At 49.5% G+C, this 64,009-nt stretch overlaps 1 protein-coding gene across 1 annotated transcript; it reads right to left on the bottom strand.

Annotated features, from left to right (window-relative positions):
- Positions 1 to 4,207: 4,207 nt before the first annotated feature.
- Positions 4,208 to 57,667, bottom strand: SASH3 (SAM and SH3 domain containing 3). Its single transcript, XM_040325055.1, has 8 exons — positions 57,379 to 57,667; positions 38,447 to 38,539; positions 25,089 to 25,232; positions 23,610 to 23,739; positions 21,519 to 21,679; positions 7,113 to 7,319; positions 6,747 to 6,897; positions 4,208 to 4,866 (listed from the first exon to the last, which is right to left on the bottom strand). The coding sequence occupies exons 1-8, from the start codon at positions 57,433 to 57,435 to the stop codon at positions 4,679 to 4,681; spliced, it is 1,131 nt and encodes a 376-aa protein (XP_040180989.1). The 5' UTR covers positions 57,436 to 57,667; the 3' UTR covers positions 4,208 to 4,678.
- Positions 57,668 to 64,009: the final 6,342 nt, after the last annotated feature.

Here is a 64,009-nt window from a genome sequence, read left to right as displayed (position 1 = left end):
ATGCACACAACGGCTTGTATAGAACTGTAAAGCCACAAATATCACTTTTGTAGGACCAAAGCCCCACCAACGGATCAGAATTTGACCTTCCAACATAGAACATTCAAGCAGTGGGACAGATGAAGTGTTGGAAAGCCATGACATTAATTAGGATGGATATCTACAAGCTTGACATTGACCGCCCTCTAACACGTTTCAACCATAGGGCTTAGAGCAGTGATGGCGAACCTTGGTACCCCAGATGTTTTGGAACTACATTTCCCATGATGCTCAACTACACTGCAGAGCACCATGGGAAATGTAGTTCAAAAACATCTGGGGTGCCAAGGTTCCCCATCACTGGCGTAGAGATCAGATGGGTGCACGTTATCCAGCCTTTCTCAACCTTTTCAACACAGAGGAACCCTTGAAATGACTTTCTGGTCAATAAAAATTACTGTAGCTACAGCTCATGATACATTAGTGTGACGGTCAGTAGGAAGCATGCTCCTTAAACTTGTGGTCATTGGGAAGAATTAGCCCCCCGGATCGATAGCTAAAAAAATTCAATTGCGTCAGTGGAAACTTACCTGAGGGGCAGAAATTGTTCAAGGAACCACTAACAGCCCCTGGAAAAACCGTGGGGGTCCATGGGACCCTGGTTGGGAAAACCTGCGTTAAACCCCAATAGTGCTCAGGTCTAGATCTCCAATATATGATCTCCTTCCTTCCAGGTGCCAGTTCTGTACAGGTTCCTCCTCACCGCCCAATATAATTAAAAAATACCTTCGCCATTCTCCATCTTCCCCATAGAGGGCGAAACACGTAAGTGAGAGGACTTCTGGCGGATGATGTAACTTCTTTTTATAGAGTGTTGTGGGGGTCAATTCATGTCTGGATGGCTATGGAAATATTTTTTTTTACCTGATAAAGGACATTTCCTAATCCTTCTGCCAACTTTACGACAGCCCCAGTCTGATGTGTGTTCCCACCTCCTGGTTGCTTGGTAGTTTTAGAGTTCTATGGTGGTCGTTGATCATCAAGATGCCTGAGAGGCAAATATTGCTCAAGGAACCGCTATAAATGAACCAACAACAAAGAGAACAAGAAGATGGTGTATCCAGAAGTTAAAGGCAAAACGTATTTCCTTTTGGATGGAGTATATGAGGGTTCTAACCCACAGGACAAGGGTTGGGTGAGGGTTATAACCCAAAGGGCCGGGACAAGGGTTGGGTCAGAGGAACAAAACATATTTCTTTTTGGATGGAGTATATGAGGGTTAGAACCCACATTGCCAGGACAAGGGGTGGGGGAGAGAGACAAAACTGATTTTCTTTTGGATGGAGTAGATGAAGGTTATAACCTACAGGGCCGAGACAAGGGGCAGGCAAGAGGGAAAAGATTTATTTTCTTTTGGATGAAGTATACAAGGGTTATAACCCCCAGGGCAGGGACAATGGGTGGGCGAGAGGGATAAAACATATCCTTTTGTATGGAGTATATCAGGGTTATAATCCACAGGACTGGGGCAAGAGGGGAAAAATGAATTTTCTTTTGGATGGAGTATATGAGGGTTATAACCCACATTGCCGAAACAAGGGTTGGGTGAGAGGGACAAAACGTATTTCCTTTTGGATGGAGTAGTAGATGAAGGTTATAACTCACGTTGTGGAAATAAGGGGTTGGCGAGGAGGGACAAAACACATCCTTTTGGAAGGAGTACATGAGGGTTATAACCTATAGGGCCGAGACAAGGGACAGGCAAGAGGAGCAACATTTTTTTTTTTTTGGATGAAGTATATGAGGGTTATAACCCACCGGGCTGAGACAAGGGGTGGGCGAGAGAGGGAAAAACGTATTTTCTTTTGGATGGAGTATATGAAGGTTACAACCAACATTGCGGGAACAAGGGGAAAAACGTGTTACTTTTGGATGGAGTAAATGAGGGATATAACCCACAGGCCAGGACAAGGGGTGGGCGAGAGGGAGAAAAAAAAATGATAACCCTCATATACTCCATCAAAAAGGAAATGCGGTTTGTCCCTCTCACACCCACCCCTTGTCCTGGCCCTTTGGGTTATAACACTCATATACTCCATCAAAAAGGAAATAACCCAAAAGGCCGAGACAAGACGTGGGCGAGAGGGACAAGACGCATTTCCTTTTGGATGGAGTAGAAGGGTTATAACCCACAGGGCTGGGACAAGGGGTGGCCGAGAGGGACAAAACATATTTCCTTTTGGATGGAGTATAAGGGTTATAACCCACAGGGCTGGGACAAGGGGTGGCCGAGAGGGACAAAACATATTTCCTTTTGGATGGAGTATAAGGGTTATAACCCACAGGGCTGGGACAAGGGGTGGCCAAGAGGGACAAAACGTATTTTCTTTTAGATGGAATATATAAGGGTTATAACCCACAGGACAGGACAAGGGGCAGGCAAGAGGGGCAACATGTATTTTATTTTAGATGAACTATACAAGGGTTATAACCCAAAGGGTCAAGACAAGAGGAGGGCAAGAGGGTCAGTTGCCCTGGGTGCAGCAGGGCAAGGGGGCAGATTATGAATGCAGGGCGGTATACCCATTCTCGTGAGGGAGGGGGCGCAGTTCCAAATCTTTGCCTGCTGGGTGAACCTGTCCTAATACAGATAACCTCCAGTCTTTTTTCCTTTGTGTCTAATGGGGGGGGGAGATTTCCCATTACTTCCCATCCCATCGCCAAAACAGGAAGTGAGGGGGTCACTGGAACTAATGTTCCACCTTGAAGATATTCCTTCTTTGGTAACGACCCCAAATTTTGGATTCTCTTTCACTTTAAAGGTCACCAGGAGAGATGGAGAGGATAAATCCTTTTAAATCAAAACGTCGTTTATTGAGCATAAGATAAACGAGTTACAAAAAAGGGGTGTAAAACGGTGCAACATGCACCACAAGCAAGGATAAAGTACAATGTCATTATCATCCGTATAGATACAGTAGACACAGTAAAATAAAGGGCTAATCATCCGTCCAATTGCAGAACACAACCGGGGACATAGCAAGCATACAGGTCGGGTTCTAGGGGTATGGAAAGGGAAATAGTACGGAACTTTCTTCATCTGGAGCAACACAGGTGGAGGCTTCGCCCAACCATCTATCCCAGACCTTATGGTATTTGTCGGGACAACCCCTGTGAACATAGAGAAGCTTTTTGTAGGGCAGAGGAGCATTAACAGCTCTGATCCATTGCTGAAGGGTAGGGGGGGGGGGCCCGCATCCACGTTTTGGCTATCTGAAGCCTGGCCAGGAATAGTGTCTCTTGCAGAAAGACATTAAGATACTTCTCGGCCTCGGACAGCGAAAAGAGCCCAAGTAAACATTGGCGGGGGGGCTTAGGGAGAGCGCGGGGAGCCCATACGATCGTGGAGAAATTGGACCACCTGGGTCCAAAACCCCTGCACACAGGGACAGTCCCAGATGAGATGGTAAAAGGAGGCGTTGGGAAAATCACAGCCCGGGCAGTTGGGATTGAGGATAATCCTTTTAGTTATAAGACAGTCTAGAAAAGGTATAATGAAGGGCCCGTGGGCAACATGGGGGTAGATTCAGAGAGCAATTACGCCGGCGTATCCATAGATACGCCGCGTAATTGCCTAGTAGCGCCGGCGTATCTACTTTCTGTATTCAGAAAGCTACATACGCCGACTTTAGCCTAAGGTACGACTGGCATAAGTCTCTTACGCCGTTGTATCTTAGGGTGCATTCTCACGCTGGCCGCTAGGTGGCGCTCCCATAGATGTCAGCGTAGAGTATGCAAATTACATACTTACGCCGATTCACGAACGTACGTGCGCCCGGCGGTAGTTTTTTACGTCGTTTGCGTAAGTCGTTTTCGTCGTAAGGCTGCTCCTGCTATTAGGAGGCGCAGACAATGTTAAGTATGGACGTCGTTCCCGCGTCACGATTTGAAATTTTTACGTCGTTTGCGTCAGTCGTCCGTGAATGGCGCTGGACGCCATTTACGTTCGCGTCGATACCAATGACGTCCTTGCGACGTCAATTACCGCAATGCACGTCGGGAAATTTTTAGGGACGGCGCATTCGCAGTACGTTCGGCGCCGGAACGCGCCTAATTTAAATGATCCACGCCCCCTACGGGATCATTTAAATTATGCGCGCTTACGCCGGCACCTTTCACGCTATGCCGCCGTAACTTTATAGGCAAGTGCTTTGTGAATCAAGCACTTGCCCATAAAACTTGTGGCGGCGTAACGTAAATGTCATACATTACGCCGCCGCAGTTTTGCACGCCCCTACCTGACTCTACCCCCATGGCCATTTGCTGCCCTTGCCCTCTCCATTTGTGAGAAAAGTTGGATATTGCCAGTAAGTGGTCCAATATCTGGAACAAGTAACTTACAGTTCTTTGAATTCTATTTGATATAAATGTAATAACAAGAATCTATAGTAACAACCTCAAAGTAAGAATTGTAGAAAGTCAAAAATATATAAAAAACGGACAAAATGTAAAAACAAAAAGTAGACAATACTTGTTATTTCATGTCAAACGTCCAGCGGTTTCCACAAACAAGCCTTGGAATGAAAGAGTCGAGATTTTTCAGTTTTCTTTGGTTTATCCCGGAATATCCTTCAACGTAAAGTGATGCAGTTTCATTCATGTCATCAATTAAAAAAAAAAGAAAAAAAAAAAGAAGAAGTCACCCTTCCTGATTGGTCGCTTCGCCGTCCTCCAAGGACAGTTTCTGCAAGTTCTCCTCGGGGCCGTCGGACTCGTCGCGGCTGCTTTCAAGGTTCTCCGGTCCCTCGTAGCAGCCCGAATCTCGGGGGAGGTGAGAATTCTGATCCGCTAAAGATGTCCCGGTCCCTTCTTCTGATTCGCTGGTGGCTGCGACACAGAAATCGTAAAATCATCCATTAGTCTGAGCCCTTGATGGATGCAACTTGGCAAAATACTGTATTTTAGTTGGGTATTGAGTCGCTTATTGGCAGTTCAGCTTGTAGGTAGGGGGTAGGTTGTGGTACTTCCTCCAAACCTGAAGGTGGCACCATAAAGTTTCTTCAGGTTGGCAGGAGCCCAACAGCGAGAAAATGACTCCTATTCTTGGCTCCAAGCAACCATCTTGGGAAGGTCAGTGATCCTAGTGCATGGGGGCTCAACCTGTGGCCCTCCAGATGTTGTGGAATTACAAATCCCATGATGCATTGCAAGGCGAAACAGTCACAAGCATGACTCCCAAAGGCAGAGGCATGATGGGAATTGTAGTTCCACAACAGACTAGAGGGCCACAGGTTGAGCACCCGTGTCCTAGCGCAGTTGTCGTCAAACTGTGGCCCTTTGCTTGCTTTTATCTGGCCCTTGGGGCACCAATTCATCCACTGACACAGTCAATGGAGCATAATTCCCCCCCCCCATCTGACACCAACAAAAGGAGAACAATTCCTCCCAATGACCCCAACGGTGGGGCACAATTCCTTCCAATGAGACCAACAATGGGTCCAATGAGACCAAAGATGGAACACAATTACTCCCAGTGACACCAACAATGTGGGGTCCAATGACACCAACCATGGAGCACATCTCCCAATGAGACCAACAACAGGGCCCAATGATGGCACACAATTTCTCCCAATGAGGCCAACAATAGGGCCAATGACACCAATGATGGAGCACAATTCCCCCCCAGTGACACCAACTATGGAGGCCCAATGACACCAAGGATGGAGTACAACTCCTTCCAATGGGACACAATTCCCCCCCAGTGACACCAACAATGGAGGCCCAATGACACCAAGGATGGGGTACAACTCCTTCCAATGGGACACAATTCCCCTCCAGTGACACCAACAAGGGAGGCCCAATGACACCAAGGATGGAGTACAACTCCTTCCAATGGGACACAATTCCCCCCCAGTGACACCAACAAGGGAGGCCCAATGACACCAAGGATGGAGTACAACTCCTTCCAATGGGACACAATTCCCCCCCCCCCCCAGTGACACCAACAATGGGGGCCCCAATGACACCAATGATGGAGCACAACTCCTCCCAATGACACCAACAACAGGGTCCAATGATGGGACACAACTCCTCTCGGTGTCATTGGAGCCCTATTGTTGGTATCACTGAGAGGAGTTGTGTCCCATCATTGGACCCTGTTGTTGGTGTCATTGGGAGGAGTTGTGCTCCATCACTGGCCCCATTGGGAGGAGTTGTACCCCCATCGTTAGCGATACCAACAATAAGGGTCCAATGACACCAACGATGGGGCACAACTCCTCCCAATGGGGCACAATTCACCTGTGACACAAACAACAGGGACCAAATCCTACCAATGATGGGGCAACATTTCTCTCACTGACACCAAAGACGAGGCATTGTTTACTCCCATTGATGTTGGGACACTTTATACCCCCAATGGCCACATTTCAGCCCCTCTATATCCTGAAGGACACTAAACTGGCCCTTTGTTTAGAAGGTTTGGAGACCCCCCGTCCTAGCGGATACTGAAGTTCTGCGAGATCTGGGCAGCCATCTTGATGGGGGAACCCTATAAATATAGGGGCCGACATCATTTGATGCACCCGCAGTAAGGTAGGGATAGAGCCTGACTGGTTAGGAAAAGGGCCGGTCCAGGACTACGGAGAGGTTCCCGGTGAGACTATTTCTGCAGTCTGCACCGACGCTCTGCGGGGGTATTTCAATCCCTCAAACCACACCCCCCCCTTATCTACGCCCCTGGAGTGAGGAGCCAAGCAGGAACTTACTGTCATAATCTAGCAGGACTTCAGCGGCGGTCAGCAGTTTCACAGTGTGCTGAGGGTCTGTGATGTTCAATTCCAGCAGATGGCTCTCGGTCAGGTCCTTGAAGTCCTCTATTGTCTGATAACCGTTCAGCATGAGGGTGGCGATGTGTTCCTGGGAACAAGCGGGTGGTTAGAAGAGTTAAGCGTGGGAGGGGCTCAACTATGAGCACTAGAATTCCAGATTACAATATAAACTTTCATAACTAGATAAAAGGAAACAAAGTATCGACCTTCCATAACCTAAGGAAACAAAGTATCGACCTTCCATAACCTTTTCGTTTTGCTCCTTAATCAGAATATTTGGATAATAAAGGATCGAGGTCTAACCTGCATGTTGATCCGCTCCAGAAGCTCCTTCAGTGTGCTGGGTTGGGATTTTTTGCTCCTTCGATGCGTCCGGACTTTTTTGGGGGTCTCCGTTTCCTGGGGGAGGATTTCCACGTAGATGAACTTGAATGACCCCACCTTGTTATTCAACGTGCCCGTCCAGGTACCGACCGGAGGTTTCTCGATGATGTTGATGATGTCTCCTATCTGAAAGAAAATGGGAAACTCCAGAGGTTACTCGCCACCGGTTGCCCCACCCCCTACCCTGCCCCGCCCCTAATTCTGCTAGGCCCTCATAAATAATCTCGTGAAATTAAATTTACATTTTTTATGCAGAAAAAAGTTACAAAAATAAATATTAACAACAACTTTATCAGTTTCCCTCAGCACAGACTCACCTGTGCCCACCATTGCAGCCTCACAGTGCCCCCCCCATTGCAGATGCAGACCCATTGTGCCCCCATTGCAGCCTCACCGTGCCCAACATTGCACACTCATTGTGCCCAACATTGCAATGGGGGCACAATGAGTCTACAGCGGGGGGACTCATTGTGCCCAACGTTGCAGCCGCACCGTGCCCAACGTTGCAGCCGCACCGTGCCCAACGTTGCAGCCGCACCGTGCCCAACGTTGCAGCCGCACCGTGCCCAACGTTGCAGCCGCACCGTGCCCAACGTTGCAGCCGCACCGTGCCCAACGTTGCAGCCGCACCGTGCCCAACGTTGCAATGGGGCACAATGAGTCTGCAACGGGGGCACAATGAGTCTGCAGACTCATTGTGCCCCCGTTGCAGACTCATTGTGCCCCCGTTGCAGACCCATTGTGCCCAACGTTGCAGACGCACCGTGCCCCACATTGCAATGGGGGCACAATGAGTCTGCAGACTCATTGTGCCCCTATTGCAGCCGCACCGTGCCCAACATTGCAGCCGCCCCGTGCCCAACATTGCAATGGGGGCACAATGAGTCTGCAGACTCATTGTGCCCAACGTTGCAGACCCATTGTGCCCAACATTGCAGACGCACCGTGCCCAACATTGCAGACGCACCGTGCCCAACATTGCAGACGCACCGTGCCCAACATTGCAGACGCACCGTGCCCAACATTGCAGACGCACCGTGCCCAACATTGCAGACGCACCGTGCCCAACATTGCAGACGCACCGTGCCCAACATTGCAGACGCACCGTGCCCAACATTGCAGACGCACCGTGCCCAACATTGCAGACGCACCGTGCCCAACATTGCAGACGCACCGTGCCCAACATTGCAATGGGGGCACAATGAGTCTGCAGACTCGTGCCCCCATTGCAGACGCACCGTGCCCAACATTGCAATGGGGGCACAATGAGTCGGCAGACTCGTGCCCCCATTGCAGACGCACCGTGCCCAACATTGCAAACGCACCGTGCCCAACATTGCAATGGGGGCACAATGAGTCTGCAGACTCATTGTGCCCCCATTGCAGCCGCACCGTGCCCAACATTGCAGACGCACCATGCCCCCAACGGCGGCCGGATCATGACAGGAGGAAGAGGAGACCTGCTGGGTCGCAGAGCAGTTTAGCACGCTGTAACAGCTTAAATTGAAATTGCCTCCGCTCTGCTCACACAGCCCCGCCTCCTCCTGACCCCGCACCTGTGATAGACAGAACACATCCCAGAATTGGACCCGCATTCTGTCTATCACAGGGTCAGGAGGAGGCGGGGCTGTGTGTGACGGCGAGCAGAGGGAATGTCAATGTAAGCGGTTACGGCGTTCTGTACCGCTCTGCGATCCCGCGGCTCTCCTCGCCGTAGGTGCGAGTAGGCGAGTGGAAGATTTCAGGGCTGACTTAAAGACATAGTAGCAATAGGAGGAAGGAGATGGACAGCCGCACTCCAAAATAACTTTTCAAAAAAGTGGTCTTTTATTTTTCAAGCAGGAACATGCATAATCACCACAACCATAGACCAGGCCAGCCGACTAGTTTCGCACTCTTGCTAGTGCTTAATCATGGCTAAAATATGGTTCAAACACAATAAAATTTATACCAAACATCAAATTTAACATGTGATTTTTTTCAGCCTATGGCATCATAGAATTAATTGAAGAAGGGTACACACCCAAAATCAAGGCAATTAAGAGAAACACACATGTGTATAGAAAACCAAAGCACATCTTGGCTGCATTCACACCTGAGCGTCGGTCGTTTTTTTGGGCGTTTTTTTTCTGGCGTGTTGTCGCGCGTATTTGCATACAGCGTCGTGCGACGTTTTTGTACTTCGGCGTTTTTTATTTTAGCCAATAGGAAAAATGATCATCTTTTCATCACTTGTTGCTATGTTGGTAGATTTTTTTAATCTTCTGCATGGGCGACAAGTTCTATTTATTAAGACCCCATTCACATCTAGGCGTTTTTACGCCTGTAGCGCTACGCCTCTGCCGCCAGAGGGCTGGAAATACATGTCCCTCTATGGAGATGGTTCACATCTCCACGCCGAACGCCGGACGCCTGTCGCCTGCGGCGTGAAAAAAGGTCCCGGACCTTTTTTTCAGGCGTCTTCGAGCGTTCGGCTAGGAGATGGCAATCATCTCCATAGAGGGGGTCATCTTGGGGCACATCTAGGCGGACAATACCCGCGTTTTGTCGCCGCAAATCGCGGTACAAAACGCCGCTATTTTTACCGCGATTTGCGGCAACAAAACGCCGCGATTTCGTCCGTCTAGATGTGAATGCAGCCTTAGGCTCCATTCACACCTAGGCGTTTTTACACATGTAGCGCGACGCGCACAAACGCCAGAGGGACGAAAAGTAATGAAAGGCAATGGGGATGGTTCACATCTCAACGCCTAAACGCCTGTAGCCTGTAGCTCAAAAAAGTTCCGGACCCTTTTTTGTCGCTCCTAGCGCGCGATATGCGCGTATTTGAGCGTTTTTTTTTTACATTGAAGTCAATGTAAAACGCCTGATACGCGTGTATTGCGCGTAAACACGCGCTTGTACAAGCGTTTTGACGCCTGTGTTGCTGAAATCCGGAAGAGGTATATTCACCCAGGAAGAGGAATAAAAAATTCCTAGGAGAGCAACAAGTGATGTCAGGGATGATCATTTTTCTTATTGGCTAATATGGAAAAAGACAAAGTACAAAAACGTCATACGCGCGACAAAAACGTCGGTAAAAATCGCCTGTAAAAATGCCTGTACGCCCTACGCCTAGGTGTGAATGGAGCCTAAAGCGACGAAACGCCCGTAGCAAACGCCCGTTGTCGCGCGATACGCTCAATTCGCGCGTTTCCCATTACTTTCTATGGGGAAAAAAAAACGTTCAAATACGCCCAAACCGCACGATACGACAAAAAAAGGTCCGGGACTTGTTTGAGCTTCGCGCGACAGGCGTTCGGGTGTGAACAGTCACCATAGGGAATAATGTTAATTCTCCCCTCTGGCGTTTGTGAGCAGTGCGCTTCAGGCGTAAAAACGCCTAGGTGTGAATGGGGCCACGGTGAAGCACAAAGATATAGGCATAACTTTAAAAAAAAGCACAAAAGGAAAATTAAGTAAAAATATATATTTGTAGTCAGAGTCTTCGAGTATGAACTGTGATCACCCTAACACCCAAGGCCTGAGGTGTGCCTTGGCCTAGCTGGTCGGTATGCCCGAGAAGAGGGCATACCCAGAATGTAAGAATAAGAAAATGTACAAAGAGTAATAGTATGTATGAAGCTGGGGGGAACGGGTGGGTGGGAAGCCTGAAATGGCGCCAACACCGGACCCGAGGTGGGAGGAGGCTTTAAGTACTCAGCAGACTCCTCCCACAAACACAGGCTAGCCTTCGGCCAGCCTTTACACTTGTAGTCAGAGTCTTCGAGTATGAACTGTGATCACCCTAACCACCAAGGCCTGAGGTGTGCCTTGGCCTAGCTGGTCGGTATGCCTGAGAAGAGGGCACAAGACACATATTTAGGTGTAGAAGGGTAAAGAACAATCCGTCCAGTGGAGTAGCGTGCACCAGGAAGGCAACCGTGTACGTATCCGGTACGAATCCGCAATGACAGGAAAACCCACCGACCCATGATTTGTGACAAAAGGAACCCCCCATAGAACCTGCGAAACCGCTCAGAACTCGATGACCCATGAAAGATGGATCGCGCCTGATGCCCGAGCCAACCCCACCATGAGGAGGAATGAACTGCTTGTGACAAGAGGATGCATGGGGGAAATAGAGCAAGGGCCAAATGGATTGAAATTCTTCAACTGGGCACTACCCATGCTGATGAGGGGAAGTGAGAGGGTAAGTTGCAAAAAAAGGACAACAGGCAGGAGGACAAAGTGTCAGCTACCTGGAGAAGGCGGATAAGGCCAATACACTAGGCAATAGAATCATGGCACATGGGAACCAAGCCAGACTCACAGATTTAGGAACATAAACTAGCAAACAAGACAACAGACCACCAGACATGCAACAACCACCACCCCCTCGGCACCTACCTAAGTACGAGAACATGAGCAGACACGTCAAGACCACTGCGCGTGAATGAACCTGAAGACAGGCCCCCCCCCCCCACCCTTGTGTGATTGGTAAATGAGCCCGAGTAACCTGCAGCGCAGACACAGGCAATTAACTGAACACTCAGGGCTAGTGTACCCACGGAGCGTGGTGGGCAGTCGTATAGGTGTAAGAATGAACGTGCATCGTATGACGTATGGTATACAGGCGAGAAGATTGTGGTCAACAATCATTAAAAACGAAACCTCAGCCCATATGGATCTGTAGACGTGACAGATGCTGAGATGTGAGCACTAGCTAACCAACCCAGGTGCAACGTGGACAACGTACAATGAGACATTGTAACCACAAAGAAGACAACGCTATGACGGACAAACACTGACAGACATTATGGGGCAGAAACGCTAAGACAGGATCGCCGAGACAGGATCGCCGAGACAGGATCGCCGAGACAGGATCGCTCAGACAGGATCGCTCAGACAGAAACGCTGAGACAGGAACGCTGAGACAGGATCGCTGAGACAGGATCGCTGAGACAGGATCGCCGAGACAGGATCGCCGAGACAGGATCGCCGAGACAGGATCGCTAAGACAGGATCGCTCAGACAGAAACGCTGAGACAGGAACGCTGAGACAGAAACGCTGAGACAGGATCGCTGAGACAGGATCGCTGAGACAGGATCGCTGAGACAGGATCGCTGAGACAGGACCGCCGAGACAGGATCGCCGAGACAGGAACGCTAAGACAGGATCGCTCAGACAGGATCGCTCAGACAGGAACGCTGAGACAGGATCGCTGAGACAGGATCGCTGAGACAGGAACGCTGAGACAGGATCGCCGAGACAGGATCGCCGAGACAGGATCGCCGAGACAGGATCGCCGAGACAGGATCGCCGAGACAGGATCGCCGAGACAGGATCACCGAGACAGGATCGCTCAGACAGGATCGCTCAGACAGGATCGCTGAGACAGGATCGCTGAGACAGGATCGCTGAGACAGGAACGCTGAGACAGGATCGCCGAGACAGGATCGCCGAGACAGGATCGCCGAGACAGGATCGCCGAGACAGGATCGCCGAGACAGGATCGCCGAGACAGGATCGCCAAGACAGGATCGCTCAGACAGGAACGCTGAGACAGGATCGCTCAGACAGGATCGCTCAGACAGGATCGCTCAGACAGGATCGCTCAGACAGGATCGCTCAGACAGGATCGCTGAGACAGGATCGCCGAGACAGGATCGCCGAGACAGGATCGCCCAGACAGGATCGCTCAGACAGGATCGCTCAGACAGAAACGCTGAGACAGGAACGCTGAGACAGGAACGCTGAGACAGGATCGCTGAGACAGGATCGCTCAGACAGGATCGCTGAGACAGGATCGCCCAGACAGGATCGCCGAGACAGGATCGCCCAGACAGGATCGCTCAGACAGGATCGCTCAGACAGAAACGCTGAGACAGGAACGCTGAGACAGGATCGCTGAGACAGGATCGCTGAGACAGGATCGCCGAGACAGGATCGCCGAGACAGGATCGCCGAGACAGGATCGCTAAGACAGGATCGCTCAGACAGAAACGCTGAGACAGGAACGCTGAGACAGGAACGCTGAGACAGGATCGCTGAGACAGGATCGCTCAGACAGAAACGCTGAGACAGGATCGCTGAGACAGGATCGCTGAGACAGGATCGCTGAGACAGGATCGCTGAGACAGGACCGCCGAGACAGGATCGCTGAGACAGGAACGCTAAGACAGGATCGCTCAGACAGGATCGCTGAGACAGGATCGCTGAGACAGGATCGCTGAGACAGGAACGCTGAGACAGGATCGCCGAGACAGGATCGCCGAGACAGGATCGCCGAGACAGGATCGCCGAGACAGGATCACCGAGACAGGATCGCTCAGACAGGATCGCTCAGACAGGATCGCCGAGACAGGATCGCCAAGACAGGATCGCTCAGACAGGAACGCTGAGACAGGATCGCTGAGACAGGATCGCTCAGACAGGATCGCTCAGACAGGATCGCTCAGACAGGATCGCTCAGACAGGATCGCTGAGACAGGATCGCCGAGACAGGATCGCCGAGACAGGATCGCCCAGACAGGATCGCTCAGACAGGATCGCTCAGACAGGATCGCTCAGACAGAAACGCTGAGACAGGATCGCTGAGACAGGATCGCTCAGACAGGATCGCTCAGACAGGATCGCTGAGACAGGATCGCCGAGACAGGATCGCCGAGACAGGATCGCCCAGACAGGATCGCTCAGACAGGATCGCTGAGACAGAAACGCTGAGACAGGAACGCTGAGACAGGAACGCTGAGACAGGATCGCTGAGACAGGATCGCCGAGACAGGATCGCCGAGACAGGATCGCCGAGACAGGATCGCCAAGACAGGATCGCTCAGACAGAAACGCTGAGACAGGATCGCTGAGACAGGAACGCTGAGACAGGATCGCTGAGACAGGATCGCTCAGACAGAAACGCTGAGACAGGATCGCTGAGACAGGATCGCTGAGACAGGATCGCTGAGACAGGATCGCTGAGACAGGATCGCTGAGACAGGACCGCCGAGACAGGATCGCTGAGACAGGAACGCTAAGACAGGATCGCTCAGACAGGATCGCTCAGACAGGAACGCTGAGACAGGATCGCTGAGACAGGATCGCTGAGACAGGAACGCTGAGACAGGATCGCTGAGACAGGATCGCCGAGACAGGATCGCCGAGACAGGATCGCCGAGACAGGATCGCTGAGACAGGATCGCTCAGACAGGATCGCTCAGACAGAAACGCTGAGACAGGATCGCTGAGACAGGATCGCTGAGACAGGAACGCTGAGACAGGAACGCCGAGACAGGATCGCCGAGACAGGATCGCCGAGACAGGATCGCCGAGACAGGATCGCCGAGACAGGATCGCCGAGACAGGATCGCCGAGACAGGACCGCCGAGACAGGATCGCCGAGACAGGATCGCTGAGACAGGATCGCTGAGACAGGACCGCTGAGACAGGATCGCTGAGACAGGACCGCTGAGACAGGACCGCTGAGACAGGATCGCTGAGACAGGATCGCTCAGACAGGATCGCTCAGACAGGATCGCTCAGACAGGATCGCTCAGACAGGATCGCTCAGACAGGATCGCTGAGACAGGATCGCTGAGACAGGATCGCTGAGACAGGATCGCTGAGACAGGATCGCTAAGACAGGATCGCTGAGACAGGATCGCTGAGACAGGATCGCTCAGACAGGATCGCTAAGACAGGATCGCTGAGACAGGATCGCTCAGACAGGATCGCTCAGACAGGATCGCTCAGACAGGATCGCTCAGACAGGATCGCTCAGACAGGATCGCTGAGACAGGATCGCTGAGACAGGATCGCTGAGACAGGATCGCTAAGACAGGATCGCTCAGACAGGATCGCTCAGACAGGACCGCTGAGACAGGATCGCTGAGACAGGATCGCTGAGACAGGATCGCTAAGACAGGATCGCTCAGACAGGATCGCTCAGACAGGACCGCTGAGACAGGATCGCTCAGACAGGATCGCTCAGACAGGATCGCTCAGACAGAAACGCTGAGACAGGACCACTGAGACAGGAACGCTATAACAGAAACGCAGGGACTAACGCTATGACATAGTTACATAGTTAGTCAGGTTGAAAAAAGACACAAGTCCATCCAGTTCAACCACAAAAAATAAAAAAACAAAAATAAAAAACACAGTACAATCCCATACACCCAACTCCATACCCACAGTTGATCCAGAGGAAGGCAAAAAACCCCAGCGGAGCATGATCCAATTTGCTACAGCAGGGGAAAAAATTCCTTCCTGACCCCCCGAGAGGCAATCGGATTTACCCTGGATCAACTTTACCTACAAATCTTAGTACTCAGTTATTTTATGTACATTTAGGAAAGAATCCAGGCCTTTCTTAAAGCAATCTACTGAGCTGGCCAGAACCACCTCTGGAGGGAGTCTGTTCCACATTTTCACAGCTCTTACTGTGAAAAAACCTTTCCGTATTTGGAGGTGAAATCTCTTTTCCTCTAGACGTAAAGAGTGCCCCCTTGTCCTCAGTGATGACCGTAAAGTGAATAACTCAACACCAAGTTCACTGTATGGACCTCTTATATATTTGTACATGTTGATCATATCCCCCCTTATTCTCCTCTTCTCAAGAGTGAATAAATCTAGTTCCTCTAATCTTTCCTCATAGCTGAGCTCCTCCATGCCTCTTGACAGAAACGCAGGGACAGAAACGCAGGGACAGAAACGCAGGGGTAGAACGCTAAGAAAAATGCATCGGCTGAAAACGTGGCGTGACGGAACTCAGTGAGGACGCCATGACAATTTGCCGCAATGTATGAAAACTGCCAGCGCAACCTGTGGGAGGAAAACCCAACGCCCCCATGCTGCCAGCTTTATCCCTGAAGAAATGGGTGATAGGCTGCTGGCATGACCCCAGGAATGAAGGGTGGACAGCCTCCCCCCCCCCCATACTGCCACCGTGACCCCCCCCCCCCCCATGACAGCGTGTACCTAGAGTGGTAAGAGGGAGGGCCCCCCCCCCCCCTCCCTCAGCGTGAGCTTGTAAACTGACAGGGAGGAGGAGGAGCGGCGGCCCCCGCAAAACACCGGCGTGTGCCCGGAGGAGGGGGGGGGGGGGGGGAGGTGGATGGACGGCCCCCCCTCGTGCGCCCGGAGACATAGGAGTGCACCCCCCGTGTGAGCCTGGAAATAAGATCAGATCTGCAGGAGCTGCCGGCATGTGCACGGAGGAGTGGGAGGGTGGATGGCTGGCCCCCCCCCATGCTGGAAGGAACACGGGGATGGCAGGGAGAAGCGGACCGCGCCCCCCCGACCATGCGGGATTGAGCCCAGCGAAGGGTAGATGGAGGGTGGGTGGAGGATGGACGGCCTTCCCGCAGCCCCCCCCGGCATGAGCGCCGGCAGAAGCGGGCGGCCCCCACAACACTGATGAAACCCCGGCATGAAGGGGGTGGGGAGGAGGTCCCCCATTATGCACAGGAAAGGAACACCTTGCTGCGGCCAAAGTGCCGCTCTGTCTGGAAACCGGAAGTGACGTCCGCCGGCCGATTCAAACGCCTGAAATGGCGCCAACACCGGACCCGACGTGGGAGGAGGCTTTAAAGCGGGAGTTCACCCATTTATAAAAAAAAAAAATTTTCTCCCCTTAGCTTCCTGCTCGTTCGGTCTAGGGGAATCGGCTATTTGTATTCAAATATGATCAGTACTTACCGTTTACGAGACGCATCTTCTCCGTCGCTTCCGGGTATGGGTCTTCGGGAGCGGGCGTTCCTTCTTGATTGACAGTCTTCCGAGAGGCTTCCGACGGTCGCATCCATCGCGTCACTCGTAGCCGAAAGAAGCCGAACGTCGGTGCGGCTCTATACTGCGCCTGCGCACCGACGTTCGGCTTCTTTCGGAAAATCGTGACGCGATGGATGCGACCGTCGGAAGCCTCTCGGAAACCTGTCAATCAAGAAGGAACGCCCAGTCCCGCAGCCCATACCCGGAAGCGACGGAGAGGATGCGTCTCGTAAACGGTAAGTACGGATCATATTTTAAAACAAATAGCCGATTCCCCTAGACAAAACGAGCAGGAAGCTAAGGGGAAAAAGTGCCCTCTAAGGGTGAACCCCCGCTTTAACCACTTCCTTACTGGGCACTTAAACCCCCTTCCTGCCCAGAGGACTTTTTGCGATTCGGCGCCGCGTCGCTTTAACTGACAATTGCGCGGTCGTGCGACACGGCTCCCCAACAAAATTGACGTCCTTTTTTTCCCCACAAATAGAGTTTTCTTTTGGTGGTATTTCATCACCTTTGCGGTTTTTATTTTTTTTTGCGCTATAAACAAAAATAGAGCGACAATTTTGAAAAAAAAACAAAAATTTTTTTTACTTGTTGCTGTAATAAATGGCTCAATTTTTAAAAAAAAAAAAAAAATTTTATCCTCAGTCTAGGCCGATACGTATTCTACGTATTTTTAGTAAAAAAAAAAAAATCGCAATAAGCGACTGGTTTGCACAAAAGTTAGAGCGCCTACAAAATAAGGGACAGAATTATTATTTTTTTATTATTTTTTTTTTTTACTAGTAATGGCGGCGATCTGCGATTTTTATTGCGACTGCGCCATTATGGCGGACACATCGGACACTTTTGACACATTTTTGGCGCCATTCAGATTTATACTGCGATCAGTGCTATAAATATGCACTAATTACTGTTTAAATGTGACTGGCAGGGAAGGGGTTAACACTAGGGGGTGAGGAAGGGGTTAAATGTATTCCCTGCATAGTGTTCTAACTGTGGGGGGTGACTGGGGGGAGGCGACCGATCTGCGTCTCTATGTACAAGAGACACAGATCCGTCTCCTCTCTCCCCTGACAGCACCGCTGTCTGCGAGAGATGATCTCATATGTAAACATATGAGATCATCTCTCATTGGCCGCACAGATCGCCTAGGACACGGCCGCTCCGATTGGCCGTTCACGGCGATCTGTGACTGGCTGTGTCCAAGGGACACGGCCAGCACAGCAGTTCCCCCGCTGCGCGCTCGGGAGCGCGCGCCGGGAACGAGCAAAGGGGCTGCCGTCAATTGACGGCGGCTCAGAGATTTAGAACCACCCCGCGGCCGTCAATAGTCGTACGGCCGTCGGGAAGTGGTTAAGTACTCAGCAGACTCCTCCCACAAACACAGGCTAGCCTTCAGCCAGCCTTTACACATATACTTTTAAAAAAAAGATTATATGATGGTGAAATAATAAAATGAAATAATAAAGTATATATAATATAATATAAATAAAAGTACATATACCCACAATGTCTATTGGAGCGGCATATATATGTACATGAAGTCGAGCAAACCTAAACCTGAATAAATGTGTATTAACCACTTAAGCCCCGGACCATATTGCTGCCTAAAGACCCAAGGTGTTTTTACAGTTCGGGACTGCGTCGCTTTAACAGACAATTGCGCGGTTGTGCGACGTGGCTCCCAAACAAAATTGGCGTCCTTTTTTTCCCCACAAACAGAGCTTTCTTTTGGTGGTATTTGATCACCTCTGCGGTTTTTATTTTTTGCGCTATAAACAAAAATAGAGCGACAATTTTGAAAAAAATGCTATATTTTTTACTTTTTGCTATAATAAATATCCCCCAAAAACATATAAAAAAAAATTTTTTCCTCAGTTTAGGCCGATACGTATTCTTCTACCTATTTTTTGGTAGAAAAAATCGCAATAAGCGTTTATTGGTTGGTTTGCGCAAAATTTATAGCGTTTACAAAATAGGGGATAGTTTTATGGCATTTTTAATAATTTTTTTTTTTACTACTAATGGCGGCGATCAGTGATTTTTTTCGTGACTGCGACATTATGGCGGACACTTCGGACAATTTTGACACATTTTGGGGATTTTTGTCATTTTCACAGCAAAAAATGCATTTAAATTGCATTGTTTCTTGTGAAAATGACAGTTGCAGTTTGGGAGTTAAACACAGGGGGCGCTGTAGGAGTTAGGGTTTACTTTGTGTGCGTTTACTAGTGTAGGGGGGTGTGGCTGTAGGAATGACGTCATCGATCGAGTCTTCCCTATAAAGGGGATGACGCGATCGATGCGCCGACACAGTGAAGCACGGGGAAGGTGTGTTTACATACGGCTCTCCCCGTTCTTCAGCTACGGGGAGCGATCGCAACGGAGCGGCTAAAAACAAATAGCCGCGCCGTCGTCCCGGATCGCTCCCTGAGGGGACCCGACCGCCGCAAGTCCGGGGGGGTGGTCCCTGAGGGGACCCGACCGCCGCAAGTCCGGGGGGGGGGTCCCGATCGGACCCACGTCTAGGCAGGGACGTACAGGTACGCCAATGTGCCTGTCCGTGCCATTCTGCCGACGTATATGTACATGCGGCGGTCGGGAAGGGGTTAAAGGGGCCACGAAAATGTATGTATGTAAATATATAAATAAACTATGCGAATACAGAAAGATTTTCTTAGGGAATAAACATGAGTGACATAATGATGTGTCCCATGTGGATGAGCGATGTGAAGTGTACGGATATGCAAAGATATATAGATTCAAGTGCATCAATTCTAATATGGATACAATGATATACTATGCAATGAGAAACAACACATATACGTGTGTGTACGCCTATAGGATAAAGAGTAAAGTGAAAGGAAAGAAGGATTGCTTTATACTGGGATGTTGTACAATAATATGTCATAAAAGATTTTTCTGAACGTAGTCAATGTGAACATATGTGTATAAAGAAAATCTATTTATTTTGGCTTTGGTTCCTTCTGGAGACGATCGGATAGAGAGATAGAGTTGCAATATGCCCATTGGAATGAACCAGGATTTATTTATTTATCTTTCTTAGATGATTGTTCATTTTTCTTTAATGTTTTCTATAAAATGTTATTTTTTTTTTTGAAAATAAAGAAATTGAAAAAAAAAAAAAAGAAAATCTAATAAATAAAGTGCACACCAGTATTAAAATGCATCATGTGTGACTTAAAGCGGGAGTTCACCCTATAAAAAAAAAAAAAATTCTTCTAGCCTAAAATTCGGCATTGTAGCGCGAGCTACAGTATGCCGGTCTTAATTTTTTTATCGCCGTACTCGCTGTGTAATCGTACATAGTAGATTCCGACTGCCCGCGGGGAATGGCCGTTCCAATCCAGACGGAAGGTGATTGACGGCCGGCTCGGGCGCGCCACGCTTCTCCGGAAATAGGCAAAATAGGCTTGGCTCTTCACGGCGTCTGTGCGCAGGCGCCGTGAAGAGCCGAGACCTACTCCGGCTGTCTTCGGGGAGCGTGACGTGCCAGAGCCGGCCGTCAATCACCCTCCCTCTTGAAAGGAACGCCCATTCCCCGCGGGCAGTCGGAATCTTCTATGTACGATTACACAGTGAGTACGGCGATAAAAAAAATTAAGACCGGCATACTGTAGCTCGCGCTACAATGCCGAATTGTATGCTGAAATGTTGTTCTGCAGGGTGAAACACCGCTTTAAAGAGATAGGTGGAGCCCGGTGAGCCGAGCCAGCCGTGGCTTCCCATATGCTTCGGATACTCCAACCATGAGATCAACCCACCGTAATCTCTCTGCCCAGGTCCCGTTCAACTTTTAGTGTTCTCGCCCCACATTGCCAATATATTATCCAAAAGAGCCCCCCCATAAATAGAGAGATATGATTTATATCTGCCGGTGGAAGAGCCAACTTGCCCCTACAGGCTTCTAGAAACCAATGAACCCCCCCCCCCCCTATAATCCTACAATGCGACGATCCAATAGACGTTTGGTAAATACCACCGGCTAAGGTGTCGTCCTAATAGATGGCCAATGTGGGATCATCACATTAGATCAGGGGTCTCCAAACCTCCTAAACAAAGGGCCAGTTTACCGTCCTTCAGACTTTGAGGGGGCTGGACTGTGGCCAGTGGGAGTAAACGATGCCCCATCATTGGTGTCAGTGGGGGGAATAGTGTCCCATCATTGGTGTCAGTGGGAGGAATAGTGTCCCATCATTGGTGTCAGTGGGAGGAATAGTGTCACATCATTGGTATCAGTGGGAGGAATAGTGTCACATCATTGGTGTCAGTGGGAGGAATAGTGTCCCATCATTGGTGTCAGTGGGAGGAATAGTGTCCCATCATTGGTGTCAGTGGGAGGAATAGTGTCCCATCATTGGTGTCAGTGGGGGGAATAGTGTCCCATCATTGGTGTCAGTGGGAGGAATAGTGTCCCATCATTGGTGTCAGTGGGAGGAATAGTGTCACATCATTGGTGTCAGTGGGAGGAATAGTGTCACATCATTGGTGTCAGTGGGAGGAATAGTGTCCCATCATTGGTGTCAGTGGGAGGAATAATAATAAAATCTTACCCTGAGTTTGAGGGAATCTTTCTCGTATGGACTCGGTGTGAAGTCAGTATGGACCTTCGCTTTCCCACAGAAGGGCCCGGTGTATGGTGGGGGGAGGTTCTCTATGTTGATGCTGTCTCTGTTGCTATGGTGGGCATAAGAAGGGCTGCACAACTCGCTGCCTGCAAATAGAAGACATAATGATTGTCATTGGAACACGGAGAAATGTGTATGGAAAGATTATAGGGGGGTCAGCATTAGGATGACCATACACTTTACTATCTGATTGTATGTGTTGGCCTTCCATACAGTCTCTGCCTGACCTTGTAATAGGATAAGCTGCCCTACCGACACCGCCCACTGCCCTGCCGACACCGCCCACTGCCCCGCCGACAACGCCCACTGCCCCGCCGACAACGCCCACTGCCCCGCCGACAACGCCCACTGCCCCGCCGACACCGCCCACTGCCCCGCCGACACCGCCCACTGCCCCGCCGACACCGCCCACTGCCCCACCGACACCGCCCACTGCCCCGCCGACACCGCCCACTGCCCCACCGACACCGCCCACTGCCCCACCGACACCGCCCACTGCCCCGCCGACACCGCCCACTGCCCCACCGACACCGCCCACTGCCCCACCGACACCGCCCACTGCCCCACCGACACCGCCCACTGCCCCACCGACACCGCCCACTGCCTTACTGAAAATTCAACTTCCCTACTGACAATGCCCACTGCCCTACCGACACCGCCCACCACCCCGACACTGCCCGCCGACACCGCCCACTGCCCTACTGAAAATTCCACTGCCCTACCGACAACGCCCACTGCCCTACCGACACCGCTCACCACCGCGACACTGCCCGCCGACACCGCCCACCGCCCCCTGCCCTACCGACACTGCCCCCTGCCCTACCGACACCGCCCACTGCCCTACTGAAAATTCCACCGTCCTACCGACACCGCCCACTGCCCCGCCGACACCGCCCACTGCCCTGCCACCGCCCACTGCCCTACTGAAAATTCCACCGTCCTACCGACACCACCCCGACGACACTGCCCGCCGCCCTACTGAAAATTCCACCGTCCTACCGACACCGCCCACCACCCCGACGACACTGCCCGCCGACACCGCCCACTGCCCTACTGAAAATTCCACTGTCCTACCAACACCGTCCACTGCCCCGTCGACACCGCCCACCACCCCGCCGACACTGCCCGCCGACACCTTCCACTACCCCGCCGACACTGCCCACCGCCCCGCCGACACCGCCCACTGCCCCACCGACACCGCCCACTGCCTTACTGAAAATTCAACTGCCCTACTGACAATGCCCACTGCCCTACCAACACCGCCCACCACCTCGACACTGCCCGCCGACACCGCCCACTGCCCTACTGAAAATTCCACTGCCCTACCGACAACGCCCACTGCCCTACCGACACCGCTCACCACTGCGACACTGCCCGCCGACACCGCCCACCGCCCCCTGCCCTACCGACACTGCCCCCTGCCCCCTGCCCTACCGACACCGTCCACTGCCCCGTCGACACCGCCCACCACCCCACCGACACTGCCCGCCGACACCTTCCACTACCCCGCCGACACTGCCCACCGCCCCGCCGACACCGCCCACTGCCCCGCCAACACCGCCCTACTGAAAATTCCACTGCCCTGCCGACACCGCCCACTACCCTACTGACAATTCCACTGCCCTACTGAACATTTCACTACCCTGCCGACACCGCCCACTGCCCCACCGACACCGCCCACTGCCCCACCGACACCGCCCACTGCCCCACCGACACCGCCCTACTAAAAATTTCACTGCCCTGCCGACACCGCCCACTGCCCCACCGACACCGCCCACTGCCCTACCGACACCGCCCTACCGACAGGTTGCCTACCCCTGGTCTAGGGTGTAGATGGCGACCCTGAATGATGACTGAACAAAGATGGCGCCGTCCTTCTGGAGAGAAAAGCAGGTGAAGACATCGGCAGGGGAGGGCGCTGTGATCTCTGGGAGAGGTAATAAATACCCAACATACTACATAGGAAGCACTCGGATTGCAGTCTCCGTCGTCTCGCTGCAGAAAATGCACACTCACCGCTGGAGGTCTGCCTGCTGACGGATGTGTGGTGGTTGTCCTCCGGATCGGACAGTTTCCCGGGGAAGCTCCCATCCAAACTGCCATCTAAAGAGGTCGGAGACAACGACCCCGCCTCTCCCGGCTCCCCCTACAGGACACAACGAGAAAAGGTTAAAGGGTAGCTCCGCCCACACAGCCAACACAGACAGTACATGTGACCTGATTAAGCCAGCCTTGTGGACAGGAGGCGTGTCGGGTATAAAGCAGGGGCGGGGCTACAAATCCCATCAACCGGCCCGCCTCTGGGGGGTCCAGCGCGTGGCTGTCACCGGCATGGACAACAAAACTCTCTGCCGAGGTCCTTCTAGGCCCCCCCCCCACAGTGTATAAAAGAGACTCGGGGGCCACTTTATTAAATAGCCAATCATGTGAGACGTGGCCCCAACCATCCCATAATAGACATGTGCGCTTCGGACACATTTTTTATTTTTCGGATGGATTCGAATTTCCGAATTACAATAATACCGAATTTAAACAAATCCGAAATAACGAGAAAAAATGTATTCTTTTTTATTCTGTTAGTTTCTATTCCATCATTTTCTGTTCTACTCCATTATATTCTATTATTTTATTTTATTGCCTTTGGAAATTGGAAAACTATTCAATAAATAAAATAAAATTTGAACGAATCCAAAATAACAAAAAATAAATAAGAATTTGGATGGAATTCGAATCAAATAGTTTTTAAATCAAATTTGAATTGTTTTCTAATTTCCAAAGAGGACAAAAAGAATAGAAAATTATATAACAGAAAATTAAACAATAGAATATAATAGAGTACAACTAAATACAATAAAAAGAATAGAAAAGAATAAAAAAAAAAATAGAAAAGAATGAATATAATAATTTTCCAAAATTCATATAGAATAAAATAGAAAATAAAAGAATAGTACAGAAAAAAAAACACAACAGAATAGAATACAATAGAAAGAATATAACCATCTTCCAAAATTCGTCACCGATCTCCCACCATCCCATCACGATCTCCTCCCACCATCCCGTCACCGATCTCCTCCCACCATCCCGTCACCGATCTCCTCCCACCACCCCGTCACCGATCTCCTCCCACCATCCCGTCACCGATCTCCTCCCACCATCCCCGTCACCGATCTCCTCCCACCATCCCGTCACCGATCTCCTCCCACCATCCCGTCACCGATCTCCTCCCACCATCCCGTCACCGATCTCCTCCCACCATCCCGTCACCGATCTCCTCCCACCATCCCGTCACCGATCTCCTCCCACCATCCCGTCACCGATCTCCTCCCACCATTAATCTCCTCCCACCATCCCGTCACCGATCTCCTCCCACCACCCCGTCACCAATCTCCTCCCACCACCCCGTCACCAATCTCCTCCCACCACCCCGTCACCAATCTCCTCCCACCACCCCATCACCAATCTCCTCCCACCATCCCGTCACCGATCTCCTCTCACCATCTCGTCGGCCATGGCCTTCATCATCATCTTGCCGCATTTCCTGTTCATCGTCCGCGAAATCACCGCCCGCCATTTCTTGCCTATTTTTCCCGCGCCGCGTTTCCCGTCTTCGCTGGCGGCAGAGTTTTCATCTTCTGGGATCTGCAAAAAAAAAATAAAAAATGGAGCAAATTACAGAACTGAAACTTTGTTTCCTTTATTTACCGTCATTAGAAACGATCACAATACATATTTTTGTTTAAAAATAAAATTTGCAATTAGTGTTTATTGATTGGTTCGCGCAAAAGTTATAGGGGATAGTTTTATGGCATTTTATTAATACTTTTTTTTACTAGTAATGGCGGCGATCAGAGATTTTCAAGATGAGAGAGATTATATATAAAAAAAATTTAGTTTAAATATTTTTATTACATTTTTTTTAGTTTAAATAAGTAAATAAATAAAAAAAATGTGTGTAATATATATATATATACACACACACACACACACACATATATATACACACACACTTTTATTTACTTATTTAAAATAAAGAAAATGTAATAAAAATATTAAAATAAAAGTTTTTTATATATAAATGTTTTTATATATAATCTCTCTCATCTTGAAAAATGTATATATATATATGTATGTATATGTATGTATGTATATGTATGTATGTATATGTATGTATGTATATGTATGTATGTATATGTATGTATGTTGTGTGTATATATATATATTTGGTTGACCCCGCGTGTTTTTTTACGTTCTGTTTGAACGGCGCATGCGCCGTCCTTAAAATATCCCTGCGTGCATTGCTCTAAATGACGTCGCAAGGACGTCATTGGTTTCCACGTGAACGTAAATTACGTCCAGCCGTATTCGAGAACGACTTACGCAAAAAAATTCAAAACTCAGCGCGGGAACGACGGCCATACTTAACATTAGCTACCCCTCATATAGCAGGGGTAACTATACGCCGGAAAAAACCCGAACGCAAACGCTGTAAAAAAAAAATAGCGCCGGGCGGTCGCTCGTTTCAGAATCGGCGTAAATGCTCATTTGCATATTCGTCGCGTAAAAGTACGGAAGCGCCCCCTAGCGGCCGGCCAGGAATTGCAGCCTAAGATCCGATGGTGTAAGACACTTACACCTGTCGGATCTTAGGGAGATCTATGCGTAACCTGATTCTATGAATCAGGCGCATAGATACGACCGACGGAACTCAGAGATACGACGGCGTATCAGGAGATACGCGTCGTATCTTCTTTCTGAATCCGGCCCACAATATTTATTTATCTCATTCTGTTGTCTCTCCATCATTGTTAAAGTGCTTGTAAAGCCTCGTGTGTTTTTCCACCTTAGAGCCTCCTATGAACTAAGGGCCAGATTCACGTAGAATCGCGGCGGCGTAACGTCTCGTAGATACGTTACACCGCCGCAAGTTTTCGCCGCAAGTGCCCGATTCACAAACCACTTGCGAAGAAAACTACGCCCGCGGCCTCCGGCGCAAGGCGGGCCAATTCAAATGGGCGTGTGCCATTTAAATTAGGCGCGCTCCTGCGCCGGACGTACTGCGCATGCTCCGTTTCCTAACTCCCGCCGTGCTTTGCGCGCCGTGACGTCATTTTTTCCAAACGCAGACGCGCGTATCGTACTTCCGCGTTCCCGGACGTGTTACGCAAACGACGTTAATTTTTAAATTTTCAACGCGGGAACGACGGCCGTACTTTAGACAGCAATACGTTTGCTGAGTAAAGTTAGGGCACCTAAAACGACGACTAACTTTGCGACGGGAAACTAGACTAGCGGCGACGTAGGGAATGCGAAAATCCGTCGGGGATCGCCGTAACTCCTAATTTGCATACCAGACGCTGGTTTACGACGCAAACTCCCCCCAGCGGCGGCCGCGGTACTGCATCCTAAGATCCGACAGTGTAAAACAATTACACCTGTCGGATCTTAGGGATATCTATGCGTAACTGGTTCTATGAATCCGCCGCATAGATAGAAACAGAGATACGACGGCGTATCAGGAGAAACGCCGTCGTATCTCATTTGTGAATCTTGCCCAAAGAAGATTCTAAAAACAAAAGAATATATAAAAAAAAAGATTTGCTGCCAAAAGCGCATGATGGAAAAAAAATAAAGTTAAAAAAAAACTGTTGCGTCTCATTTCAGTTGCGGCGACTTGTTCCATCCGTCTGTTGAACCCCCAACCAGTTCCCGCCGAGTGTGCGGATTGTATGTAGGAAAACGGATCCATAAAGTTGCTTTTATCGCGGCGCGCAGTTTTCTCCGGAAGAAGAACTTTAAACTGTTCCTTTTGTAAGAAGATCGGCTTGTTTGTGCAACGCGGCCGCTGCGTCTTGTGAAAGCGTCTTAGTGACGGCGAGGAACAACAAAAGACAACATTGTCGCCATTGTGGTTGAAAAAAACGGGAACTAAAAACAAAAATTGATACATTCTTCTCATCACATGGAATCCCTCCTCTAGAAATTAGGGGCTTCCCGACCTTTTTTCCGTCAAGGCGCCCTTTAACCCCTTCAGCCCGAGACTCTTTTTTTACACTTGTCGTTTATTTTTCTAACACGTTTAAAAAAAAAAAAAAACACACACACACTTTCATGCTTTAAAAAACAAAAAAAAAAACAGTAAAGTTGGCCCAATTTTTTTGTATAATGTGAAAGTTGACGTTACGCCGAGTAAATAGATACCCAACATGTCACGTTTCTAAATGGCGCCAAACTTCGGTACTTAAAAAAAAAAAAAAGGTAATGGTCGACGCTTTCATTTTTTTTTATTTTTACTGGTTACACGTTTTGAGTTACAGAGGAGGTCTACGGCGAAAACTATTGCTCTCGCTCTAGCGATCGCGGCGACACCTCACACGTATTGCTTGAACACCGTTTTCATATGTGGGCGCTGCTCACATGTGCAAGTGCCGTACGCGGGGGGGCAGGGGGTAGGTGGCAGTTGTGTTAGTACCGCTCCACCAGCTGCCACTGCGGAAGACAATAGCGAATATTGATTCGCTAGTGTCTCAAGTGGGTGGGCTCAGGGTGCAGTGCTCTACGCCCGCGCCCCCCCCCCCCCAAGCCCAACCTTTTATAAACCAATATTAGAGCCTCAGGCTCTAAACATGTGGCCTGAGAAAAAAAACTCATAGAAACCCCATGAGTCCGGTGCCCCGCAAGCAACTCTGCATGCAAACTGGGGGGGGGCGCCCCTTATGGACCCCCATAGTGTCCTTTATCCTATGCCTCCATAATGTCCTCTGCCCCATCGTGTCCTCAGACCCATCATGTCCTCTGCCCCCATAGTGTCCTCCGCCCCCCCCCCCCCATAGTGTCCTCCGCCCCCTCCATAGTGTCTCCTCTGCCCCCCCCATAGTGTCTCCTCTGCCCCCCCCCATAGTGTCTCCTCTCCCCCCCCCATAGTGTCTCCTCTCCTCTGCCCCCCCCATAGTGTCTCCTCTGCCCCCCATAGTGTCCTCTGCCCCCATAGTGTCCTCTGCCCCCATAGTGTCCTCTGCCCCCATAATGTCTTCGCTCCTCTGCCCCCCATAATGTCTTCTCTCCTCTGCCCCCCATAGTGTCTTCTCTCCTCTGCCCCCCATAGTGTCTTCTCTCCTCTGCCTCCCCCCCATAGTGTCTCCTCTCCTCTGCCCCCCCCATAGTGTCTCCTCTCCTCTGCCCCCCCCATAGTGTCTCCTCTCCTCCCCCCCCCCCCCATAGTGTCTCCTCTCCTCTGCCCCCCATAGTGTCCTCTCTCTCCTCTGCCCCCCATAGTGTCCTCTCTCTCCTCTGCCCCCCATAGTGTCCTCTCTCTCCTCTGCCCCCCATAGTGTCCTCTCTCTCCTCTGCCCCCCATAGTGTCCTCTCTCTCCTCTGCCCCCCATAGTGTCCTCTCTCTCCTCTGCCCCCCATAGTGTCCTCTCTCCTCTGCCCCCCATAGTGTCCTCTCTCCTCTGCCCCCCATAGTGTCCTCTCTCCTCTGCCCCCCATAGTGTCCTCTCTCCTCTGCCCCCCATAGTGTCCTCTCTCCTCTGCCCCCCATAGTGTCCTCTCTCCTCTGCCCCCCATAGTGTCCTCTCTCCTCTGCCCCCCATAGTGTCCTCTCTCCTCTGCCCCCCATAGTGTCCTCTCTCCTCTGCCCCCCATAGTGTCCTCTCTCCTCTGCCCCCCATAGTGTCCTCTCTCCTCTGCCCCCCATAGTGTCCTCTCTCCTCTGCCCCCATAGTGTCCTCTCTCCTCTGCCCCCATAGTGTCCTCTCTCCTCTGCCCCCATAGTGTCCTCTCTCCTCTGCCCCCCATAGTGTCCTCTCTCCTCTGCCCCCCATAGTGTCCTCTCTCCTCTGCCCCCCATAGTGTCTCCTCTCCTCTGCCCCCCATAGTGTCCTCTCTCCTCTGCCCCCCATAGTGTCCTCTCTCCTCTGCCCCCCATAGTGTCCTCTCTCCTCTGCCCCCCATAGTGTCCTCTCTCCTCTGCCCCCCATAGTGTCCTCTCTCCTCTGCCCCCATAGTGTCCTCTCTCCTCTGCCCCCATAGTGTCCTCTCTCCTCTGCCCCCATAGTGTCCTCTCTCCTCTGCCCCCATAGTGTCCTCTCTCCTCTGCCCCCATAGTGTCCTCTCTCCTCTGCCCCCCATAGTGTCCTCTCTCCTCTGCCCCCATAGTGTCCTCTCTCCTCTGCCCCCATAGTGTCCTCTCTCCTCTGCCCCCATAGTGTCCTCTCTCCTCTGCCCCCATAGTGTCCTCTCTCCTCTGCCCCCATAGTGTCCTCTCTCTTCTGCCCCCCATAGTGTCCTCTCTCCTCTGCCCCCCATAGTGTCCTCTCTCCTCTGCCCCCCATAGTGTCCTCTCTCCTCTGCCCCCCATAGTGTCCTCTCTCCTCTGCCCCCCATAGTGTCCTCTCTCCTCTGCCCCCCATAGTGTCCTCTCTCCTCTGCCCCCATAGTGTCCTCTCTCCTCTGCCCCCATAGTGTCCTCTCTCCTCTGCCCCCATAGTGTCCTCTCTCCTCTGCCCCCATAGTGTCCTCTCTCCTCTGCCCCCATAGTGTCCTCTCTCCTCTGCCCCCATAGTGTCCTCTCTCCTCTGCCCCCCATAGTGTCCTCTCTCCTCTGCCCCCATAGTGTCCTCTCTCCTCTGCCCCCATAGTGTCCTCTCTCCTCTGCCCCCATAGTGTCCTCTCTCCTCTGCCCCCATAGTGTCCTCTCTCCTCTGCCCCCATAGTGTCCTCTCTCCTCTGCCCCCATAGTGTCCTCTCTCTTCTGCCCCCCCCCCCATAGTGTCTTTTCTCCTCCCCCCCCCCCCCCCATAGTGTCTTCTCTCCTCTGCCCCCATAGTGTCTTCTCTCTTCTGTTCCCCCCCCCATAGTGTCTTTTCTCCTCTGCCCCCCCCCCATAGTGTTAAAATGTACCCGTGCCCCCCCCCCCCCATGTTGTTGGAAATATTATTCTAAACATAAAGTAACACAATATATGTAAATGGATACTTTCCCCTTTTGTCGGACCCCACGTTACATGCGGTAGTCAAGGTTTGTTTTTTGAGTCATCGCATCTAAAAATGGACCTAAAATGTAGCAAAATGTTCCAATAATAACCTTTCCCTCCGACGCAGTCCGGTCACCTGATAGTATAAATAAGAAGAAAGTAAAGAAGAGGAACGCGAGGCAGAACGCATTTGGGATGAAGTGTCACTGAAAAGCCGGTCATTAGCGACATTTATGAAGAAGAGATAAAGAAGTGAGAAGATAGAATGAGTCTTACAGTAAATAGTCCGAGGCTCTTCCTCTCCTTATTGGAGGAACAAAAAGGTAGAAGCCGATTGGTTGACACGGCCAATACTAATATGAAGCACCTTCCTATGTTCTGTAGGTGATAGGATTGGATACATTTCACTATAATCAGTGCAGCTGCAGTTGATTATTCTGGTCTGTTCCGGGTTTCATCTGCTCCAGGATCGACTGCCTCCTCTGCTTTCCAGAGATCAGTAGATCTCGCTGGGACATAGGCAGTGGCGGCTGGCGCTCAATTTTCTTGGGGTGGGGGCAGCTCGTGGCCCCACTCAGCCAAACCCCCCCCCCCCCCCGTTGCTTGATCACTGCTTTGTTTGCTCGTCGCCCGCCAAGCCCCCCGCCAGCGTCGCCTCCCGGCGGTTGCTTCTCCTCCTGGCCAAATCGGGTCTCGGGACCCCTAGCCAAATCGGGTCTCGGGACCCCTAGCCAAATCGGGTCTCGGGACCCCTAGCCAAATCGGGTCTCGGGACCCCTAGCCAAATCGGGTCTCGGGACCCCTAGCCAAATCGGGTCTCGGGACCCCTAGCCAAATCGGGTCTCGGGACCCCTAGCCAAATCGGGTCTCGGGACCCCTAGCCAAATCGGGTCTCGGGACCCCTAGCCAAATCGGGTCTCGGGACCCCTAGCCAAATCGGGTCTCGGGACTCCTAGCCAAATCGGGTCTCAGGACCCGCTTCCCGATTGGCCAGAAGGGGAATGTGACCTGTCATCTTTAGCTGGGGACCTGGCAGCTGTTTAGTGGGGTTGGATCTGAACGGTGGGAGTTGGGTTTTCCCGTCTACGCTCATTACTGGTGGCAGAGTATGAAATCTCTCCCTTTATTCCACACAAGGGGACATTTTGTGTCTTTATAAACATCTGGGGCTGTACTGAGAATCACCACCAGGGGTCAGGCTCATCACTCAGACCTGGAATGTTCTGTATGCACCGAGTTTCCTACAGAAAAAAACAAACCATGCTAAAATCCCCACTGAAAGGAGGAAGTTTCATCGACACTAGGGTTGTCCCGATCCGTGGCGGCTGGTGCTCAACATTTTTTTTTTGGGGGAGGGGGGGGCACAAACTAAAAAAAAAAAAAAAAACAATTGCAGCTTCACTGTGCCCATCAAATGCAGCCACTGTGCCATCAATTGTCACCACTGTGCCATGTCATCAAACGCAGCCACCATGCCATCAATTGTCACCATTGTGCCATGCCATCAAATGCAGTCACTGTGCCATCCCCTCAAACGCAGCCACCATGCCATCAATTATCACCACTGTGCCATGCCATCAAATGCAGCCACTGTTCCATCAATTGTCACCACTGTGCCATGCCATCAAACGCAGCCACTGTGCCAATTGTCACCACTGTGCCATGCCATCAAATGCAGTCACTGTGCCATGCCCTCAAACGCAGCCACTGTGCCATCAATTGTCAACACTGTGCCATGCCATCAAACGCAGCCACCATGCCATCAATTATCACCACTGTGCCATGCCATCAAACACAGCCACTGTTCCATCAATTGTCACCACTGTGCCATGCCATTAAACGCAGCCACTGTGCCAATTGTCACCACTGTGCCATGCCATCAAATGCGGTCACTGTGCCATGCCATCAAACACAGCCACTGTTCCATCAATTGTCACCACTGTGCCATTCCATCAAACGCAGCCACTGTGCCATCAATTGTCGCCACTGTGCCCTGTATAATGCCCCCCTGCCCGGCACTTACCTTTTTGGGGGCCAGCCATCCTCCTTCCACGCCCCTCGATGTCTTCTCCCGCCCTCGATGATGCTTCAGCCAATCAGGTTACCGATAACCAGAACCGGTGAACCTGATTGGCTGAGACGCCTGTCAGTCTTATCCAAGGAACGCACCCCCCGTACGTCCCATAGATAAGTTTCCGGGAGCCGAGGGCTGTACTCGGAAACCGCTGGCTCTGATGGGTGCTGGCGAGGCGGCTTCTGATGGGCGCTTCATTAAAAAGGTGGGGTTTACATTGGCAGGGAAAAGGGGTCAGGGGTGGAGCCAAGGGGGGCGGCTAAATGAGGTTTCGCCTAGGGTGTCAAAAATCCTTGCACCAGCCCTGTCTGGACGGCGGGGGGGGGGGGGGGGGGGGTGTTGGATTGTGGGGGCTTGGCTTTCTCTTTGGGGACAAGGCTGCATTTGGGGACACATTTTTTTTTTTTTTAAAGTATCGGTAATTGGCATCGGCGAGTACATGAAGGAAAAAAAATTAAAATAAATAAATATCGGTACTTGTACTCGGTCCTAAAAAAGTAGTATTGGCACAACCCTAATCTACACCATTAATCTCTTTATTGTAAAAAAAATAATTGTAAACTTTGTAAACAAAAAGTTTCAGTCCCAGACTATAGGTCTGGGACTGAAACTTTTTGTTTACAAAGTTTTTTTATTTTTATTTTTTATTTTTTTTAGATACCAATTACTTAGACCCCCCCAAACATTATTTGGAGGTGAAGTGGTTAACAACTAAGAGGGAGACACAGCCAGAAAAACAACCCCCCCCCCCCCCACACACACACACCTTTTCTCTGCATAATGTTTATATGTTTGTTTGTTTTTTTTGGTCAAGAAATGAAACCCGGGGACATTTCCACAGGGAAAATTTCAAGAGAAATCTTCCAAACTTGTGAAAATTCCCAGTAATAAGACACAGCGGTAATTACCATTTGTACAATTATATTACAATGTATCCAATTCGGAAGAATGGGAAATTCGTTATCCCAAAAGCTTTCATCTTTAACCCCTTCAATACCGGGCACTTTCACCCCCTTCCTGCCCAGGTCACACTTTAATTTTGAATTTGCGCGGTCATGTACCCATATGGCTTTTTTTTCCCCCTCTCTGCAGATGGTATTTAAAGTGATTGTTTAGTCTTTTTTCTTTTTTTTCTTCTTTAACCACTTCAATACCGAGGAGGCACTTACGCACCTTCCTGCCCAGGCCAATTTTCAGCTTTCAGCGCTGTCGCAATTTGAATGACAATTGCGCGGTCGTGCTGCACTGAACCCAAATGAAATATTTATTATTTTGTTCCCACAAATTAGAGATTTCTTTTGTTTGCATTTGATCACCTCTGCGATTTTTATTTTTTTGCGCAACAACTAAAAAAAAAGACCGAAATTTTTGGAAAAAAAATTAAGTTATTTTTTTCTGTTAATTTTTTTGGTAAATAAGTACATATTCTTCTTCAATTATGGGCACACATATGGCGGCACAGATGGGCACCGATGAGGCGGCACTGATGGGTGGCACATATGGGCACTGGGCATAGATGGGCACTAATGGACACTGGGTGGCATAATTTCAGCCAGTGCCCATGTTGCCAGTCAGTGCCCATTTGTGGGCACTGATTGGCATCAATTGTGTTAATTGTTTTTTTATTGTTTTTTTTTTTGCCCTATTGAGCACCGGGGGGGGGGGCACTCCCTAGTGGTCCAGTGTTGGCATCCGAGGGGGGGGGCTGCGCTGATAAACAATCAGCGTAAACCCCCCTGTCTGAGGGCATTGATGGGCATCACTTGTTTATCCCAGTGCCCATGTTGCCAGTCAGTGCCCAGAGATATATAATGATACCACAGTAACATTGTACTGCTCTGGGGAAGTGATCAGGACTATTATTTTATTTTATTTTCTTTAACACATTATGTTTGCTTATAGCAATGTATTACCCGGGCGGTGTCCCAAAATGAGACCCAGTGGCTGCACCGTCTGAGGACCATGCGGCCACTGGGTCTCAACATCGAACTTGATCTAAATTGTTTTCTGAACAACGATTGATCAATTAGGTGTCTTTCATTAATTAATTATTTATTTTTATTTTTATTTATATTCTTTTGTTTCTTAATACCTTGTTTTTTATTTTAATAGGTTTTGCACTTCCCTTTTTGCACTTTGTTACCTATTTGCATTTATTGCAAATAACAAGATTTTTATTGGTTGGTTTTCATATATAGATCTCTATGTATGAAATTTTTTATATGGGTTTAATATATATCCTTTGGTGTATAATTTTTATATGTATTATGGATCATCCCTTTGGCTTGGTTTCAATGCCTTTTCTTTGAGATAGGCATTATATACAATTTCACCAATTGCCTGTTGCCTATTATGTAACCTTTATTGCCATTGTATCTATAGGTATATCTAACTGTCATTACCGGAGTATTTATAGATTATTAAGTCTTGGTATTGTATGTATTGTTTGAATTTCTTCTGCCAGTGCATTTTTGTACAATGTTTTTGGTTGCCAAGCAACCGAGACTGAGGCTTTCAATGGCACGTTACTATCTATCGCTAATTGACAGACCTATTTAATCTGGTCTTGTGCGTGGTTCTGTGCGCTTCCTGATGACGGATTACTGAAACGTACGTCGAGGCGACACGCAGACCACGCACAGCTTCCTGTCCAGCTGGTTCTCGGCTTCTGCTCGGTGGAACGCACGCCGCAGATCACTCCAGCGCGGACATTTCTCCCCTCGGAATAGGTCTTCAGGATCGGTACCTTCTGATTTTAGCCCAAAGCCTCAGTGCCGGGATGTGGGCACTTGCCAAGTAAGCCTCCACTCGTCACCTGCTTTGTTTTAAAAGTTTTTAATAAATGATAATATGCTATGGCGGCATCTCTCTGTTTTGTATCCTCTATGATGTTTCTATTAAGCTACTACTGACCCGTAGGAAATTCAGATTATCCACCATCTGTCCAGGGTGACAGCAAAGTTTACTTGATCTTTTTTTAGTTAAAAAGATCAACTTCATGCGGTAAGGGACCATCCGTTATGCACATTTGGGTGATAGGATTGGTGAAGGTGTAATTCCTACTTCTCTACAACTTACCACACAAGCAGTAAAGAATAAGAAATTTATGGACTCATATCACTTATGATTTTGGACTTTTTTTCTTGAGATTCTTCACTGGTTTTATTTTATTATATTTTTTGTGTATTTTTCACAAATCACCACTAGTGTCTGGATTTTTGAGCTTTTGTTTTTGTTCTTTTGCTCTTAAACCCCAGGCTGAGCTTTCTCCCCTTCCCTTTTTTTGGGGGACTCAGTGCACATATATGATTATTTGGCTTATATATCGTCCAGTGCATATATGTTAAAGTCTTTTTCTGTGTGTTTTTCATTCAAGGTTCATACATTTTTTACCTGTTTATAGATTGCACATGCACTTTATTCACTTGTTTTTTGGCACATATGTGGTAGATATTTATACCCAATTTTATGTTTACATAGGTTCTTCAAAAAAACCTCTTGTATCGTCAGCACAGGCACTTTACTGCCACTTCTTATTTATTTATCTTTAATGTCAGCGCCCCCTATTTAATATTTCTTTCCCATATGTTCATTCTTATTTGAATTTATTCTTATTTGAATTGGTTCGGGGAGCAGCTATTTTATATTCACATATCTTGTTCTAGTTATATATTTTTTGGCGCGAGATTTTTTATTCTATATTGCTATAAGCAAGCATTTCACTGAATGATACCGATTTATTCAGTCTGCTTTGTTGCAATTAGCCCTGTTTGTACCATGTGATCAAATTGACCAATCACAACTAGTAAACACATTGGATGGCATGAAAGAAAGCCATCCATTGTGTACAACTGTCATGTGACCTGCTGTGATTCGTCACGGTGGTCACATGGTACCAGCAGCAAACCGGTACTCTGATCAGTCATTGGCTGTGTCCAGTGGACAAAAAGCCCTGGCCAGGGGCGTTGCTAGGTCCAGGTTCCCTACATCAGGGTCCCCCAGAGAGCCCCTTCCCTACATCAGGGTCCCCCAGAGAGCCCCTTCCCTACATCAGGGTCCCCCAGAGAGCCCCTTCCCTACATCAGGGTCCCCCAGAGAGCCCCTTCCCTACATCAGGGTCCCCCAGAGAGCCCCTTCCCTACATCAGGGTCCCCCAGAGAGCCCCTTCCCTACATCAGGGTCCCCCAGAGAGCCCCCTTCCCTACACATCAGGGTCCCCAGAGAGCCCCCTTCCCTACACATCAGGGTCCCCAGAGAGCCCCCTTCCCTACATCAGGGTCCCCCAGAGAGCCCCCTTCCCTACTTTAGGGTCCCCCAGAGAGCCCCATTCCCTACATCAGGGTCCCCCAGAGAGCCCCCTTCCCTACATCAGAGTCCCCCAGAGAGCCCCCTTCCCTACATCAGGGTCCCCAGAGAGCCCCCTTCCCTACATCAGGGTCCCCAGAGAGCCCCCTTCCCTACATCAGGGTCCCCAGAGAGCCCCCTTCCCTACATCAGGGTCCCCAGAGAGCCCCCTTCCCTACATCAGGGTCCGCAGTGAGCCCCCTTCCCTACACATCAGGGTCCCCAGAGAGCCCCCTTCCCTACACATCAGGGTCCCCAGAGAGCCCCTTCCCTACATCAGGGTCCCCAGAGAGCCCCTTCCCTACATCAGGGTCCCCAGAGAGCCCCCTTCCCTACATCAGGGGTCCCCAGAGAGCCCCCTTCCCTACATCAGGGTCCCCAGAGAGCCCCCTTTCCTACATCAGGGGTCCCCAGAGAGCTCCCTTCCCTACATCAGGGTCCCCCAGAGAGCCCCCTTCCCTACATCAGGGTCCCCCAGAGAGCCCCCTTCCCTACATCAGGGTCCCCCAGAGAGCCCCCTTCCCTACATCAGGGTCCCCCAGAGAGCCCCTTCCCTACATCAAGGTCCCCCAGAGAGCCCCTTCCCTACATCACGGTCCCCAGAGAGCCCCTTCCCTACATCACGGTCCCCAGAGAGCCCCTTCCCTACATCAGGGTCCCCAGAGAGCCCCCTTCCCTACATCAGGATCCCCAGAGAGCCCCATTCCCTACACATCAGGGTCCCCAGAGAGCCCCCTTCCCTACACATCAGGGTCCCCAGAGAGCCACCTTCCCTACATCAGGGTCCCCAGAGAGCCCCTTCCCTACATCAGGGTCCCCAGAGAGCCCCTTCTGCTGCCCGCGGCTGCACAGTGAGAGCAGAACAGTGGTGATACAGGGTGGGCGGTGAGAGATGAGGTCTTCTCTCCGCTCTCTCGCCCGACCGGCTCTCCCATACTACCTGCCCGCTCTCCAGTGCTGCCCAAAGCACTCGCGGCCCGGCTGCAGAGAGGCCACGCCCGTCAGAGACACGGGGCTACAGGCCACAGATTCAGGGGATATAGCCCCAAAAGCCACCCCCTAGCGACGCCACTGGCCATAGTATGTTCAAAGTTATATTAGTCCATGCTGGAGCTATGCAAGTATGTAAAAATATCCATACCGGAAATGATTCTTAAAGTTAGCCAATAAAGGGGATCACCTAAAATTCCAAACTTTCTGCATTCATTTGATGGTTAACATGGAACAACACCCAACTACTGTACTACCTTTTTTTTTTTACAAAGAGCTCTACAGAGTGATGTCTCAAAGGACAAAACAACGAGGAATAATAATGGACGAGTACACAGTGGGGTCCCCCTGCGAGGCCCCCCATGAGTGCGAGGCCTTGGGAGACCGCCTAATTTAAGAGCCGCCTCTGCCAGTGGCAACATAGAGATACACAAAGATACATTCAGAAACGTTCTGCAGATTGTCACTCACTTCGGTTTCCAGGTTGAACTCATTGCAGGAAACGGGCGAGCTCGGTTTGGATTTCCCGAAATCCTTAAAGCTGCTGGAGCGTTGCAAGGACAACTAGAGGGAAGAGAAATGCATTGCATGTAAATAAGAGATCACAGGCAGGAGATCCACAGACAAAAGCAAGGAGCTCATTGGACAAAAGAACAACTCGGCCAATCCGGGACTGGCTCTGATTCTACAGAGTAGACCAGACCACCCACAAGTACCATTCCGCGCTCATTAATCCATTGAGGAACTCCACTAGTACCCTGTGCAGGGCCGTCTTAATAGCATCAGGGGTAGGCAATGTGCACTGCCGAAAAATTCCTTAATTTTTGTTTCGGTTTCATTCGTTTTTTTAGCTTTTTCGGAAATTTTCAAATTCTAAATTTTCAAATGTTGAATTCCCGAAATTCTGGAATTAACGAATTTGTCAAAATTTGTTAAAAACGCATTCAAAATTCTAATTCATGGGCCCCTGGGCAAAGTAATGCCCTGGGGACCCTACCGGCTTGCCCCAATTTACACCCCTACTTTTGAGAAATAAAAGTATAAAATAGTTGATAGAATTAAACATATTATTCATTAGTACTTTCACAGGGGTGCCCTTGCATTAAGGTGGCCCTGACCCTGTGGGCTGGTGAATAGGTCCAAGCACCACATCCCAAAACATTAATAGAACACGAGGAGGCCGAAACTTCAGAAGGTCTCCAGAGGGACTTCAGAGTCTCCAAGGAGAACTTGCAACCTCACCAATGGTCATACTTCTGTCCAGGGCGCTTTTTCTAAGAGAATAGGAGTCACCTTGTGTCCACCCCCTAGAAACCTGCAAGCACCCCTCATTGGTTCCACCCCCTACCCACCTCCAAGCACCCCTCATTAGTTTCACACCCTGCCCACCTCTGAGCACCATTTCTTGGTCCCACCTCCGAACACCATTCCTTGGTCCCACCTCCGAACACCATTCCTTTTCTCCACCCCCTACCCACCTCTGAGCACTATTCCTTGGTTCCACCCCCTACCCACCTCCAAGCACTATTCCTTGTTTCCACCCCCCCTACCCACCTCCGAGCACTATTCCTTGGTTCCACCCCCTCCCCACCTCCAAGCACGATTCCTTTTCTCCACCCCCTACCCACTTCCGAGCACCATTCCTTGGTTCCACCTCCAAGCACTATTCATTGGTTCCACTCCCTACCCACCTCCGAGCAACATTCCTTGGTTCCACTCCCTACCCACCTCCGAGCACCATTCATTGGTTCCACTCCCTACCCACCTCCGAGCACGATTCATTGGTTCCACTCCCTACCCACCTCCGAGCAACATTCCTTGGTTCCACTCCCTACCCACCTCCGAGTACCATTCATTGGTTCCACTCCCTACCCACCTCCGAGTACCATTCATTGGTTCCACTCCCTACCCACCTCCGAGCACCATTCATTGGTACCACTCCCTACCCACCTCCGAGCACCATTCATTGGTTCCACTCCCTACCCACCTCCGAGCAACATTCCTTGGTTCCACTCCCTACCCACCTCCGAGCAACATTCCTTGGTTCCACTCCCTACCCACCTCCGAGTACCATTCATTGGTTCCACTCCCTACCCACCTCCGAGTACCATTCATTGGTTCCACTCCTTACCCACCCCCTGAGCACCATTACATACATTCAGAGCTGGAGGTGCCGGAACTGCGTTCCCCCGCGTTCCTGCTGAAAAAAAGCCCTGCTTCTGTCCATCTGTGAGCACCGTCCTTGGAAGTTGGTGAGTTGGTAAGCTGCTGAATCTTGAGGATCACGGGGGGGGGATGTTCTGGGTTGGTGGGGGGGGGGGTTAATTTGAAGGGTTACAGGGAAGGGTTAGTGTGAGGGGTACAAGGTTTGTGTTTGATTTTGTGTTGTAGGGGGAGGATAGTGTTAGAGTTAAATCTGTGGGGGCAATTGTTGGGGATTACATGAAGGGTTATTATTGGACTTCTAGGAAAGTTTAGTGTTACGTGGAGAGTTATCTATGGTGTGTAGGCGTGACGGACCATCAGTCAGCTTCATCTGTTAACCTAAGACACCGGTCCTTCAGACCGTTGTCCTCTGGCTATCCTATCATGTGTAGGAGGCCTTAGTGTTAGGGTTACATGGAGAGTTGTTGGGGGTTACATGACGTGTTATTATTGGACTTATAGGAAAGGTTAGTGTTAGATGAAGAGTTGTTGCGGTTACAGGTAGGGTTAGTGTTAAGGTTGCATTGAGAGTTTGAGGTTACATGAAAGGCTAGTGTTAGGGTTACATGTAGAGTTGTTTAGGTTACATGAAAGGCTAATGCTACATGGAGGTTTGTTGAGGTTATGTGGAGGGTTAGGTTTACATGTAGAGTTGTTGAGGTTACATGAAGGGTTAATGTTAGGGTTATATGGAGAGTTAGTGGGGGTTACATGAAGGGTTAATGTTAGGGTTATATGGCGAGTTGGTGGGGGGTGGGGGTTACATGAAGGGTTATTATTGGATTTACAGGAAGAGTTTGAGTTAGGATTACATGAAGGTTTATTCTTGGGGTTAAAGGGATGGTTAGGGTTAAATCAAGGATTATTGTTAAGGTTATAAAAATAATTAGGAATACATAGGGTGTTATTTTTGGGGTTACAGAGAGGGTTGTTGGGGTGTTACATGAAGGGTTATTGTTGGGGGGGGGGTTACATGAAGGGTTATTGTTGGGGGGGGGGGGGTTACATGAAGGGTTAGTGTTGGGGGGAGGGGTTACATGAAGGGTTAGTGTTGGGGGGAGGGGTTACATGAAGGGTTAGTGTTGGGGTTACATGAAAGGTTGTTGAAGTTACATGAAAGGTTGTTGAAGTTACATGAAAGGTTGTTGAAGTTACATGAAGGGTTAGTGTTGGGGGGTTACATGAAGGGTTAGTGTTGGGGGGTTACATGAAGGGTTAGTGTTGGGGGGTTACATGAAGGGTTAGTGTTGGGGGGTTACATGAAGGGTTAGTGTTGGGGGGTTACATGAAGGGTTAGTGTTGGGGGGTTACATGAAGGGTTAGTGTTGGGGGGTTACATGAAGGGTTAGTGTTGGGGGGTTACATGAAGGGTTAGTGTTGGGGGGGTTACATGAAGGGTTAGTGTTGGGGGGTTACATGAAGGGTTAGTGTTGGGGGGTTACATGAAGGGTTAGTGTTGGGGGGTTACATGAAGGGTTAGTGTTGGGGGGTTACATGAAGGGTTAGTGTTGGGGGGTTACATGAAGGGTTAGTGTTGGGGGGTTACATGAAGGGTTAGTGTTGGGGGGTTACATGAAGGGTTAGTGTTGGGGGGTTACATGAAGGGTTAGTGTTGGGGGGTTACATGAAGGGTTAGTGTTGGGAGGTTACATGAAGGGTTAGTGTTGGGGGGTTACATGAAGGGTTAGTGTTGGGGGGTTACATGAAGGGTTAGTGTTGGGGGGTTACATGAAGGGTTAGTGTTGGGGGGGTTACATGAAGGGTTAGTGTTGGGGGGGTTACATGAAGGGTTAGTGTTGGGGGGGTTACATGAAGGGTTAGTGTTGGGGGGGTTACATGAAGGGTTAGTGTTGGGGGAGTTACATGAAGGGTTAGTGTTGGGGGAGTTACATGAAGGGTTAGTGTTGGGGGGGTTACATGAAGGGTTAGTGTTGGGGGGGTTACATGAAGGGTTAGTGTTGGGGGGGTTACATGAAGGGATGAAGGGTTATTGTTGGGGGGGGGGTTACATGAAGGGTTATTGTTGGGGGGGGGGGTTACATGAAGGGTTAGTGTTGGGGGGAGGGGTTACATGAAGGGTTAGTGTTGGGGTTACATGAAAGGTTGTTGAAGTTACATGAAAGGTTGTTGAAGTTACATGAAGGGTTAGTGTTGGGGGGTTACATGAAGGGTTAGTGTTGGGGGGTTACATGAAGGGTTAGTGTTGGGGGGTTACATGAAGGGTTAGTGTTGGGGGGTTACATGAAGGGTTAGTGTTGGGGGGTTACATGAAGGGTTAGTGTTGGGGGGGTTACATGAAGGGTTAGTGTTGGGGGGGTTACATGAAGGGTTAGTGTTGGGGGGTTACATGAAGGGTTAGTGTTGGGGGGTTACATGAAGGGTTAGTGTTGGGGGGTTACATGAAGGGTTAGTGTTGGGGGGTTACATGAAGGGTTAGTGTGGGGGGGTTACATGAAGGGTTAGTGTTGGGGGGTTACATGAAGGGTTAGTGTTGGGGGGTTACATGAAGGGTTAGTGTTGGGGGGTTACATGAAGGGTTAGTGTTGGGGGGTTACATGAAGGGTTAGTGTTGGGGGGTTACATGAAGGGTTAGTGTTGGGAGGTTACATGAAGGGTTAGTGTTGGGGGGTTACATGAAGGGTTAGTGTTGGGGGGTTACATGAAGGGTTAGTGTTGGGGGGTTACATGAAGGGTTAGTGTTGGGGGGGTTACATGAAGGGTTAGTGTTGGGGGGGTTACATGAAGGGTTAGTGTTGGGGGGGTTACATGAAGGGTTAGTGTTGGGGGGGTTACATGAAGGGTTAGTGTTGGGGGAGTTACATGAAGGGTTAGTGTTGGGGGAGTTACATGAAGGGTTAGTGTTGGGGGGGTTACATGAAGGGTTAGTGTTGGGGGGGTTACATGAAGGGTTAGTGTTGGGGGGGTTACATGAAGGGTTAGTGTTGGGGGGGTTACATGAAGGGTTAGTGTTGGGGGAGTTACATGAAGGGTTAGTGTTGGGGGAGTTACATGAAGGGTTATTGTTGGGGGAGTTACATGAAGGGTTATTGTTGGGGGGGGGGTTACATGAAGGGTTAGTGTTGGGGGGGGTTACATGAAGGGTTAGTGTTGGGGGGGGGTTACAGGAAGGGTTAGTGTTGGGGGGGGGGGGGGTTACAGGAAGGGTTAGCGTTGGGGGGGGTTACAGGAAGGGTTAGCGTTGGGATTACATGAAAGGTTGTTGAAGTTACATGAAGGGTTATTGTTGGGGTTAGTGTTGGGGGGGTTACATGAAGGGTTAGTATTCTGGATCGGCTACAAAGGCTATGAATGTATTTTTCAGTAGCACATGGAGCTCATTGCCCTGAAGAGATTATCCATCCCAAATCACCTTTCCAGATAGCTTACTCAGTCACAACTCACATGAAAGAAGATCTGGCGATGTTTATTCGTCGTATGATCCGTAGAATGCAAGTTACAACAGGTAAAAGAACGATTCTTACATGCAGGTAGAAGAAACATACAGGTCACATGAAGTACAGCATTGAAATGACTGATACAGAAAAGAGGGGGAGGAGACTGAGCAGCATGCAAACTAAGGAATGCCACAAGAGTCAAACTAGATAGGGATTAAAGAGACAGTACATAATAAAAATAATATCATGTAACATGACACTCCCCGCCTGAAATCTTTAGATTTCAAAGTCTATTACATATATAAAGATAAGTCCAACTTGAACCTGTAGGGGAAGAAACGTAAAAGGTAAAACTGGTGTGTAAACCATAGATACGAGATACCCGCAAACACAAGAAGGTACGCAGTAAATGAACAATGAAACATGACGTCCAAAAAACAGATGGCTTGAGTCCTGCAGTCTATCGTTTGTAATCGTGGGACTTCAACAGTAGCACAGTCAATAGTGATAGTGATATTCTCCCCGCCATAGCGGGTATAGCCGGTACTCCTGCCTAAGTCACTCATTATGACTTCAGCTATTTCCACTGCTAGCACAGCTGCACAAAGTTCAAGTCTGGGTATGGTATGTGCGGGTTTTGGTGTTAGCTTTGTCTTGCCTAGAACAAAGTTGCAGTGTATGTCTCCATTAACTCCTGAGGTCTTCAAATAGGCCACTGCAGCTATAGCTTCAACTGATGCATCAGAGAAAATATGGATTTCCCTCTGGACAGCGGCTGAGATGGAGACTGGGGCATAGCAACGTGGAATTTGGAGCTGTTCTAATGTCTTCAGAGAACCTCTCCATTTCTCCCATCTTTGTTGTTTCTCAATAGGTAACGGAGTGTCCCAATCTAGGTTATCAGTAGTAAGCTGTCTTAATAACATCTTACCTTGGATGGTGACTGGGGCTATAAATCCCAGTGGGTCGTAGATGCTGTTCACTACGGACAAGACTCCTCTCTTGGTGAAGGGTTTGTCACAGGTTGACACCTGGAAGGTGAATGTGTCTGCCTTGATGTTCCACAGCAGACCTAGACTTCTCTGTATAGGGGGTGTGTCTGACCCAAGGTCAAGGTCTTTCACACTGGCGGCATAGTCCTCAGGGTGAAATGCATTCATTAGCTCTTGGCTGTTAGATATAATTTTGTGAAGTCTCAAGTTTGCTACAGCTAGCATCTCCTTTGTTCTGGTAAGAAGATTAATTGCTTCTTTAGCAGTAGGAAAGGATTTGAGCCCGTCATCTACGTAAAAGTTCCTTTCAACAAATTGACGAGCATCGGATCCATACTCAGCTTCTCCAAGCTGAGCTGTCTTTTTTAGTCCATAGATTGCTACAGCTGGGGAAGGGCTGTTCCCAAAGACATGTACCCTCATTCGGTAATCAATTACCTCTTTGTTGATGTCGTTGTCCTTGTGCCATAGAAACCTGAGGTAATTCCTGTTATCTTCCTTGACGATGAAGCAGTGGAACATTTGTTGAATGTCGGCCATCACCGCTACAGGTTCTTGACGAAAGCGAATTAGGACTCCAATGAGGTTGTTGTTCAAGTTGGGCCCTGTGAGGAGCATGTCGTTAAGTGAGAAGCCTTCATGTTGGGCACTGGAGTCAAAGACAACTCTGATTTGGTCTGGCTTTCGTGGGTGATACACACCGAAGGAAGGGAGGTACCAGCATTCTTCTCCTTCTTTCAATGGGGGTGCGGGTTCGGCATGACCCCTGTCGAAGATATTCTGTATGAAGTCCACAAAATGTCTTTCCATCTCTGGCTTCCTGCTTAAGGTACGCTTTAAGGAGGAGAATCCTTTGACTGCTTGATGTAGATTGTTTGGTAGCTTCTCTCTCGGGAGGCGAAAGGGTAGGGGTGCTACCCAGCTATTGGAATCTTCCTGAAAGAACTCATTGTCCATTACTTTAAGGAATTCTTTGTCTTCTGCCGAAGGAGCCAACTTGTCGTCTTCACTGCTTACATTGAAAACTGTAGAACCAAAGCTGTCATCGTAGGTGCGGGAAAGGTTTGTGTTGCAATGTTGCAACTTGCAGCTAGTTACCTTCTCCTTTACCCAGTAGTGATGTGGGCATGGCTCAAAGTGAGTATTACGACCATTTGGCAATACATTTGTCTTGAATGAAGAAATGTTAGTAGGCCTTTTCATTTTGCCTATACAGACGTTGCCTATGATGACCCAGCCTAAGTCCAGGTACTGGGCGAATGGGGCCTCTGGAGGTCCGCTGACCTGCCTGTGTACCTTGTGGATCCTTAGAATATCTCTTCCCAGCAGAAGAAGGATTTTAGCATCTTTGTCAAGTGGTGGGATTTCACTGGCTATTGACCTTAGATGAGGGTGGTAGAAGGCAACTTCTGGTGTAGGTATTTCTTCTTTGTTGGCTGGTATCTGGTTACACTCTACAAGTGTAGGTAAGGGTAATTGTAGGTTATTTTCTAGGGAGGACACAATAAATCCATGAGCCCTTCTTCCAAAAACCTCTGTAGTTCCACTACAAGTGCCTAAGGTGTAAGGGTGAACCTCTCCTTTTGTGCAAAATAGATCGAACAGTTCGGATCGTGCAAGCGATCGATTGCTTTGATCGTCTAAGATAGCATACACCCTTAAAGTCTTTTCTGGCTGATCCTTGTGATGAATATTCACTAGGCATATTTTAGCGCAAGATTTGTCACAGTGGTCTTCCCCACAGACTTCAGTGCACGAAGAAAATACCATGGTGGAATTAGATACGTGATCTGTACTCTTCCCGCTGTGGTTCTGCCCAGGAGGAAGGTCTGCATGTTGTGAAGGATTGGACTCAAGGGGATGGAGTGCTTGCACATGGTCCTCGGAACCGCACTCTATGCACTTGATAGGAGTTTTACATTCCTTGGCAAAGTGATCGGTGGAAGCACAGCATCTATAACATACCCCAAAAGTCTTTAGGAGTTCCTTTCGTTCTTGTAGGGGCTTCTTTCTGAAACCGATACATTTTTTGAGGGGATGAGGCTTCTTGTGGATGGGACATAATCGGTTTGGGTTTTCGATCTTGCCGCTCTTGTTTGGGGCGGGAGTGGGAATAATGTCTGTCTTCCTAACAGACACGGGACCTCTGCGGTTCCTGTAGCTAGTATGTAGGTTGTCACCTTTAGGTGAGGGAGTATTGAACTCGCTGAATGCAAAACTAGGATCGTTCTTGGTGTCAGCAATGTTCCTGACGAAGTTGCAGAAGTAGGAGAACGGGGGAAAGGAAACCTTGTTTTCCCGTTTGTATGATGACCCAACTTGGATCCACTTTTCTTGTAGGCCATGCGGAAGCTTGCAAACGATAGGGTTAACTCCTCGAGCAGTGTCCAGGTAACTGAGGCCAGGTAGCTTAGGGTCAGTTTTGGCAAGCTGGACTTCGAGAAGAAGGTCGCTGAGTCTCTGGAACTCTATATTGTCCTTACCAGATATCCTTGGGAAATTTTCCAATCGTTTGAGCAATGCATTCTCTATGGCTTCAGGACTACCGTAAGTCTGTTCTAGACGCTCCCATGCTGCGGTGAGACCTGCAGTTGGATTGTCGATGTAAACTGACCTGAGGCTCTTGACACGTTCTGTTGACTGTGGGCCAAGCAACCCGATCAGCAGATCCAGCTCACGATCGGCAGTAAAACCGATACCGCCTAATGTAGTTTTGAAAGCGGCTTTCCAGCTTCTATAATTTTCAGGATGGTCGTCGAAGTTTACTAGGCCTGACTTGGCGAGCTCATGTCGAAGTAAGTACTTTACTACCTCTGTTGCCTCTGACTTTACATAGGAGGTTGCTGGTTGATTGTTGTGGATAGCATTGTTTATGGTATCGTTGCAAAGAGACGTGGGAAGATATGGTGCAGCAAGGGCATTCAGCTGAATTGTTGGGTGAAGGTCTGGAACAGTACTGTTAGCAGGAGGCTGGCGACTTGCTTGCGGATTAGTGTGCCGTTTTGTGACATATGCGGGATCAGCATGACAGTCGGGAGCTGCACTGGGGTGGGTTTGCATGTAGGAAGTGGCTGGAACAGCTTTTACCTGATGATGTGGTGAAGTCCTTGCGTTGCCGTGAAACGTGGAGGTAATTGAGTGTTCACTGCTGTGGTTTAGAACATAGTTCTTAGTGCGTTCAAAAGGATCTTCTACATCTGCCTTGACGCTGACCCTTTCGCTAGCATCTTCATCTGCACCGATAGCTTGTTCCAAAACCTTTAGTTTTGCTGCAGCTGCCTCGTAGTTGCTCTGTTCCTTTAAAGCTTCAATTGCTGCCCTTTGACGTGCCGTTTGAGCTTCTATTGCTGCCTTTTGATGCGCTGCCTCGGTTTCCATTACTGCCTTTTGATGCGCTGCCTCGGTTTCCATTTCTGCTCTCTTTTTTGCATATGCGGCCCGTACCTTGATAGCCTCTGCTTCGGCGCGGGCATTTATTAGCTGTTCGCTAAGCATTGAGTGCCTTGAACTTCGGGATCTAGAGGAACCTTTAGAACGTCTGGTGGATACAGATTTGTGAGATACAGTGTCCCGTGGCAGCATTAATTTTGCTTCTGCCTTTGCTTTAGTTCGCTGGATAAAGCTTTCTCTTTCCTCATTAAGAAGCTGGGCATTGTTAAGTTGCTCTAAGGACTCCTCAGTGTTGATGCTTTGCAGAATAGTTTTATATTTGTTGCTTGTAGTCTGGTACAGTTCGTATGAAGCAGAGAGATGCTTTATGGCGCCCTCTAGTTGCAGTACCTCATGGCTGGGACATGAAATCACATCAATGTGGGTGAGGATTTTATCCCAAATCTGCTTCAAACTGGTTGCTAGTTCAGTTCTCATGGATTCATAGTTCTCTTTAACCTTCCAAGTGGGTTTCACAGAGCGTTTGGTCAATGCAGTGGACTCTGGGTCCTCATCCTGGCTTTCTCTGTGTGAAGCATGCTGTGGTGTTTCATCACACACTGAGCCCTTTCCACTCATGATGGCCTGCAGTACACAGGCTTGGCTGTAGCAGTGAAGAGTGTCTGTATACTGTGAGGAGCTGTAACAAGCTGTGCTGGGGTTGTATGCAGAATTCTCATGCAATACACACAGTTACACTTCACTATGATCTGTTCTGTGACGCAGTTATCTCTGTGCAGGCTGCTGGATACGTTCTTTTACTATTCTGAATCGGCTGCTAAGGCTATGAATGTATTTTTCAGTAGCACATGGAGCTCATTGCCCTGAAGAGATTATCCATCCCAAATCACCTTTCCAGATAGCTTACTCAGTCACAACTCACATGAAAGAAGATCTGGCGATGTTTATTCGTCGTATGATCCGTAGAATGCAAGTTACAACAGGTAAAAGAACGATTCTTACATGCAGGTAGAAGAAACATACAGGTCACATGAAGTACAGCATTGAAATGACTGATACAGAAAAGAGGGGGAGGAGACTGAGCAGCATGCAAACTAAGGAATGCCACAAGAGTCAAACTAGATAGGGATTAAAGAGACAGTACATAATAAAAATAATATCATGTAACATGACAGTTAGTGTTGGGGGGGTTACATGAAGGGTTAGTGTTGGGGGGGTTACATGAAGGGTTAGTGTTGGGGGAGTTACATGAAGGGTTAGTGTTGGGGGAGTTACATGAAGGGTTATTGTTGGGGGAGTTACATGAAGGGTTATTGTTGGGGGGGGGTTACATGAAGGGTTAGTGTTGGGGGGGGGTTACAGGAAGGGTTAGTGTTGGGGGGGGGGGTTACAGGAAGGGTTAGTGTTGGGGGGGGTTACAGGAAGGGTTAGCGTTGGGGTGGGTTACAGGAAGGGTTAGCGTTGGGGGGGGTTACAGGAAGGGTTAGCGTTGGGATTACATGAAAGGTTGTTGAAGTTACATGAAGGGTTAGTGTTGGGGGGGGGGGGTTACATGAAGGGTTAGTGTTGGGGTTACATGAAGGGTTAGTGTTACAGAGTGGATTAGTGTTGGGGTAATGGGAGGTAAGTGTTATGGTTTCAGGGTGGGTTGGTGTAACGATTACAGGAAGGTGTAGTGTTAGGGCTACAGGGAGTCCTAGTGTTACAGGTACAGATAGTGCTAGGGTTATGGAATCATTGGAGGTCCAGGGGGGGGGGGGGTTAGTGTTGGGATGACAGGTAGGGTTAGTGTTGGGCTTTGGGTTAGTATTAGGCTTATAATAAAGGTTAGTGTAACGGAGGCCTTAAGGTGCCACATTGCTTTCCAAGCCAAAAACTAGCAGGTCTGAGCTCCCGGAGAGGAGAGCCGACATGCCTTCCCATAATCCCTTGCTCCTGCCAACGTGGATCTGCCGTCTTTGCCCGGCGCTTGCCTCTTGGTGGAGATCGGTACTCACTGAACAGCCAGATCTACAACACTGAGAACTCTGCTTGGTTACAGTAAAACATGTACAAGGGGACAACTCTCTTCTATAACGAGGAGGAGGGCTCGTCAGCGGTGGAACTCTTCGCAGCTCGCAGTGTGCGTTTTCTGCCTCTGGTCAGGATGGCGCAACCTCAGGTTCTCAGCGTGTAGTTACAGTCTGCTTTAACCCCTTCTATGCTGCATCCTGCACATGCAGAGCTCTTACAGGAAACCCGCTCGCACCTGACAAGCAGAGGAGGAAGTGGCACCAAAAGGTGTCAAAGTTTGACTAAGCAGAGCGGCCGACCCCCCCCCCCCCGACTGGGGAAAAGACATTTGCATCAATATTTCATTAGGATGGAAAAAATAAAAAATTCACTGCAGCTGTCTGAAATGTAAATGATTTTGTCTAGACGGTTCTCAGACCATGGGTGTAGTATCAGAACCTTTTTGCCCAGCTGCTGAGGAGCTACGCGTTTCGTCATACATTATAAAGTCCTAGCAAAAACAATAAAAACACAAAATACCAATCTCTCTCTCTCTTCGCTTTTGCACAGCGTTGGAATAAAAAAAAGAAGTTCCGGGGGGTTCAATAATCCTTTCCTTATCGGAATGGCAGTTGGGATACAGCGGCGCTTTCTTCGAGTCAGAGACTTTGAGAAAAAGCGATGTTGTAGCATAAAAAAGGTGTAAGAGCTGTATACCTGCCGCCATTTTGTTGTAGCCTGTTATAAGGTGATCCATCTCTTCTATTCCATCTTGCCTCAGAGTAAAATATACAATTGGCTTTGGTTAATCTTAAATAGAAACAAAATTGAAATTGTATTTCGGCCAAGGCCATGGAAGCAAGGCCACGGAAGCAAGGCCAAGGCCAAGGAAGCAAGGCCAAGGAAGCAAGGCCATGGCCATGGAAGCAAAACCAAGGCCATGGAAGCAAAACCAAGGCCATGGAAGCAAAACCAAGGCCATGGAAGCAAAACCAAGGCCATGGAAGCAAAACCAAGGCCATGGAAGCAAGACCAAGGCCATGGAAGCAAGACCAAGGCCATGGAAGCAAGGCCAAGGAAGCAAGGCCATGGCCATGGAAGCAAGGCCATGGAAGCAAAACCAAGGCCATGGAAGCAAAACCAAGGCCATGGAAGCAAAACCAAGGCCATGGAAGCAAAACCAAGGCCATGGAAGCAAAACCAAGGCCATGGAAGCAAAACCAAGGCCATGGAAGCAAAACCAAGGCCATGGAAGCAAAACCAAGGCCATGGAAGCAAAACCAAGGCCATGGAAGCAAAACCAAGGCCATGGAAGCAAAGCCATGGAAGCAAAACCATGGAAGCAAAACCATGGAAGCAAAACCATGGAAGCAAAACCATGGAAGCAAAACCATGGAAGCAGGGCCATGGAAGCAAGACCAGGGCCATGGAAGCAAGACCAGGGCCATGGAAGCAAGACCAGGGCCATGGAAGCAAGACCAGGGCCATGGAAGCAAGACCAGGGCCATGGAAGCAAGACCAGGGCCATGGAAGCAAGACCAGGGCCATGGAAGCAAGACCAGGGCCATGGAAGCAAGACCAGGGCCATGGAAGCAAGACCAGGGCCATGGAAGCAAGACCAGGGCCATGGAAGCAAGACCAGGGCCATGGAAGCAAGACCAGGGCCATGGAAGCAAGACCAGGGCCATGGAAGCAAGACCAGGGCCATGGAAGCAAGACCAGGGCCATGGAAGCAAGACCAGGGCCACTTTCACACTTGATACTCCAAAGTCGCGTGATTTTGGCAAGACAGTCATACGACTGCGGATCCGACTTTGCCCTACGACTTCAATGAGCAGGGACGCGACTTTGATACCCCAATAATTAGGGGGAACTCCACGCCAATTTTTTATATTTTAAAGCGGCATGGGTTCCCCCTTCATGAGCATACCACATCATTTGGTCTGGATTTTAAAGGGGAACACCCCCCCCCATACCAAAAAACGGCATGCCAACATCCATACCAGACACTTCTCCGAGCATATAGCCTGGCAGGTCAGGTAAAGGGGTGAGCCCCCCCCCCCCTTCTGAACCATACCAGGCCGCATGCCCTCAACATGGGGCGGTGATGTCATAAGGGGGCAGGGTCACCAGATTACATCACGTGGTGACCCCGCCCTATGCTTATAAAAGTCGTTGTGCACTGCGCACATGGCATTACAGCGGGAGAGAGCATTGAGCCAACATGGGTAGAAGAGAAGAGGGAAGAGGACAACGGAGAAGACCGGGCAAGAGCTAGCAAAAAGGAGCAGAAGAACCCAGCAAAAGACGACCGAACAGCAGGAGGAGAACCGGAGAAGAGGCCAGAGAGAGCGGAGAAGAAGAAGAACCCGGGGGGTGCCTAATAAAATTACTTTAAAAACCTGTGTAGTGCGCTTTTTTTTTTTTACACTTTTTATTTCAGGTGAATGGGTAGGGGTTCAATGAACCCCATATTCACATAGGGTTACCAATGATGGGACACTATTCCTCCCACTGACACCAATGATGGGACACTATTCCTCCCCACTGACACCAATGATGGGACACTATTCCTCCCACCGACACCAATGATGGGACACTATTCCTCCCACCGACACCAATGATGGGACACTATTCCTCCCCACTGACACCAATGATGGGACACTATTCCTCCCACCGACACCAATGATGGGACACTATTCCTCCCACCGACACCAATGATGGGACACTATTCCTCCCACCGACACCAATGATGGGACACTATTCCTCCCACTGATACCAATGATGGGACACTATTCCTCCCACTGACACCAATGATGGGACACTATTCCTCCCCACTGACACCAATGATGGGACACTATTCCTCCCACTGACACCAATGATGGGACACTAGTCCTCCCACTGACACCAACCATGGGACACTATTCCTCCCCACTGACACCAACCATGGGACACTATTCCTCCCACTGACACCAATGATGGGACACTATTCCTCCCACTGACACCAATGATGGGACACTAGTCCTCCCACTGACACCAATGATGGGACACTAGTCCTCCCACTGACACCAATGATGGGACACTAGTCCTCCCCACTGACACCAATGATGGGACACTAGTCCTCCCCACTGATACCAATGATGGGGCACTATTCCTCCCCACTGACACCAGTGATGGGACACTATTCCTCCCACTGATACCAATGATGGGACACTATTCCTCCCACTGACACCAACCATGGGACACTATTCCTCCCACTGACACCAACCATGGGACACTATTCCTCCCACTGACACCAATGATGGGACACTATTCCTCCCACTGACACCAACCATGGGACACTATTCCTCCCACTCACACCAATGATGGGACACTATTCCTCCCACTCACACCAATGATGGGACACTATTCCTCCCACTCACACCAATGATGGGACACTATTCCTCCCACTGACACCAATGATGGGACACTATTCCTCCCACTCACACCAATGATGGGACACTATTCCTCCCACTGACACCAATGATGGGACACTATTCCTCCCACTGACACCAATGATGGGACACTATTCCTCCCACTGACACCAATGATGGGACACTATTCCTCCCACTGACACCAATGATGGGACACTATTCCTCCCCACTGACACCAATGATGGGACACTATTCCCCCCACTGACACCAATGATGGGACACTATTCCCCCCACTGATACCAATGATGGGACACTATTCCTCCCACTGACACCAATGATGGGACACTATTCCTCCCACTGACACCAATGATGGGACACTATTCCTCCCACTGATACCAATGATAGGACACTATTCCCCCCACTGATACCAATGATAGGACACTATTCCTGAGACGTCCTGACCTCGGCTATGAGATCACATGACTTCTCATACATAGATGGGGTGTCGCCGGTAATATACACTAAAACTCTACCAGTAGAGTAAAAGCATCAACTGCAAATCTTGCATTAAAAAAAAAAAAAAAAAAAAAAAAGGGAAAATGAGTCACAAAGTCACCCAGCATATCATTCCAGAAATAGCAAAAACAGCAGAAAACTCCAAAAATACAAAAGACTATTAAAAATAAAAAAATAAAATAGAAACATTACAGCAGAATTTTCTTCTCCCGATACAAAGTCTGACCTTTGTGATCGGTCAGAACGCAGAACTGCAACAAATCGTCAATCAATTGTGTAGCTTGTTCTGTCTATTCGGGTTTTCGAAGCCACCATGGCGTGTTGAGGAGATGAGCAGAAAGCGCACATCTCCACACCATAGGTATGCGCAGGGGGTGTGCCTGGGCCCACCCTAATCACTATGTGCCGATTCCCCCTCCTGGCCAGGTCCCCCCCGTTTTACGCCTCCCCCCAGCTGCTGCGAAGGCAGAGGTTTCAGGATGGAGAGTGAGGGAAGGGACTATTAAATATATCCTTTACCAGCCCTTTTCTAAATGAGCACATTCATTCACTGTGTTCATTCATAACCAAAGCATAGTAAACCGGTTACTATGCTTCAGTTTCTGAATGAACAGGAAGCCGCTCAGCGCAGAGCACTTCCCATTCATTCCCTGTCCAGTGCAAAGGAGGCTGCAGCAGAAACGCATTAGAGTTTTGGGGTTCACACCCTAATGCAATAGGCTGCACACGCCTATGGAACACACCTTTACTTCAGGGGGTGCTGAAATAAAATAAGAATCCTTTTGCTACATACTTAAAGTGGTTCAAGGTATTTTACTCTCATACATTCTATCCATGAAGGTGAAAAAACCTTCTCCGTGCAGCAGACCCCCCCCCCCAGCCCTTTAATACCTACTTGAGCCCCCTCTCGATCCAGTGATGTGTACAAGAGCCTCGGCTCTCCAGTTACTCTCTCTCCTCATTGGCTGAGACAGCAGCGGGAGCCATTGGCTACCGCCAATCACAGCCAGTGAGAAGGGAGGGGGGGGGCGAGCCGCAGCTCTGTATGTAAATAGAAATGCAGAGCAGCAGCTCTGGAGCAAGCTTACTTGGGTGCCCCCCTTCCATTGCAAGCCGCTCTTACTGGGCCTCCCGCCCCAACGGGGAGATCCGATCCACGATGCGCCACTTCCAGTGCCTATCCACAGGACTGGAAGGAAGCTGTACACGGCTTTGTTCCAGTCTCCTGAATGTAAACACAGAAGCGACGTCACAACGTCACTTCCAGTTCACTTGGCTACCAATGGCGCCAGATATATAAATATTATAATATTTATTTTTAATATAATATATATTTTATTAATAATAATAATAATAATAATAATAATATATATTTTATTAATAATAATAAATAATAAATATTTTAATAATAATAATAATAATAATATATATTTTATTAATAATAATATATATTTTAATAATAATAATATATATTTTAATAATAATAATAATATATATTTTAATAATAATAATATATATTTTAATAATAATAATATATATTTTAATAATAATAATTATATATAAGTGCAAAGGAGGGATTGGAGGTCTTTTAGACCCTCGATCACCCAATAAAGAGGACCTGTCACCACCTATTACTGTCACAAGGAATGTAATATAAAAAAAAAAATAAAGTAAAATTGTATATATATGTATATGTATATATATATATATATATATATATATATATATATATATATATATATATATATATATAACACACACACGCTAATAATAAAAAAAAAAAAATGGAAAGCGCCCCCTTCCCTGCGAGTTTGCGCAGCAAAGAAAAAACGCATACGGAAGTCGCGCCTGCATATGTAAACAGTGTTCAAATCAGACATGTGAGGCATCGCTGCGATCAGAGTGAGAGCAATAATTCTAGCACTAGACCTCATCTGTAACTCTAACCCAGTAAAAAAATAAAACAATTTAAAGCGTCGCCTATGGAGATTTTTTTTTTGGAACCATAGCTTGTCACCACGCCACAAGTGCGTGCGTGCAATTACAAAGCGCCACATGTTTGGTATCTATTTACTCGGCGTAACGTCATCTTTCACATTGTACCAAAAATTGGTCTAACTTTACTGTTTTTTTTTTTATTCATGAAAGTGTCCCCCCCCCCTCCCCCCAAAAAAGTTGCATTTAAAACACCACTGCACAAATACGGTGTGACATAAAATATCGCAACAATCGCCATTTTATTCTCTAGATGCTCTGCTAAATTATATTTTTTTTTTTATATTAGTTTTGGGGTAATTTTCTAGCAAAAAAAAAAAAAAAGATTTTAACTTGTAAACCCCCAAAAATCAGAAATAGGCTTAGGCATAAAAGGGATAGAGATTATTAGCCAGATTCACGTATGGCGGCCTATCTTTATGCCGGCGTAGCGCATGCCATTTGCACTACGCCGACGTTACATAGTGAGGAAAGTACAGTATTCACAAAGCACTTGCTCCCTAAGTTACGTCGGCGTAGCGTAAATGGCCCGGCGTAATCACGCCTAATTCAAAATAGGCAGGTAGTGGGCGTGCTACATTTAAATTACCCGTGACCCCATGTAAATGAGGGCCGTTCGTACGGTGCATGCTCAGAATCACGTCGCAAATACTCCCTACGTAACGACGTCGGCTCAATGCTTTTGACGTGAACGTAACCTACGCCCAGCCCCATTCACGACCGCTTACGCAAATTACGTAAAATACGACGGCTGTTCCGTCGTCCATACCTTGCATGGGCTGCGCCATCTTTTTGGTGGTTTATCTTTACGCCGGCGTATGTCCAACGTAAACGGCGTATCTTACTGCGACGTACGTACGTACATTCGTGAATCGGCGTATCTTGCTCATTTACATATGCGACGCGTAAATCCACGTACACGCCCCTAGCGGCCAGCGTAAATATGCACATAAGATACGACGGCATAGGAGACTTACGCCGGTCGTATCTTAGCCAAATTTAAGCGTATCTGGTTTCCAGAATACGCTTAAATATACGACGGCGCGCATTCGGACTTACGACGACGTATCTACTGATACGCCGTCGTAAGTATTTCTGAATCCGGAGATTATATATATACACATATACACACACACACAATTGTAATAGTAATATAAACTAGTAATAGTAATATAAACCTATATACAACATTATAGTAATATAAACCTATAAAGAAAAGTTTATATATTATTTAAAAAAATAAATCTTGATTAAATAACGATTGAAGAGGAATTTTATGGATCTGGTGAATGGGGAGAAGCGAAGTGGTTTGCAAATTAGATAAATGGGCAGCCTGTTGATTCTCCTTGGACGATCTTCAGGATCGTCCAGTTTGTTGGCCATCATACAATGTATGGACTCTGATTGGCCAGATTTATAAATGGTTTGCCAATCAGAGAGATCAACAGTCAGATAAACAAAAAAAAAAATTGTCAAATTTTCAATCAACGGCCAACGTGCCTCACCTTCTTCTTCTGAGACGGCTCTTTGTCCGAACAATTGGAGGGCTTCCGTCTCAACATCTCTCCCACCTGCTTGGCCGCCGGGCTCGGTGCCGAGAAGCGATGGACTGTCTCTGCTCGGTGTTACTACTTCTGCCTGGGCTCGTTCAGGGTGCAGAGACTTCGACAGGAAGGAGGGTCACATGACTTGCCAAAAACACACACAGCTTTATGCTCGGGGTGGTTGCAGAAGATTGAGACGGAGGGGACCTGAGAATAAGGAAGGAAACCGAAGAGAATTAGAACGCGGGTCTGCGAGAGACGGACAGTACTCCGGACAAGGCATATGGAATGACCAATGATGGCAGAGAACCCAACCGGTCATCTTCCAATTTAGTTGAATTGGCCATGAAAATTTTGGGGGGGTGCAAACAAACTGAAAAAAAATATATAATAATCATCAATTGCAGCCACCGTGCCCATCAAATGCAGCCAGTTTGCCCCCTCAAATGCAGCCCCCTCTGTACACTGCCCCCGTTCTCTGCCCTGCTGCCCCCTGTACACTGACCCCCCTGTACACTGCCCCCATTCTCTGCACTGCTGCCCCTCAGTACACTGCCCTGCTGGCACCCCCTGTACACTGCTCTGCTGGCCCCCCCTGTACACTGCCCCCATTCTCTGCACTGCTAACCACCTGTACACTGCCCTGCTGGCCCCCTGTACACTGCCCACGTCCTCGGCCCTGCTGACCACCTGTACACTGCCCTGCTGGTCCCCCCTGTACACTGCCCTGCTGGTCCCCCCTGTACACTGCCCTGCTGGTCCCCGTTCTCTGCTCTGCTAACCACCTGTACACTGCCCACCTTCTCTGCTCTGCTAACCACCTGTACACTGCCCACCTTCTCTGCTCTGCTAACCACCTGTACACTGCCCACCTTCTCTGCTCTGCTAACCACCTGTACACTGCCCTGCTGGCCCCCTGTACACTGCCCATGTTCTCTGCCCTGCTGACCCCCTGTACACTGCCCTGCTGGTCCCCCCTGTACACTGCCCTGCTGGTCCCCCCTGTACACTGCCCTGCTGGTCCCCCCTGTACACTGCCCTGCTGGTCCCCCCTGTACACTGCCCTGCTGGTCCCCCCTGTACACTGCCCTGTTGGTCCCCGTTCTCTGCTCTGCTAACCACCTGTACACTGCCCACGTTCTCTGCTCAGCTAACCACCTGTACACTGCCCTGCTGGTCCCCCCCTGTACACTGCCCTGCTGGTCCCCCCCTGTACACTGCCCTGCTGGCCCCCTGTAAACTGCCCACGTCCTCGGCCCTGCTGACCACCTGTACACTGCCCTGCTGGTCCCCCCTGTACACTGCCCTGCTGGTCCCCCCTGTACACTGCCCTGCTGGTCCCCCCTGTACACTGCCCTGCTGGTCCCCCCTGTACACTGCCCTCCTGCTGGTCCCCCCTGTACACTGCCCTGCTGGTCCCCCCTGTACACTGCCCTGCTGGTCCCCCCTGTACACTGCCCTGCTGGTCCCCCCTGTACACTGCCCTGTTGGTCCCCGTTCTCTGCTCTGCTAACCACCTGTACACTGCCCACGTTCTCTGCTCAGCTAACCACCTGTACACTGCCCTGCTGGCCCCCTGTACACAGCCCACGTTCTCTGCTCTGCTGACCACCTGTACACTGCTGACCACCTGTACACTGCCCTGCTGCTCTCTGTCCTCTATCCTGCTGCTATCTTGTACACTGCACCCCTATACACTGCCCTGCTGCCATCCTGTACACTGCCCTGCTGGCCCACCCTGTACACTGCCCTGCCCCCCCCGTACACTGCCCTGCTGGCCCCCCATCCTTTGCCCCCTGATATTTTTACATGCACCCAAACACATCAGACAGGCTAGTTGTGGTGGTCACCCTGTCACATGGGCTTCTTTTGGCGACTACAAGCGCCCGTTTCAGCACACATTGCACAAGCGCGGCCCTTTCGCTGTCACCATCAGGAAACCGCGCCCTGAGAAAGGCCAATCGCCGGAGTGCATGTAGACTGCAGGGAGAGGCTGCAAAGAGGCTGCAGGAGATCAGTAGCAACAAAATGTAACAAAGAATAAAATAAAAAAAAAAACAGGAATTTTAAATAATGGGCACATGGTTATGATGACACACAGTGTCATGCATGTCAGGTTCACATCTCATAACAAGAGCACTGCTGATTGGCCGCCCAGACATTCTGAGTCCTGCAGCGCTGCGCAGCGATCATGATGAGTTTTGGTGGTAAAAACCGCACTGACAGCTGAAAACAGGAAGAAGGAGAGCAGCATCGATCGTAGAAGTTCACTCTCAGCGATCAGCGAGTTTATTGCGTTGTATGGTCAGCCTCACTTCCTGTGGAGGGGACAGCGCGGTACGCGGCATTCATCATTAACCCTTCAGAGAACTTTGTCATCTCTCTCGTCTTATCTGCTATAAACGATTCAGAAACCCACACACAGCTTTCCTGACGATCGTCATGAGCGTCGAGCAACTGGATGAGATCATAAAACTGCATTTATAATCGCACAATCTCATCTCCGGCCTCCCCTTCAGTCTTGCGCGGTTGTACCGGCTCCTCTCCTGGACCGAAACGGCTTTCACTGCACACTGTGAGCTTAAGAGATAGAGCCCACCTAATTTCCTGGCTGGACGACATCCAGAATCATTTATCTCTTTTCTCCCCAGCCTGACTGTCCTTGTCTTGCCCCTTTCACTCATGTGGGGGAGGGGCTTAACATCATGAGTGGGCATTATATGGAGCGGTCTGCATGCAAATGAGAAAATGTTGTTTCCCTCCAGACTGATCCACACCCGTCAAGGGCATTTTAATATTTGCATAACTCCTCCCACTAGAGCGGTCTGCCTGCAAATGAGAAAACGTCCATTCCCTCCAGACTGATCCCCACCCATCAGGGGGATTTAAATAATTGCATAACTCCTCCCACTAGAGAGGTCTGCCTGCAAATGAGAAAAGGTCCATTCCCTCCAGACTGATCCCCACCCGTCAAGGGCATTTAAATATTTGCATAACTCCTCCCACTACAGCGGTCTGCCTGCAAATGGGAAAACGTCCTTTCCCTCCAGACTGATCCCCGTCCGGCAAGGGCATTTAAATATTTGCATGACTCCTCCCACTAGAGCGATAACCCCCCAGCATTGGTACCAGTAGACACGATAACCCCTCAGCATTGGTACCAGTAGACGCGATAACCCCCCCAGCATTGATACCAGTAGACGCGATAACCCCCCCAGCATTGGTACCAGTAGACGCGATAACCCCCCCCAGCATTGATACCAGTAGACGCGATAACCCCCCCAGCATTGGTACCAGTAGACGCGATAAACCCCCCAGCATTGGTACCAGTAAACGCAAAAACCCCCCCAGCATTGGTACCAGTAGACGCCATAACCCCCCCAGCATTGGTACCAGTAGACGCGATAACCCCCCCAGCATTGGTACCAGTAGACGCGATAACCCCCCCAGCATTGGTACCAGTAGACACGATAACCCCCCAGCATTGATACCAGTAATCGCGTCTACTGGTACCAATGCTGGGGGTATTATCGCGTCTACTGGTACCAATGCTGGGGGGTTATCGCGTCTACTGGTATCAATGCTGGGGGGGGGGGGGTTATTGCGTCTACTGGTACCAATGCTGGGGGGTTATCGCGTCTACTGGTATCAATGCTGGGGGGTTATCGCGTCTACTGGTATCAATGCTGGGGGGGGGTTATCGCGTCTACTGGTATCAGCATTATCGCGTCAACCCCCCAGCATTGATACCAGTAGACGCGATAACCCCCCCAGCATTGGTACCAGTAGACGCGATAACCCCCCCAGCATTAGTACCAGTAGACGCGATAACCCCCCCCCAGCATTGGTACCAGTAGACGCGATAACCCCCCCCCAGCATTGGTACCAGTAGACGCAATAAACCCCCCCCCCCAAAATTGGTACCAGTAGACGCGATAACCCCCCCCCCAGCATTGGTAACAGTAGACACGATAAACCCCCCCAGCATTGGTACCAGTAGACGCGATAACCCCCCCCCCCAGCATTGATACCAGTAGAGGCGATAACCCCCCCCAGCATTGGTACCAGTAGACGCGATAACCCCCCCCCCCCAGCATTGGTACCAGTGCTGCAGCTTCAATAGCCCCTACATTAATGCAGCCCTGGGTTAGGGAAGCAGTAGAGGAGCTGGGCCAGCACAGACAGTAATTAGAGGGCTATGACATGCAGGGGGGCGGGGGGGGCGTAAATGAGGCTGTGCTAGGGAATTAACCTTTCTATACTATATGTTAAATGCCGATATCATTTCATGGAAAGATTGCTGTTGAAATGAATGGTCTGATGGCAGGGTGCCCTCAAGAAGCCCATTAAAGTTGTGCCACCTACACCATCTTTCTCCGAAACACCGCATGGGCAATTATAGAAGAATCTGCAAACATTCCAAAGCGTGGAAGTTACTTTTCTTTCACGTGCAGCCAGCGCTCATTTTCCTTCGCCGCAGAGATCTCTATCGCACCTTAATATGTAGAACCGCCTCCAGAAGACGTTATCCGATTCACTGTAGAGAGGAGGAAGTTCTCGGGTGAGCAACAAGGAGACAAAACTATACAGAAAATGAAAAAAAAAAAAGAGAAGAAAGAAGAAGGAGACTTTGTATAAAACATCTGCCCAGGAAACTAAACCTCAGCATTCCCCTCCCCCACAGGGTGCAGAATTTGCTCTACTGTATGACAGCAAAAAAAAAAAAAAAAGAAGACTTACATTGTAACATATCGGGGTACTGAAAAAAAAAACAAAAAAAACACGAGATTCTGTCCTCAAGTGCTCTATCAAATATCCTGCAATAAAAAATAAAAAAAAACAGTCTATATTTTATGAAAGATACATTTTAGATTTGCTTTGTATGTGCGAGAACTACTAGGGACACTTTGGGGGGCTCTTTATTATCGGTACCCCCCCCCCCCCCAATCCATGCACCTGGCCCCTAATCTACATGCAGGGCGCCGGACGCATGGGTTCCAGTGGAGTTTCTTTTTTTTCTGAAGCACATGATTACAGCCTGAGGCTCTAATTGGCTTAAAATAAGGGTCGGCTCGGGGCGCAGAGCACTGTGCCCCGAGCCCACCCAGTTGTGTGATAATAGTGAATAAATCTTCGCTATCGTCTTCCTGATCCTCCTCCTTGCCAATCAGGAAGCGGGTCCTGAGAACCGATTGGCCGGGAGCCTTAAGGCTTCTGGCCAATCGGGTCTCGGGACCCACTTCCTGTTCAACCAGAAGGAGAAGCACCAGCTCTATCCCTTCGGCAAGCTCATCTCACATCTTATATCGGGGGTGATGTTATGTACTGGAACGTACCTTGTAGCCAGAGCCTAGTGTGCAGGAGGAGGCCTCTCTTACAGCCCCGGCTCTGGAGCTGCTGGAGTTGGGACAGCAAGCTCGGGAGCGCGGCGAGGTAGGAGTGCCTGGTGATGATAGCAGCTCGGCACGGTTGGTGGTCCTTCGGGACGGTGGTTGTAGGAGACAGCGTCTCTGGAGCTGGCACAGGCACTGGATAGCAGGAGCTGGTGAAGCAAGCCGGGTTAGCAGATAATCAGGTGAGTTAAGCAAGCGTAGTCAGATTCAGGCACAGGGTCTGGTAACGGTGGGCAGGAGAGCAGAGCGGAGTCAGAGCAAGCCAAGGGTCAGAGTGGAGAGGGTCAGATGGTCAGACGGAGCCGGGTCGGTTTGAGGTAACAGGTTACAACAGGTTACAGGTTTCACTGATACAATGCTGCAGATCAGACAGCAAAGTGTCACTGCAGCTGCTTGCTTTTTAAAGGCTGAGTGGCGCCAATCGCGCATTAACGAGCACGCGCGCGTTCCCGCCGTCGTGCGCGTGTAGTAGGCGCATGCGCGCGCACATTTGGCGCACAGATGCGCGCATTTGGCACATATCCGTGTGCATGTGGGACGCGCCTGCGCACATGAATAGGTGATTGGTGCTGATTCTGACCATCAGTAAGTGTGCGCATGCGTGCACGCCGGAGCCTATTGGCAGGTCCCTGACAGGTGAGATGAAGATATTAAGAAGTGAGATGAGCTTGCCGAAGGGAAGAGCTGGTGCTTCTCCTTCTGGTTGGACAGGAAGTGGGTCCCGAGACCCGATTGGCTGGGAGTCTAAAGGCTCCCGGCCAATCGAGGGACCCGGGTTCCTGGTTGGCAAGGAGGAGGATCAAGAAGACAATGGCGAAGATTCCTTTGCTATTGTCACACAACTGAGAGGGCTCAGGGGCCGGGCACAGTGCTCTGCCCCCTGAGACCACCCTTTTTTTTAAGCCAATTAGAGCCTCAGACTCCAAGCATGTGCTTCAGGAAAAAAAAAAAATCACTGGGCTTTGAGTGGTTAGATCGGGATGATGTCTGCAGGAAGATAACATCCAGGGGCGGACTGACCATTCGGGCACTGCCCGAGGGCCCCATGCCACTAGCCCCCCCCCCATCATCAGGGTTGCCAGACTCAGTAAAACCATGGACAGTATGTAAAAATCTGATTTTTTTTTACATCTGTCCCTATGTCCGAAACCGACATGCTTTTTATGTGAAAATTCAGAAATTTTAAGCTGCCCCGCCTC

The sequence above is a fragment of the Rana temporaria genome, chromosome 9 (assembly GCF_905171775.1).
Source record: "Rana temporaria chromosome 9, aRanTem1.1, whole genome shotgun sequence".
Classification (NCBI taxonomy): domain Eukaryota; kingdom Metazoa; phylum Chordata; class Amphibia; order Anura; family Ranidae; genus Rana; species Rana temporaria.
The sequence above is the reverse complement of the archived record's forward strand: the minus strand, read 5'-3'. Positions and strand labels throughout refer to the sequence as shown.

Coding starts and splice junctions, on each gene's coding strand:
- SASH3 (XM_040325055.1), bottom strand. CDS start 57,435: ATGTTGAGACGGAAGCCCTCCAATTGTTCGGACAAAGAGCCGTCTCAG. Junction 25,233..38,446: donor AGTTCAACCTGGAAACCGAA/GTGAGTGACAAT, acceptor TTTTTTTTGCAG/ATCCCAGAAGATGAAAACTC. Junction 4,867..6,746: donor AGTCCTGCTAGATTATGACA/GTAAGTTCCTGC, acceptor TCTGTGTCGCAG/CCACCAGCGAATCAGAAGAA.